The sequence below is a fragment of the Glycine soja genome, chromosome 20 (genome assembly GCF_004193775.1).
Source record: "Glycine soja cultivar W05 chromosome 20, ASM419377v2, whole genome shotgun sequence".
Taxonomy (NCBI): Eukaryota; Viridiplantae; Streptophyta; class Magnoliopsida; order Fabales; family Fabaceae; genus Glycine; species Glycine soja.
This window is the reverse complement of record NC_041021.1, coordinates 39,369,617-39,440,119: the sequence shown is the minus strand read 5'-3', so window position 1 is coordinate 39,440,119 and position 70,503 is coordinate 39,369,617. Positions and strand designations below refer to the sequence as shown.

The 70,503-nt window shown below is 31.1% G+C and overlaps 8 protein-coding genes and 1 non-coding gene across 14 annotated transcripts in view; all 9 read right to left on the bottom strand.

Annotated features, from left to right (window-relative positions):
• LOC114402418 (zinc finger CCCH domain-containing protein 15-like) overlaps positions 1-3,272 on the bottom strand; it is a 3,274-nt gene extending 2 nt beyond the window's left edge. The window contains exons 1-3 of the mRNA XM_028364982.1: positions 3,192-3,272; positions 2,067-2,842; positions 1-827 (exon numbers count right to left, since the gene is read on the bottom strand). The exon at positions 1-827 is cut by the window's left edge and continues 2 nt beyond it. Coding sequence (XP_028220783.1) covers positions 498-827; positions 2,067-2,831 — 1,095 coding nt within the window. The 5' untranslated portion in view covers positions 2,832-2,842; positions 3,192-3,272 and the 3' untranslated portion in view covers positions 1-497. The remainder of the gene's footprint in view (positions 828-2,066; positions 2,843-3,191) is intronic.
• Positions 3,273-5,950: 2,678 nt separating this feature from the next.
• LOC114403591 (putative zinc finger protein At1g68190) lies at positions 5,951-11,986 on the bottom strand. The gene is made up of 5 exons (XM_028366624.1): positions 11,827-11,986; positions 10,488-11,099; positions 8,740-9,102; positions 7,412-7,639; positions 5,951-6,625 (listed from the first exon to the last, which is right to left on the bottom strand). The coding sequence occupies exons 2-5, from the start codon at positions 10,977-10,979 to the stop codon at positions 6,392-6,394; spliced, it is 1,317 nt and encodes a 438-aa protein (XP_028222425.1). The 5' UTR covers positions 10,980-11,099; positions 11,827-11,986; the 3' UTR covers positions 5,951-6,391.
• A 3,244-nt stretch (positions 11,987-15,230) lies between these two features.
• LOC114401610 lies at positions 15,231-17,973 on the bottom strand. The gene is made up of 7 exons (XM_028364162.1): positions 17,819-17,973; positions 17,662-17,734; positions 17,436-17,500; positions 17,205-17,341; positions 16,499-16,706; positions 16,081-16,253; positions 15,231-15,556 (listed from the first exon to the last, which is right to left on the bottom strand). The coding sequence occupies exons 1-6, from the start codon at positions 17,822-17,824 to the stop codon at positions 16,086-16,088; spliced, it is 657 nt and encodes a 218-aa protein (XP_028219963.1). The 5' UTR covers positions 17,825-17,973; the 3' UTR covers positions 15,231-15,556; positions 16,081-16,085.
• Positions 17,974-19,615: 1,642 nt separating this feature from the next.
• LOC114403221 (amino-acid permease BAT1 homolog) lies at positions 19,616-24,115 on the bottom strand. Its single transcript, XM_028366042.1, has 8 exons — positions 23,896-24,115; positions 23,542-23,802; positions 22,384-22,402; positions 22,028-22,247; positions 21,749-21,930; positions 20,542-20,831; positions 20,313-20,442; positions 19,616-20,190 (listed from the first exon to the last, which is right to left on the bottom strand). The coding sequence occupies exons 1-8, from the start codon at positions 24,009-24,011 to the stop codon at positions 19,849-19,851; spliced, it is 1,560 nt and encodes a 519-aa protein (XP_028221843.1). The 5' UTR covers positions 24,012-24,115; the 3' UTR covers positions 19,616-19,848.
• A 661-nt stretch (positions 24,116-24,776) lies between these two features.
• LOC114403219 (amino-acid permease BAT1 homolog) lies at positions 24,777-31,215 on the bottom strand. 3 transcript variants are annotated; one of them, XM_028366037.1, is made up of 8 exons: positions 30,974-31,215; positions 30,633-30,852; positions 26,844-26,862; positions 26,492-26,711; positions 26,222-26,403; positions 25,550-25,839; positions 25,316-25,445; positions 24,777-25,211 (listed from the first exon to the last, which is right to left on the bottom strand). In XM_028366037.1, the coding sequence occupies exons 1-8, from the start codon at positions 31,050-31,052 to the stop codon at positions 24,870-24,872; spliced, it is 1,482 nt and encodes a 493-aa protein (XP_028221838.1). In that variant the 5' UTR covers positions 31,053-31,215; the 3' UTR covers positions 24,777-24,869. The 3 variants fall into 3 exon arrangements, with proteins under 3 accessions (XP_028221838.1, XP_028221837.1, XP_028221839.1); XM_028366036.1 differs by having other exon boundaries at positions 30,633-30,893; positions 30,974-31,214; XM_028366038.1 differs by lacking the exon at positions 26,844-26,862 and having other exon boundaries at positions 30,633-30,893; positions 30,974-31,214.
• A 7,841-nt stretch (positions 31,216-39,056) lies between these two features.
• Positions 39,057-43,656, bottom strand: LOC114403220 (amino-acid permease BAT1 homolog). 2 transcript variants are annotated; one of them, XM_028366040.1, is made up of 8 exons: positions 43,325-43,656; positions 42,979-43,239; positions 41,733-41,751; positions 41,384-41,603; positions 41,102-41,283; positions 40,614-40,903; positions 40,383-40,512; positions 39,057-39,755 (listed from the first exon to the last, which is right to left on the bottom strand). In XM_028366040.1, the coding sequence occupies exons 1-8, from the start codon at positions 43,465-43,467 to the stop codon at positions 39,408-39,410; spliced, it is 1,593 nt and encodes a 530-aa protein (XP_028221841.1). In that variant the 5' UTR covers positions 43,468-43,656; the 3' UTR covers positions 39,057-39,407. The 2 variants fall into 2 exon arrangements, with proteins under 2 accessions (XP_028221841.1, XP_028221842.1); XM_028366041.1 differs by having other exon boundaries at positions 43,320-43,452.
• Positions 43,657-45,214: 1,558 nt separating this feature from the next.
• Positions 45,215-50,502, bottom strand: LOC114401512 (lipid phosphate phosphatase 2-like). Of its 2 annotated transcripts, XM_028364032.1 has the most exons (9): positions 50,366-50,468; positions 48,727-48,823; positions 48,335-48,558; positions 48,120-48,207; positions 47,930-48,039; positions 47,716-47,809; positions 46,717-46,905; positions 46,577-46,636; positions 45,215-45,733 (listed from the first exon to the last, which is right to left on the bottom strand). In XM_028364032.1, exons 3-9 carry the CDS (start codon positions 48,548-48,550, stop codon positions 45,522-45,524), a joined length of 969 nt encoding a protein of 322 aa, XP_028219833.1. In that variant the 5' UTR covers positions 48,551-48,558; positions 48,727-48,823; positions 50,366-50,468; the 3' UTR covers positions 45,215-45,521. The 2 variants fall into 2 exon arrangements, with proteins under 2 accessions (XP_028219833.1, XP_028219834.1); XM_028364033.1 differs by lacking the exon at positions 48,727-48,823 and having other exon boundaries at positions 50,366-50,502.
• A 4,424-nt stretch (positions 50,503-54,926) lies between these two features.
• On the bottom strand, positions 54,927-61,993 carry LOC114403877 (lipid phosphate phosphatase 2-like). 2 transcript variants are annotated; one of them, XM_028367087.1, is made up of 9 exons: positions 61,800-61,993; positions 61,545-61,637; positions 60,193-60,423; positions 59,794-59,881; positions 59,246-59,355; positions 57,514-57,604; positions 56,883-57,071; positions 56,700-56,759; positions 54,927-55,354 (listed from the first exon to the last, which is right to left on the bottom strand). In XM_028367087.1, the coding sequence occupies exons 2-9, from the start codon at positions 61,602-61,604 to the stop codon at positions 55,158-55,160; spliced, it is 1,026 nt and encodes a 341-aa protein (XP_028222888.1). In that variant the 5' UTR covers positions 61,605-61,637; positions 61,800-61,993; the 3' UTR covers positions 54,927-55,157. The 2 variants fall into 2 exon arrangements, with proteins under 2 accessions (XP_028222888.1, XP_028222889.1); XM_028367088.1 differs by having other exon boundaries at positions 61,919-61,990.
• A 7,837-nt stretch (positions 61,994-69,830) lies between these two features.
• Positions 69,831-69,902, bottom strand: TRNAG-UCC. The gene has a single exon. It is a non-coding gene; the product is annotated as a tRNA-Gly (tRNA).
• Between the last annotated feature and the right edge of the window lie 601 nt (positions 69,903-70,503).

Sequence of the window (70,503 nt, the reverse complement as noted above, 5' to 3'; positions counted from 1 at the left end):
AGTGAAATATATTTGTACGTATTAAAAGAAAAAAGTTCAAGCAGCTAAGAAATAGACTACGCTATAAACATATTACAACTTAAGGGCAATGAGAAATTGCTTCCTTTGCAAAGTATCAAATGGTATCATTGCAAAAGTACCAAAAAAAAGTAGTATCATTACAAAGAATACTTTCTCTTTGGTTGCTTGGATTGGGATCATCAGACGTATTATGTATGTAACATTCAAAAATGAAAATGTCAAACTTGACGGGAAGAAAAAAAGAAAGACACGACGACGAAGACGACTACTGACCACATTCTCCCCAAGAATCCTGCTATACATCTCATATATTGCGGCAAGCAAGCAAGCCTCCTATTTTGTATTTTGTATTTTTTGACCCTTACTTTTCATGAGAAAAGTAATTATTGTTTAGCTCGTGGTTGTCCATGTTTGTAATTACACAGTGAAGAATATTATGTACCAATTACGTTTAATCCAGCAGCAGACTATGGATCTTATCTTTCGAGCTTCATTGATCTTGGCTTAGGCTGCGATACGACAGCTTTCTCTTGTTCAGTAAGTGCATGGCGGAAATGGCATCTATGGCCATATGGGCACACAACCCCAGCAAGGACCATTCTGCAGACCTCAGTTTTGTAGCGTGGGTGGCGGATCACTGGGCGAAGCTCCCCAATACCATGAGCAAATTGGCAGTGGTCTCCATATGGGCATGTGCCAGTTTCCTGCCACTTATTACACAGCTCAGTCTTGAACATCCCTTGGTTATACACTATCATTTCAAGAGGCTCTTCCTCTTTCTCCCCTCCACGCACATATACCTTTTGCTGTACCATACAAACACATAAGCAAAATTTCGAAAAATAATCAAATACCATAAATCAACAAATAAAATAAATTTAAAACTGCCCCCCTATTCTTTAGGATAGCAACTATCAAGTCTTGATAAATTAATTGTCAACAACTATCGTGTTAAATGTTGCACTTACAATTTTCAATCATATAATATATAGTAGTTAATAGTCAAATGACTTTCTAGATTATATGCCCAATTATGCATTTATATCTCAGGATACATGATGTACAAGCAAGTTATTAAAGTATATACTTTCAACACATACTAATCATGTTAACTATTATTATTAAAATGTAAATTATTATAAATTTTTTAACTTTTATTCCATGGATAAAAAAACTATTACTATTAAAATGACTTCTTCTTCATGTTCTTTGCCGACAATAAATTTTTTCATCATATAATAAATATATTTGCATGAATAAGATTTTACCATTAGCATTGATAATGTCATCTCATAGCTCATAAGGTATTTTTGTTTGTGGCTATTAAAACGTTGAACTTACAAAACCACTAGCAGCAGAATGACTAATTTAATTCATATATAGTACAAGACTATCATAAATATTTTAAAAATTTAGAGATGTAAGAAAAAAAAAGTTATTTAGTAGACGTTGTATGGCTAGCTCTATCAACTATTTTAGTCATGCATGCCAATTTCTATATATTTCAAAATTCATAGATATGTAATACTAAAACTGTATGGCTGCTCCATGTATATATGAATTAATTTAACTTAAGTGGAACATGATACCCAGACAAGAAAAGGAAACGGGAAAAGCTTTGAACCCCACCTAACCTAACGACCCTAAAGCCCAGGATATGCAAGCCACCAAACAGGTTACGTACAACTGTCACAGAAACCTTGGGCTACTTCTTTTTTGCCTAAGAGCAAGTTGAACTAATGGGTCCTGTGAACCCGAATATACTAACTAGAGTAGCACACTTCCAAAACAAGCACACGCAAATGAAAACAACCCCCCGAAACTACTCCATTCGATGCAGCTACCAGGTAATGACATAGACAAGCAAGGTCTTACTTCTTTTGAAAGGAAAATAATTAGCAACTAACAAGCACGTCAAAGTACAGTAAATAACGATAAACACAATAATCACACCGCGCGCAAAACAAATAACAATATAATAATATTAACAATAATTAAAAAAAAAAAGAAATAAAAGCATAGGTAGTTAGCACGTGTGTCCTTACAACGGGTTCAGGTGGAGTGGCGGAGGCGCGTGGGCGAGTGGCGCCTTTGTTGCGAGTGGCATTGTTGTTGTTGGGGGCAAGAGCCGCAGACTGAGACATCTTCAAGTAGCCATTGGACCTCACAGAAATGCTCTTAGGGAGCGAGAACCTCTCCACTTCCACCACGTTGTTATTCTCAATCACGCTCGTTGGACTCTCGTCCGAAACTTCCTGCAGCTCCTTATTGTTATTATTATTATTGTTCATAATATTGTTATGATTTTGATTATTGTGGTTGTTGTTATTCCAATCGGCATAATTCTCTTTATTCCCTTCCCCAATGTGGAGGCCGCGGAAGCCATGCAAGACATCGAACAGCGTCGGTTGCATCTGGCCGGAGGAGCCGCCGCCGCCGTAGTGATTCTCCAGCGAAGCCTGGATGACGAGGTGCAGCTGCTTCTGGAGCTCCTTGTTCGCGGCTCGGAGCAGGCCATTCTCCTCCCTCAGAGCCTCCACCTCCTTCGAAGTTTCCACCAGGCGATTCAGACACATGCTTTGACGGTTCACCATGTCCTGGTGCTTCTGAATTGACTCGGAGTAAGGATAGAGCGAACCACCGACGCCGCTGCTGTTGCTGCAGCTCGCGGAGAGCGAGGGAAGGTTCTCGCTCGACAGTGCCGAGTACAGCGAACTGTAGAGGCCGCCGGTTGATGGCATTTGACCGGCAGAGGCGCCGCCGCCAAATCCGCCGTTGGAGGAGGGAGAGCAAGTGTCCTTGTTATGCATTTTACTCGGTGCTGCAAAATCAGCAAGCAAAGATAGTGAGAAGAATTTCCGAAACGTGACGTGACGTAACGATCGATTGATTAACTGAATCGTTTCCTTCGATCAAACATTAATTAATTCATGTGCATATCAATTTTCAGATCATATATAAATTAATAACCGGTTCGTTAAAAGTTTACAAAGCGTGATCAAAGAAAACGATGAACTATTCAAGAAATGTCGATGAAACAATTGATAAGTCTAACATGCAAATTGATCAATGTACATGAGAAAGTTAATTCAGAGAAAAATTAAAGAAGCTAGCTACGGTTCAATGAAGAAACGGAGAATTTCTTGAAAAGCGCGCAGGCACGCACTCACCTTGCTGCTGGTTCTGAGCTTCTCTGTGGAGTGAGGGAATTTTAGAAAGAGAAAGCGATCTGAAAGAGAGTGAGGTGGAAGAAGAGGTTTTATAGTGGTGATGGTTGAGGTGTGTGTGTGTGTGTGTTTGGTGTGCGAGGGAAAGAATCGTCTCTGACACACTTCCTAACAGAATAATCTTTCGGACCTTATGCAATTTTCGCGCCTTTCCCTAATTGCCCCCACTCATTTCAAAAGATCCGGACGATCTTTTGGGGGTGATTTTTGGTATTTTAAATTGATGAGTTCCTTCAAACATAAATTGGTCCTTGATATTCTTTCTTTTATGAAATAATAATATATTCAGTTTTCATCTTACTATACTAATTGATTCTGTAATTTCGTCTAAGTCTAAACTCAATTCAGCGACATAATAAACTATAATCTTGTTATCAATTATTGTTATAAGCATCGTTTTCTATTCATTTGTACTTAAATAAATGTTTAACTAACGTCAGCAAACATATGCACTCACATCAATAATTACTTAATGCAGAAACTAATATGGGTTTTGTTAATTATTGTTTTTGTTAAGAAATACTAGTACAGTAATAAATTAAAAAATATTAAATGTTATATTTTGATATAAAAAATTACTTAAAATTATTAACATTATCTTAAAAATAATAGTGAACAAAATTATAATAATACTTGTCTAAAATGGTCACTAAGTATATTTTATATAAAAGTAACAATTAAAAATAGTTTAAATGACAAAATAGTTGAACCGGCTCAGAGAATCGATTTTTTTTTTCCACTGATTATTAATCACCTGAATATTTCTTTAAGTGCATTATACATATTTAAGAATTTCTTTTAAAAAAATACATATTTAAGAATTCAAATATGTGTAGGAATCATGGTGAAAGTTAGCTTGATGTTACATATAAAAGAATTACGCAATAAACATTTAATTTGGTTTTCCATAAATTCTTATAATATTTATTTTATCTTTAAAAAACTAGTGATATTAAATTCGTCCTTAAATAATCTAAAGGAATAATGATGTAAGATCATGTTATGCTCACATGAGTAAGAATGATCTATTTAGTGAAAGAATTCATGTTCGATTTCAATCGTGTATAAAATTTCTTTAGTCTAGTGACAATCATGCATTGCGAGTGAGATAAGTGTCTAAAATAATTGATTAAAAGATACTCGTGATCTCTGACCTAAGACAAAAAAAATTAATCTTTAAATTTATTTTTTATCATAGACATAAAGTTTAATGATAATAAATAATAAATTTTAAAAAAAGTTGATGTTGAAAGAACTTATTATGATTTAAGGACCAAATCAACATATTAAAAAAACCCTTTAAACAACAAAGTGACAATTTACTTTAAATTACATATGTAATATTATGTATAAACTTCTAAACTACACATGCCAACACCTTTAGTTGGCAAAATCAAATGTTTTAGTTTTCTACTCTAATCAAAATTCAATCACATCAAATTCCTACAATGGGGTCCACCTTATATGATTTATTCTTCCTTTGGAACATACACATAAAAAGAAATAATTATTTATTTGGTTCTAACAGAAAGATAATAAGAGGCGAAGACAGTTTAGAGGGCGTATTCAAGGTGCAGTTGCGGTTAGAGCAGCATTTGATTAAATAATGCTTGAATTTGAAGTTAGTTTGAAGGAGGGTACTGGCTGGTGGTCTTGGCTTTGGTTTCCCATTCTCAAGTCACGGAAGTAGTGGATTAAGACACTTTGACATTCATTTTAGAAATATAATAGGAGCCCATCATGATCATAGTCTTTCTATATGGAAAATTTGGAGGGAGAAGGTAGAGGGATTGCTTCTTTATCACATTTACAACAACCTCTTCCTCTAATAGCTACTCTATCAAAATCTGGTATCAAAACGTTTGTTGAATAAAATAACACTCATCCAAATAAGATCCTCACGTTAATTTCTTTCTCAATAGGCAAAATACAAAGCCCTTCCCACGTGTCATGGACATGGTTGTTAAGTTAGCCACACAATTCTTCTCAAACTTTTATCTTGTCATGAAACAAACAATGGTCAGATTATCTTTCCCTGTCATTACAGCTTTGGTCACACTGCTAAAAGCTGAATTAGCTGTTCTCAAGTATTATCAAGGTCTAAAGACCAAATCATAAATGTCCCTTTCTTTACTAGTCTCAATGCACATAGCTGCAACTGAAAATGGCTGCTTGTAGAGCATAATCCTAAACTTTAATTGAATTGGAACACGACTGAGTATAGGTATAGATTATTCCGTAAAAGGGGTTAAGATGGACAACATACTAACATTTCAAATGTCAGTTAGAAATGCAAATGGGTTGACTCAACTTAACTACCAACAGGCGTACCAAAAGATCTGGAGGTATTGCAAGAGGCATATGATTTATCAAGAATCAAGAACCATCAAAAACGTTTGCTATGGTCATATTTAAATTATCAAGATTAAAAGAAAAATGTAAGTAACTTTGTTAAGTAATTATGTACCTTCTAACAAACTTTTAATCTTGATATATATGACTACGATCCAATATATATGAATTGAGTTATCAAGATTATTAGACTTTTAACAAGAAGTTCACTCAAATTTAGAGAAGAATTTGTTTGGAATCCATTCCTATTTACATACACAGATTAATTCTTTCGGAATGAGAAGTAATAATATATTATGATGCTATACTTGTTACAGCATATAAACAGACAAAGTGTGCATGGAATTGAATGGATCAGTTTATCAAGAGCATAAGCAAAATTAGATTGCTTTCTGCCTTAGCAATGGCTTTCACTCTCTTTCTTAAATTAGCTCCAGGTTTCCTGGATAGAAGTTGAAATTGCTTCTCATGCCTGGAAGCAAAAAGAATATAAATATGATAAAATACATATATCATTCTAATAATATTTCCAGGGATAAAATGCATTATTGCTGGAAGTAAACCAATGTGGTAACAAAAACAAATTCAAATGTCAAAATTGACAATACTGAGATGGAGATTTTAACAGGTATGTGATCACTGGACGGCATGGTAAAATTACTCGGACAAAACAGCGAGGCTAAAGTGAGGCACTTAGCACACAGAACTCACAATTGAGACTTTTTTTTTTTTTTTCTCTTTCTACACTTCATATGGCATTTCCTCCACATGTGTGCAATCTTCAATTCAACTTAACTACCTGAATAAGCCTTCCTTTCACTGTAGGGAGAAAGGGCACTGTCATCATGGCTAGTGCAACTGCTTTCCTCATTGAATCTCAAAACGGAGAATGGTATGGTTGAATCAAATGGTCGAATTGCAAGGGCGGGATCCATGCTTCTTGGACGGTACTGGCTGAGAGGATTCATATCCTTGTTGTCAAGATCAGATTGGGAGATAGTAATAGACGCAGCTGCAGAAGATTCCTTTCATGACAGAAAAACAACACTTCAATTAAAAGGTATTTTATTTTGGAGACAGGGTATCTTATTGATGCTACCTTGACTTCTTACACCTTAGCTCTATCAACTATCTATGAATACATAATTAGAATGATTTTGGTGAAGATCAATTGGAATTAACCTTAAACTACAAAATGAAATTTTTATTCTAAAGGTTACTATACAAGCAAGAACATGAAGCTTCCCAACATGTGCACCATATACTACACTTTTATGGAACTAAACCATTGCATCACATATGGAAGCATAAAATAGTCACCCAGTTCTTCTTTTATGGTATTTTGGTAAACTGCAATGGTTATAAATAGCTTTAAAAATCAAGATAGGAAGTGCAATTCCAAGCAAACTCAATATTGGATATAGGTTTGCTGAATCTTGAATGTAACAATTTTACAGTATCTGTGGTACTATTTACATGTTTGAATGCTTTCCAAAGAAATGTCTGGTATACCCAATAACAAAGAATGACAAGAAGGCATCTACACCAATATTATTCATGTCTAAACTTGAAGACTTCCCCATTTTCCTCTTTTGTGGAAGAAGTCCTAAACTGAAAGCAAACTGATGGAGTGCACTTTTCTGCACATAATGTTTTTTCTGCATTAACATTGTCCATAATTCTATAAAAATTCAAGTTGATATAGATATTATGATGCTCTTCAATTATCTTTATTATCTGATGTAGCCCTATAATTATCAATACACTTAGAAGAAGTGAAAATGTGTTACTATAATGGAAGAAATTCAGACCTCCATTGCACTTGGATTGTCAATATCTGACTTGCCAACTGACTTATCCTTCTCTAAAGAAGAGCAGGAGACATCTTGATCATCAAGCAGTATTCTAATTGGATCTTGATCTCCTCCAAATAGTTCCTCAAAGTTTTGGAAAGTTAAGTCAACATCAGGGATGTTAAAATCGTCTTGACAAACAAGTTCTTTGCATATCCCAAGGTCTTGAATATTTTGGGACCACAACTGCAAACATTGACAAAAAGAAATTTCCACTTTGACAAGAAGTAAAAAGTTAACCAGATGCTTGATACTGAACAGTCAATATAATGTCAACCAAATTTAAATGAATCAGATGTTAATGCAATCACCAACACGCAGCAAAAGAAGCATCTGCTTACACTACTAGATGCCAGACATTCAATTTGTCATTTCTGGTCGCTGACAGAGATTGGAAGGAAGGTACTAAGTTTAATACATCAGCATGCAAAGTTGGAAACAAAAAAATCCAAACACTTTATAATACTGACTGAAGTTTAGAAACCCTATCTAGAGCATGTTTGGTTTGGCATTTTGCCTACCAAACTCCTGTTGAAGGCATTCAAAAGCTAGTTGAAATTTGTTTGGATGATTTCCCATTTGTTCAATTTCAACCAGTTTTTCCTTTTAATCAGGGTTGGCCTGGAAGCAACAAGTTGAAGCCTTTGCTTTGGAGGACTTTCATTGTTAGAAAAGTCTTGTAATAATATAAGTCTTATAATATTAAACTTAAACCCTTTTTTAGTAAATATTGGGATATCTTGTCCATAGCTAGACTGGTTTTCTTTTTTATTGTGGACAAGATATACTTGAGTTTTAAAGCTTGTGCTGCTTGTCTTATTGGACTTAATGCTCTTTGAGTTCCCTATACAACACATTATCTGTTGTATTGATGATAGCCTATCATTGATAATTTAATATCAAATATAGAATTTTTTAAGTGATTTTAAGTTGATTACTTGGTTCTCTGTTCCCATTCTTCATCATGATCATACTCTAAATATATTTTCAAGGAATGTATACAACCTGATGTTCTCTTCCAAACTGTACATGAAAAAAATGATGTAATTTATCTGAAACATATTTTGCATATGTGTAACACATTCATATTTTCATGTAAGTTGTCAACTTGTCATTAAGTTTCATATGATGCTTAGCACCAAAGGCATGCATCCCATAAAATTCAAAGCAAAGAGCAAATTAGGAAAACAAGTTTGCAGTTTCCTATTTTTATGTCTAGCAGAACAGTGTGGTTGAAACCTGTGGTCCAACTATGGCCCACAACAGTGGACAGATAATTCTCTGACCTGATTACTTTGAAGTGGACTTCGGCATGTCCAGAACAACTCTCCATGCAAGGGAAGATCGATAATTGAAGAAGAATATAAATTGTCAAATTGAGAAAATGTAGAAGGCAAAGTTTCAGGATTCAGCTCCACAGTGGGACAGTCTTTTTCCAGAACATTAGTAGCAAGATCCTGGGACTTTTGTGCTTGCTCATTGAATTTGTCGTCCAATTTCTTAAGAGTGTGATATACTGAAGGAGATAAATCTTTTTCTTGTAGCCTATTGATCTTTGCAAGATAATCAATGTCCTCATTTTGTTGAAGCATTTTTAAATCAATAATCTGCTGCAGAATAGTTTGTCGCTCTTGATCACTGTACAATATCTGCAAGACAATATTAAATACTGAGAAGATGTATCACAATTTAACTTGTCCATCAAAAGCAGAAAAAAGTAAACCTTGTGGGTTGCTTTTAGACAAATACATTTGGTAGAAGCTGTTTCTATTGACTTTTGTCGTCTTTTTTTTTCTTTTGCTAATTAATTAGACATGTATTACTGCTTGTGATTCTGATCTTCCTCTTTCTTTTAACAAATATTATTTTGCCTTTCAAATAAAAGAAAATTAGACATGTATTATGTATATCCAAATACATTTATCGAATCGAGACTAGAAATAAAAATAAAAAAAATTCACAATTTGGCTAAATACTTTAAGGAGTATATTTAAATTACACCTTCCTATAATTGTTGCGAATCCCTAAATTTGAGCAAAGTGACCATTCCTTGGATTTGCTCAAAATGTTTTAAAAAAAAAACTGTACTTTCTTTCATTTGTCCAAATGTTAACATCTTAAACAGAAGAGTAAACCATCAAATCAATTCCTGAAATTGTAATTATCAGTTATTTTAGTCATTGAAATTATGAAAAATAAATTTTAATCCCTAATGTTAAGAATCCACCAATTTAGTTTGAATGTCACATTTTGGTTTCTTACTATGTGCACTTCAGACTCTCACTTTATTGTGTCAGTCAATTTGGTTCCTAAAGTCCGAGAAGCAATTTGATTGATAGTCCTTAAATAAAAGGACTAACTAAGGGATACATTGATTAATTTTATAAGGGTTAAATTATTTATTGGTACCAATTTCAAGTACTAAATTAACAGTTATTAAATCAAGAATTACATTTTCCTTTTGATAATATTAGGGATAAACTCTCTTTTTTAAATTTTAAAAGAAGGTAATTATACACATTTTTCTCCTTGCATATGTAAAGAAATTATTTTCATATTTGAGCACATGATCAACCGGTCATCAAGGCACAATTTTACCATTACACCAAGACTCACCCACAATTTTAGAAGATAAATAGTTAATTATCCTTTCATTGCATCTATTACAAAGAAATTGAAAGCAATAAAAGTGTACATCCTGTTCAGCACTTCACTCATTAATAATCATTTCTTTAATCCTAAAAAGTATGGAAAGTAAACTTGTATCTTATGATATTACTTCTGCATATCCATGTATATGCTTTTAAACTGTCTTTTATTGATTTTCACTTTTTTTTAAGTCAATCACTTCACAAGTACCACATGGTTTATGACTAGTGTGTAGAAATTAATTAAAATGGAAAAGTTCGCTGACATAAAGATAAACTTTATATTATGAGTTACTTAATTTTCAAATGACGGAAATCCGAAGTTAATTATATATTTCATCACTACAATAAAAGAGGTATTAAAACTTCATTCTATCTTTGCTTACCTGACCTTGTTGACTGGTTGATCCTCCCCCATCAAATTTGGCTCCAGATGGCATTGAGGGGATCCCAGTTTGAATGCCAGGCATTCCTGAAACTTGTGCAACATTCAAATCTGCAGAAACACAAGAAACTGAACCAAACTGATCCTGAGTGGCACTGTTTTCAATCTCATTCGATTCAAACCCCCAGAGTGCTGCAAAGTCTTTAGCAGAAGGGCAGCCCATGAAACTTCTGATAGCTCGTTTCTTATGTGGTAAAGAAATGTTATGCAACTTTTGATCACAGTCACGACAGATCAACATTTTATGTTCCAAACACAGAACATAAGCAAGATGGTATCCGCATGAGTGGCACACAAAGTTCCGGAGGTGCCGACCAGACACTGCATTTGCTAAATGCACCTTTGAATCACAGGATAGACAAAGATATGCTGCATCAGCCTTACAGTAAACAAGTGGCCTCAAAGCTGTGCAGAATTCACAAACCTTCTCCATTTCCTTAGTCTTCAATTCCAAACATGAAAAAAGCTATGAAATTATAAAACCTTATACTGTATGGGCAGCAATTTGATAATCCCATCTTATATCAGTTGTTGTCCCGTATAGATTTAGAAGCTGTAAAGAAAATCGATCACATCGTGGGGTCAATAGAATTTAAAGCTCAAGAAAAAAAGGCCAATAGCTTCACATCAAATGCAGTTGCATATACTTGTGAAATCATGAGAACAATATTAAGCATATTTTAAATGGTCCTTTGAGAAAATTTAAAAAAATAAAGAGTGTAATTTCTATATATGTAAATTCTTTCATGGATATAATCAATCAATCACAAATAATGATAAGTATGACTTAAAATAATTATTATAAAAGTAAACAAATTCATCATGCGTAGTAATTTGTAATTGAATGACCAGTGTGAAAACTCAGTGAATATACTAGCATTTACTAAGAAAAAAAAAGTCTTTTTGCTCCAAATTTATTGGAAGTCTCAGAGGATTATTATAAAACTCCCTTAATTTGCACACATGAGTAATTATCAATCATCATAACATCAGCTGGATTGGAAATTCCAAATCAGTGGTGATTCAGTAATAGCCAACCACTCTGACCTCCCAAAAAACTACCACAAACTATCATCAACACGAATGAAGATAACAAAGCCACATGCAAACGAAAAAAGATCTGAATTTAATTTTATTTTCAATGAAAGAAAAGGCACCAAAAAACAGTGTTTAGAAAGCAGTGGATGCAACAATTAACAAGAAGAAATCCGAGGGAAGCAAGCAGCAGGGTTGACTTTTGAGAACGACTTGTAAAACTGAAAAAGAAGTAAGAGAGTTACCTAGGATTGTCTCCCAATAAAATCAAGTCCAAGAGAGCAAAGAGAAAAAAAGTGTTTGTTAAATATGTTTGTTTATGGAAAGGTTGGGTTGTGTTGTGGGTTATTCTCTTCTCTAGTTGATTGTGAAGAAGGAAGGAAGGAAGCATGAGTCATGCGTTGTTGTTTTTGTTGCAGGCTTTTTTACTAACCCATACCCAAATGGGTGAGATGACGTGTACATGGATCTTTCCAGCATGGACAAAGCGATGTGGTCGTGTGGGGTCCACCAAGGACGTTATCCAATGTATAGTGCATGTGAATGTGGTGGTTACGTAATCCCAAAGTTTAGCCGCGTTGGGCCAATTGCAACTCGCTTAACGGGCCCACGCCCTCGTGCCTCACGAGTCACATAACATTTACATCAACAACAAACAAAAAGTACTACTGTACTATATAAACACTCTTTTTTTTTTTTAAAGAAAAACATTATGATATTTTTTCTACTATTAGTATTAGATATATTTGAATGTATTTTTTTTTTTGTTAGTAGAGTTGAGGAAAATTCAATATAATAATAAGTAATTATGAGGTATAAAAATGGAGGAAAGTGGCTGAACCTATTTATTTATTTGACACTGAATCATAATATAGTTGAAATGAGAAAAAGAACACCAAAGTGATTGGGAAAAATAAAAGTGGCATTGTAGGTGAGGTTGGCCACGAAGATTGAACAGTGAATACGATAAATGTTGTTTGGACATGAAAAGTGTAGGAGCTGTTGTTGACTTATATCAATCTGCTATGATTTCAGATGGCACAGTTAAAGCCCAATGTACTACATTGAATGACACCGTCTCGTGAAGAAAAAGAGATTCATATGAAAGTAGTGGACACAAAACGGGCTAGCGGGTCTGACCCGGATGGGTCCGATGCAGATTGCAAACTATAACAAACATGTAGGATAGAAGTTCAAATTTAATCTAGACTTCTAAAATGAAGTCTAAAAATCTTATAAAAGCCTGATTTTTGGGACATGCTAGGTGCACCCAGCAATTAAGTGAATGGGCAAAATTGCCCTTGTGCCAAAGTTTGAAAATAAAACTAATTTTAAAAAAATTAATTCCTTTTTCCGGAGAAGCTATCGGAAGAACTTCTTCTGGTAGCTTTGTTTCTTCCGGAAGAACCTTCTTCCGTTAGCTTTGTTCTTCTGGAAGAATCATCCGAAAGAACCTTCTTCCGGTAGCTTTTTTTTTAAATTAATTTTATTTTCAAACTTTGGCACAAGGGCAGTTTTGCCCATTCATCTAATTGTTGGGTGCACCAGCCATGATTTGCCAAAATTTAGCAAAAGTTCTAAACTTTAGCACAAGTGCAGTTTTGGCATTAGGTCGTGATCAAATTGAACAAAAACATCCATATTTACTTTAAGCTCAAATTTCAGAGAGTTACTATTGATACTCTCCTTATTACTTGTACACTCCCCTTCCCATTTTTTTTTTGAATTGTTTCCCAAACTATCCCCAGTAAATGCATGCACTCCTCCCCTGCCCAGTCCTTTTTATTTCTTCATGAAAAAACACTCTCCCTCCCATTAAGGGTGGAAATGAGCCAAGCCAAGCCAAGCTTTACTAGGCTTGAGCTCGGCTTGAGTTGAATACGCAAGGCTTGAGTTTGGCTCATTACCTGTCATAGGCTTTTTTTAAATGCTCAGTTTGGCTTACATAAAAGTCTGACTTGGCCTATGAGCCTATTTAAAAGTCTGCTTAGAGACATCTTTGACCAATTAATTGTTTTAAAACCTAGTGAAATACTAACTAAAAAAAGAAACTTATAAAATTTTGTATAAGTAATGTACAAATCCAAAAATAATTGATAAACAAAATTATATTGAATTCAAGTTGTTAAAACATAAAGTATATCAAAAGAAAATGAAAAAAAGAGAGCATAATATTAAAAAATATATGGATCAGAGATGATTTATATTAATATAGTCAAATAAAAATATTTAAATTGTTTGTTGGTTGTATTATCCTTTTAACTTGAATCCTTTTTTTTTTTTGAAAATTTTCTACTGTAAGTGAACTCTCTAAGCACTTTATGTCACTTCATCCTGTCATTCATAATATCATGGTATAGATAATAGTTATTATTATTATTATTACTTAAACAAATCGTCTTGTCAAACTTAACAAGCTTCTTTAATAATTTGACTTTGATCTTTTTATTTAAAAAATTTTTAAAAAAAATTTGAGTTTGACCTTTATAGTAAACAAGTCAAGTCGAGTCTTAAATAAATTGAACCAAAGGCCCTTGACGAGTGACTTGACTCATTTATCTCCTTACCTCCCATATACACTCGCTAGTCCTTCTTCCTCCAAGCCAGCTTTTGAAATTCCATGCTATAATGAAAATTAACGATCCAAAATAAAAAAGGACACTTAGAGATGCAGAGACAAGATGATGAACTTGAACCATACAGTCACAAAGCCTTGGCAGATTTTCTATAGAAGCAATCAACCACAAAATCAAACTTATCAATGTTGAAATTGCAAAGCTCAAGTTTTATATTCTATTGGGCGGGTTTGGCATCTCTATTACAAAGTTTAATCAATATAAAAAGCAAATTTTTAGTAATCTTAAAATATTTAATTAGAATACGAAAAATTATAAATCTTTCTATAAGATTTTCTTATTAATTCTCTTATTTCTATTTTATGAGCAATTATTATGATATTAAATTTATTTTACATATTTAAGTCATTAAATTTATTTTATTTTTATTTAATACTATTTTTTAATAAAATAATAAGAACAAATGTAGGAGAATTTATAAAAAAAAATATATTATTACTCTCAGAATATTAATGTTAGGAGAGATGTTTATATCTAGTATTCAATCATATCTTAAATAACAATAACTTTGAAAAAGAAGACTTATGAGAAACCTAAAAACTTATTTTTTTTGTACTAATTATTTCAATAGTCATGTAAAAAATAATTGGCCATGTAAGACACAACTTTCTAAAAATAATCATAATTTATAATTATAATTATTTTTGTACTAATTATTTCAATAGTCATGTACAAGATGACTATTTGCAATATTTCTTCTGGAAATTTATAATTTGTTCATTACACTTAACAAAATTCCTATAAATTAGGTTCACAAGAATCAAGTAATAAATTTTTCGATAGAATATTCTTAAGCATTCAGGTTTCTTATTGTTTTTTTAACCAATTCCATTTTAATTTGATAGTTTGATCATGGATTTTCTTTATTTTCGGAATGAGTGTGACTTATTTTAATTGATTCTATTGAAAGTAGAGAACATAAAATGCACGTCTTTGCAAAATAATCCTCATGCATGTCTATCTAAGAAAAAATGTCATTCTTATCAACAATAATTGATTATAGTTAGAATGTATGAATCGAATTTGAGCTTCATCTTGACATACATCTATTTGAACAATCAAGCAAACTGATTGCAGAAAACCAAAAGCAATAATGCACATCCAAAAACAGGAGGGTTTCTGCATTATCAGAAACCTATACCATAAACAAAGAAACATCCACCAAAAGGAGCGATACTAGACAATTACATAAAAAAATAATGTGCTATACAGTTCGGCCGAACTGGCACTGTTTTTCTTGTACTAAAGATGCTAAAAACAAACAACCTTCTAGGGTACGTAACTCCCAAATGTGGCCCCAAAATGTCAGTTTGAGCTTCATGAATCCATGACTGAAGACCTGAATCACGAAGGTATAGGAGATATTAACAAAACAGTAGAGAAATGATACTTCACTGCAGAAGCTTCCCTCATACACAATGTAGTTTATCTTCCAGATACAGTGGAAGTGATATTTCCCAAGGAAAATGTAAGGAAACATCTGCCCATAACTCAGGTCTACTCTCGCATAAGGTAAGCAAGTATCCTCTTATCTATCTTTATCTAAAAAAAATACAAATCCGTTATCCATTTAGCTTTATCCTTTATATTATTTATCCTTAACCTTAGGAAAAATCTGGGAAGGGAACCACAATGGCAGTATGTATAGGAGTTGGCAGGGGTCTTTTTAATTATCTACCTTCATTTTTTAATTACCTCCCCCTCCCCCACTGGTTTTTTTTTTATTTGAATGGATCAAAACTCATCATCATGGACAGACGTGAAGTTAATTGAAGTCACAAGTACATTACAACTACAAGATATCATAATGATATGAACAGAATAAAAGATTTCTTAAAAGCAGGAAGATAGAACATTCTTCACCTCGATCAACTTGATTTCAAGTGAACTTCAATAATATCATCGTCTTCCATCCCAAGGCTTGCAGGGGTTTCAGACAAACTTATTTTATCACCATCAAAGGACAATACTATCAGTTTCATGTCACATTTGATTTTCTCTGCATATATTTTGACAATCCTTTCAAACTTGTCATCCTAGAGAGAATTAATATGAGTGTAAGACATCAAACTAAAAATTGTCTCTGATTTGAAAAAATGTCCAATGACCTATAAAAAGAAATGCAGTTTTGAAGAAAGAAAAAAAACAGTACATTCACAATGTAAAAGTATATTCCAAAAAATTACAACTAGATTTTACCTGAACAATAACATTATCAACGTCACAAAATATAAATAGTACATTTCACAATGTAAACATATTTGCTGAAGCAATTATATACCATGAACATACGAATCTGCTTTGTTCCATCCTTGTCCTGAACGGAAATGACAATCTTTGCTCTTTCAGAATGCTCTGTACTTTTCTCATCTACACCAACCACAGAAGACTGCAACGAATTATTAATTTCCAATTTTGATGACTCTTCAACATCTTTTAACAATTCTTTTGCTGATTCAGCAAACCAGGCAAGTTCCTGCTTCTTTAATCTACATGTATGAATAGCATCCTATCAGAAATGTAGAAATATGAGCAGTGAACACGTATATAAATACATTAACATCCTATGTAATGTTGACATGTGAAGCACTGCAAAAAAGATGTCTAGCTCCAGATGAAACCAGAGATAATAAACTTTAGTAATTTCATGATCTCTAAAATGTTTTCTTTCGTTCTTGGCCCTCTCCACATTAACACACAAAAAGGAGAGGTAAAAAGAAAAAAAAAATACTGCGAACAATTCCATTTTGCCATTGCTATTTGTGGTCAAGGCTAAATTAACTAATTCTTTTTTCAAGAACAAAAATAAGGCTAGCATTTTTAAGAAGTATATCGATGTATGCAATATCACACTGTTGGAGCAATCGTTTCCAGCTGAGGATAATCTTAATACAAATTCAAGGGATGTAAGCAAAACAAAACAATAGCAAGCAGCTAGGATTCGAATTTGACATTTGAAAATTCCTATAAAGAGTGAAATGCACAACCTCAATTTTTTCAAAGTTGAGTCCTCGTCCGTGGTCTTCTGTGCATTACTTGCGATCTTTGGTGGAGGAGGTAACCAATCATCATCCTCAATGTCCACCACTGTTACTCCTTTCCCATTAGTCTTCTCATTCCCAACCTAAACCCCCACAACACTTTCAACAGTTACAAAACCAGAATCAATAATCTGAGCACAAACACATCATAAAAATCAGAGCCAAAATATTCCTTACAGCCTGGGAATTCTTCCTCTTTTTACTATCAACGCAAATCACATCCTCGTAATCATCAAAATCATCTGCGAACGATTACAATCAGACCATCAAATTCAAACACTGCCAAAAACCCCCATGGAGTAATAATAATAACAATAACAATAACAATAATAATAAAGGGGGAAATTAGTCTAGTAAAATTTAGGGTTAGGAATCGTCGAATTTTTTATTAGAAAAAACGAACCATCGAGGTCGATGGGGTTCAGAGGCTGAACCCGGCTGTAATCAAACAACGGTTCCAATTCTTCGGTTTCGTCCTGCAAAAAGAAACGAGGAAATTGAGATTGCGATTACGAGAGAAACCCTAATTTCAATTTGAGTTAAGAGATAGGGAGCGTCACCGTCATCGTCGATCTTTGTCGCTCGGTGTCTTCGGATGTTTGCACTTCGTAGTTCGTATTCTATTTCACCGAATAGAATCCTCTAGAGAACTGCTTATGGTACGGTTCCAGATCTTGTGGTCTCTGGTTTTTAAGTAGTATTTATAAATTTGTTTTGTTATGAAATGAAAGGTGAAGATTGTTTGCAATTTTGTGGAGTCTGTACACGATCCTGTCCCCTGTTTCACAATCCCGCCTTGAAACATAACTTATATGGTACGATTCATTTTTCAAAAATAATTACATATTTGTCAAAAACGAAATATTTGAAGAGAATTTTTTTGTTCCAGAGCCAAGAATTCACAAACAAAAAATTTGGCCCATCCTATAAGAATTAAATATTTTTAGAATTTAAAAGCTCTATCTATTTTTTTTATTATTTAGTTAAATCAATGATTTGGTATTGGAATATATAGTAACAACCATCTTATATGAAAAAAGTCATCAGTCATTTTTTTTCAACAATGTTTTAAAAATTCTAAAATAATCCCCTAAACAATTTTTCTAATAAGCCTATCTTTTGGCTAAATATTTTAGTTTGTTTTTAATATTTTTTTACTATCTAAAAAATTTATTTGAGTGTTCGATACAAGATTTTTTTAAGAGTTTCTAGTATTTTTTTAAAACACAACTTAAAATAGTATTTTTAACACTAGTTTTTAATTTTTTATATTTTCTTTTATTTTTATTTTTAATATATTTATTTAATTTTTTGTTATTTTATATTTTTTTATTATTTCAATAATTTATTTTATCACACACTTATAATTTAACACGTGAATCTTTAATCTTCTAGTTACTGGTTAGCTCTGCAATTAGTTTTATTAACATAGCCTAACGTGTGTTGTCTTTCATTAGTTCTAACTTATACGTCATTTGTGCATCGAAGAGTCAACTCTGATTCCTCCACCCTGAAATGCAATCATGGTAAAATCATGCCGCTGATCATGATGGCGAGTTTATCCTAAATGATATTGGTGAACTAAATTTCTTCAATGTGAACCTCGTTGATGGTTACAACCTCTCTATCATTGTGGACCTCGTTTATTTTATTTTTAATTGTATTATTATTTTTTACTTTAATAATTTTTACTTTTAAAAAATTAAAATAATATTTTATGTTTTGCATGTTGTATGTTATTTAAAAATTGAAGTACATAAATATTGAGTTTACTTATTTTAAAAGTAAAAGTAAAGTATTGCCTTTATTTAGAAATAAATAATATTCATAAATATAATAAATAAAGATACAATAATTAAATATTGACAAATATTAAGAGATTCACCATAACTCACCCACTCTAGTCAATCAAAGCTAAATTCCCTTATTAAAATATGAATGTTTGAATGTAAATACTCAATGATAAAACCATTACAATGCATTATCCCTCTCAGAATGTATTAATGATATATATATATATATATATATATATATATATATATATATATATATATATATATAATATAAGTGTGCATTAAAAGTCATCTTTATTAAATGCACGAATTCAAACACTTTTAATTATCGAATTATTATTATTTATTTTAATTATTTTCAAAATTAAAAACAAATATAATAAAAAATCCATTTTATTTCTTTTCAAATGATATTTTCATTTAAAAAAAATTAAATTTTACAGGTATAATAAATGAAGCTGAATTTGTTGGTAAATTTATAGACTTAAATTAAATTTATTGGCCTTCATATTAACTTAACCTTATTTATCTATTTAGATGTAGATTTATTAAAATAAAAGTGCATTGAAACAAAAGAGAAATAAATTCTAATCAAGGATTCCAAAAATAATCATAATGAAAACGAGTTCGATTTTCAGTTTTTATACAGGCTATTGCTTCGGGCATTCCCATGCTTCTTCATGCACTCTTTCCGTAATGTTTTTCAACCTTAATGGTTATTCCGAAAGTTAAAAAGAAAGTGCATTCCAGAAAGAACATTCCGAAAGGAAAAAGGAAGTGCAGGAAGCAATATCCTTTTATATATTGGTTATAGGGCCTCTAAACCAACGGCGACCACTGATTAACCAGTAAGAAACTACAAGAATAAGTAAACATCCCACAGCAACAGGAGTGTAGTTAAGTGTCTCAATGGTTATTGGGTAGGAAACAGGCAATGAGAAGAGTATGGAGATGAAAACCACCCAAAAAACAGCAACCCAGCCCACAATGACTCCGTAACGGCCCAAGTTGAAAGGCCCATGCACAAAATCCTTCTGTGCCAAGGTCACCCTAAAGAATATAGGTAAGGCATAAGCTATATAGAGGCCAATCGTTGCTATGGACACCATAGCCTCAAATGCCACTACGCTTCCAAGAGACTGCAATATATTGAGTTAGAGACATGGCAAGAATAAAATGATAAGAGCTATGACTAAACATAAAATGATAAAAACTAAATTTGCAGGTTATTATAAATGAAAGCTTATAATAAAACACATACCGTTAGTGCCATACAAAATGATATAAAAACAGAAAGCCAAACTGCATATATGGGGACTTCTTGGTTGTTAACTTGGTGCCACAATGATGACAATGGCATAGCCCCATCTCTAGAGAAAGCATAAGCCATCCTGGACAATGTTTTAAGCATCATATTATATTCATAAGTAACTAGAGAAATTCAATCCCTCTCTTATGCAAAATGCACAAAGGGGTAGCACGTCGTTTACCTTGAATTGCTGGTTACTGAACTCATACCACAGAAAAATATGGCAAGAGCAACAATTACTAAGCAAAAAATGCCTCCGGTTCCATGGCCATATCTTTTCTTGAATGCTTGATAGAACACTTCAGCAATAGCATACCCACCAGTATCATTATCTTCACTCAGAAGGTAATGGATGTCAGTGACTGCGAAGCTAATGCCTAGAATGTAACCCCATCCAGCTATAATAGATATCCCAACAGCGCTGATAATTCCCTTTGGTCCATTTCTGTCAGCATCCCTGGTTTCCTCTGTCTGCGTAGATAATACATTAGCAAGCACACACATAGTCTAGATCATTTAGTAACTTCAACCATCAATGGAAATCAAGAGCATAAAATTTTCAAAATTCAAAAGCAAGAGAAACTTGGTAACTCAAAAAAATTGAGCTGAGGTTATTGACAGAGATCATACGAATTCATTCATAAGAGAAAGCAATTCTGAAACACCAATTTTCATGTTAATGAATCTAGACCTGCTCATAAGAAGGGCCCTTCAATCTTGGACAATGGTAGTGTTTGTAATCTCAAAAAGAATCTAAACTAGGAGAAATTATTAGATAGTTTCCGACCACAAGTGTTTATGGTATTGGTCAATCTCTACAGAATAATTTCTCTCGGCTAAACTAGACCATAACAAAAGGTCAGATTCTGAATTCACGATCCCCTGGCTAGTAAAATATACTCCCTCCGCCGAAAGCGGTGACAAATATCTGTCGGGGACTGCATGCACACACATGGTGGATATTTCTTTCTCAACACGATCTATTCCATACCCAAAGACCAATCAGGATTTAAACTTTGGACCACTTGTATAAGGGACACAAGCCCTTGGGCCAACTATTGTTGGTTCATTTTTCTTATATCTTACAACATGGTTCAATATACTTGTATGATATGCTAATAACATACAAGAATCTTAACTCATGTGCAATATTCTAATCCTGGGATGGTAGGTTAAAAACGGGCTTGCAGAGCTATGCAAAATGCACAGGCCAGTTAAGCTGAAAACAAGAGATCACATATCAACAATGCATGATTCTTTTTTAGAATCACTCTAAAGGGAGGAATCAAGCAAAAGAAGTATATGTTTTATCGGACAAGGAAATTTGTGAAAGCTTTTCAAGGCAATAAATTTAGAGAAAAGGAAGAAAAAGAGTAGAGAAGATATACCATATGAGCGGATGCATCAAACCCAGTTAGGGTATACTGACTCATTAGAAGTCCCAAGAGAAATATATAGGGTCTGCTGCTGATTCCATCCTCATTTTCAGTATTGAAATAAGTGAAAACAAACTTGGCACTAGCCCTTTCCGTTGCAACAGATGGAATGACAATCATAAGCACAAAAACACCTAAAAATTTGCAATTTTAATAAAAAAAATTCAGAAAGGATTGCCATGGAGAAATGAATGCAGAAAACAATCAATCAAACAGGAAATTTCTTCACACCTAAAACGTTCCAAATAGCTGCCAGCTGTCCCAAGAATGATAACAATGAGATAGGAAGGCTGTTTATTATACCGTGTAGGAGTAAAATTCCCCCATGGAAAGCAATAACTACATATTTAGATGCCTCATATCCACCACCATTTTTGCCACCAGTACTAAGTAGAATAATAACCTGAATTAGTTGTGCAAGTGAATAATCTACACTTGTTGTCACTGCCCACTGAAAATGAAAAGAAACCAAAATTGGAGCTTCAAATGGATTATTAATGGGAAATCTACATCCCACACAAGTTTAGTCCTTGAAGTGAAAAGTGAAGGATGTTTAAATTCTAGAATATGTGTCTTCTTAAGAATACCTGGCCAACAATATTGAACCTGTAAAAACAGATAAACCATCCAACACGCATCAGAGAAATAACCGTGGTAAAGCAAATATTGTATATTGCCTTGTTATTAAACTTGGCAGACAGGCTGATTAAGCAACAAACTTATATGGCGTTAAGGAGAGCTACAAAATTATATATATGAAAGTTAAAATTGAGAAGTAAATAAAAATAAAAGGCTCAAATGCCAGTTACATTTTATATCATAAAAAGTGAATTATGCACCATGTCATTACTTATAACTGTCAATTTTGCGACTGAATTTTCTTAAGTTCCGACTTCTTGTTCAGGTTGTTTTTCAAATGTTCTGTGCACCTCACCATTAAATTACAAAATATTAATTTGCTCAAAGTTCACAAATTTGAGTTTGTATATTAGAATGCACGACATGCTCATCTCTATGATCACTGAACAAAGGGGAGAACGACACTTCACAAAATTTAAATCCGATCTGGTCCATAAAAGATTCTCATATAAACTTTAATATTGCATGCTCGTAAACAGTAGCAGTTGTTAGTCAAGAAAATTAAGACACGGTCAACACGTCATTAAAAAGTGAAAAGAAAATCAAGAAATCAAAGCACAAGTTGTTTATTTACTTGTGCTTTCAATTTTCATGTTTTATTTTCACTTTTTAATTAAAATATTTTCTGTTGAAAAAAATTGTACAGGAAACAGAATTTTTTTTGCTTTAAATGTTTCTTTATACAAATATTTGAAGACAAGTGGTACTTTTGTTACTTGTATAATTCAAATAGTGAAAACATGAAATGAAAAGGCAAACAGATAGTTGAAAAAAACTTTTTCTCTCATATTAATTATTCCTTTCTTATTTGGAAGATGCAACCTTAAAATGATATTTAATCCTTTTTTATAAAATTCAATCTTTAATATTTTTTATTAATTATTTTTAGACTATAAATATCCCCTTATTAAAAGAAGATATGAATGTATTGACAAATAATTAGAAGAGAGAAAAATATTATGACAAAGATAGTTTTAGAAAAAAATTATAAATTTAAGATAAATTTATTAATATCAACTAAGTTAATATTTTTTTTAATCTCGATAAATTAGACAATTAAAAAGAAAAGCAACAGTTCTAAAATTAAAAGGAATTGGGTTGGGTACCAGCCAGTAATCCAGGAAGCAAAAGGTGCCCATCTGGGCCCAGCAAGCTTGGCGCTCCAATAGTAAAGCCCACCAGAAGTTGGATAAGATGAACAAATCTCAGCCATTGAGAGTGCAACGATCATGGTGAAACCAGAAGCTATGAACCAACCATACACGAACGAAACAGGGCCACCATAGTTCAACCCAGTGTTGTAAAGAGTGGTCACTCCGGTGAGCACTGATATAATAGAAAACGAAAACGCGAAATTCGAAATCACCCTGCCATATATTATAAACAAACAAATTAAAAAAGAAAAAGTGCAATGAATCCACCAAACAAGAGAGAGAGGAGAGAATAGAAGCGTAGCATACGAAAGATGACGATTGAGTTCTTGTTTGTAACCGAGTTGTCGAAGACGGGCATGGCCAGAATCAAGTGGAACGTATCCCACGTCAGATGAGACTGTTTTGCTTTTACCAGATCCCATGAATATTGATGAACCAATCACACTGAGGGAGACAACAGTCAAGTAGCAGCCAAAAACTTTATTTCTTTACGAGTCATTATTCTTATATTTTTAGAATTTTTTTTCTTAATTGAGAGTATTTTCTTTTATCTCTTTTAATTTAAATTTAAATATTTTTTAAAAAATAGCAGTAATTAAAGAAATTTTGATCACAATATAAATTGTTTTGATCACAATATAAATTGTTTACTATAAATTTAAAATATAATTTATATGTTCAAAATATTGTTTTATTTGTTTATTATTCCATTTCATTTTTGGGTGAACGAATGGTGGATTGAGAAGAATTGTTGTTGGGAAGCTGCTATTCAACTTAATAAAGATGTGCCTCTACTCTACACATCCTTTCTTTATTCACACTCACGTGCCTCCTTATGGTCAGATCACGTGGCAACATATTCACTAGGAAGGGATGTTCAATGCAATAGTTGATCTTCTTGCCAACTGCCAGACACAGCTGCACTGTGCAGCACTGCAGCTACCTTTCTTTGATTCCTTTGCTCCCTTAGCTGACTACACGTGTCATTTTAGTTGTAGCTACTCCTGTCCAATTCCCACAATATAATAGCTTTTTATAAGTAAATATTAATTATAAGTTTGTTATTTTTTATTTGCAGGGATTCGAACTTATGACTTATCTTTTCTCTTTTCATCTTTTATCATCAAAGTCAACTTTATATCTCCTCACATAATATAATAATAATACTTAGGAAACAAAAAATGGAATTAAACAAAAGAGAAATATATTCCAAACAAGGATTCCAAAAATAATCATATTTAAAATGAGTCTAATTAGCAAATTATGTACACAAATTCAGTTTATATATTGGTAATTGGGCCTTTAAACCAATGCCGACCACTGATAATCCAGTAAGAAAGTACAAGAATAAGCAAACATCCAACGGCAACAGGGGTGTAGTTAAGTGTCTCAATGGTTATTGGGTAGGAAACAGGCAAGGAGAAGAGAACAGAAATGGTGAGTACCCAAAGAACAGCAACCCAACCCACAACGACACCATAACGGCCCAAGTTGAAAGGCCCAGGGACAAAGTGCTTCTTTGCCAAGGTCACCCTAAAGAATATAGGGAAGGCATAAGCAATATAGAGGCCAATTGTTGCTATGGACACCATGGCCTCAAATGCTACTATGCTTCCAAGAGACTGCAATAGATTTACAATTGAGTTATAGACATAGTTTTCCACTTTTTAACAAACCAGAGAAAAGGTTATTATAAATGAAAGCTTATGAGTAATAAAATACATACCGTTAGTGCCATGCAAAATGATATGAAAACAGAAAGCCATACTGCATATATAGGGACCTCCTGGTTGTTAACTTGGTGCCACAATGATGACAATGGCATTGCCCCATCTCTAGAGAAAGCATAAGCCATCCTGGACAATATTTTAAGCATCATATTATATTCATAAGTAACTTGAGAAATTCAATCCCTCTTCTCTCATATGGAAAATGCACAAAGGGGTAGCACGTTGTTTACCTTGAATTGCTGGTAACTGAACTCATACCACAGAAAAATATGGCAACAGCAACAATTACTAAGCAAATAGTTCCCCCAGTTCCATGGCCATATCTTTTCTTGAATGCCTGATAAAATACTTGAGCTATAGCATACCCACCAGCATCATTATCTTCACTCAAAAGGTAAAGGATGTCAGTGACTGCAAAGGTAATGCCTAGAATATAACCCCATCCAACAACAATGGATATCCCGACAGAACTGATAATTCCTTTTGGACCATTTCTATCAGCATCCTTGGTTTCCTCTGTCTGCAAATACAAGTAACCAGAAAAAGTCTTAGTCTAGATCATCTAGTAACTTCAATCTAACAATGGCAGTGAGGAGCATAGAATTTTCAAAATTGAAAAGCAAGAGAAACTTGGTAACTCCTATTACCTAAACCAAGGTTATTGACAGACTAATTTTCATGTTGGATCTAGACCTGGTCTTAAGATGGACACCTAAAGGTTTAAGATGATAAATGATAACAAGAGCTCACAGGATCAACAATGCATGAATTCTTTTTTAGACTCACTTTATAGGGAGGGATCAAGCAAAAAAAGTGTAATGTATCAGACAAGGAAATTTCTGAAAGCTTTTCAAGGCAATAAAATTTTGAGAAAAGGATGAAAAAGAGTAGAAAAGATATACCATATGAGCTGATGCATCAAATCCAGTTAGGGTATACTGACTCAATAGAAGTCCCAAGAGAAATATGTAGGGTTTGCTGTTGATTCCTTCACCATTTTCTGTATTGAAATGGGTGAAAACAAACTTGGCACTAGCCCTTTCCGTTGCAACAGATGGAATGACAATCATAAGCACAAAAACACCTAAAAATTTGCAATTTCCAATTAGAAAGCTTAGCCATGGAGAACTAAATGCAGAAAACAATCAATCAAACAGGAAATCTCTTCATACCTATAACATTCCAAATAGCTGCCAGCTGTCCTAAGAATGATAACAATGAGATAGGAAGGCTGTTTATTATACCGTGTAGGAACAAAATTCCCCCATGGAAAGCAATAACTACATATTTAGATGCCTCATATCCACCACCATTTTTGCCACCAGTACTAAGGAGAATAATAACCTGAATCAGTTGTGCAAGTGAATAATCTACACTTGTTGTCACTGCCCACTGCAAATGAAAAGAAACCAAAGTTGGAGCTTCAAATGGATTAATGGGAAATCTACATCCCACACAAGTTTAGACCTTGAAGTGAAAAGTGAAGGATATTTAAATTCTTATAATATGTCTTCTTAAGAATACCTGGCCAACAATATTGAACCTGTAAACACAGATAAACCATCCAACACGCATCAGAGAAATAACTGTGGGAAAGCAAATATTGCAGAGTATCTCTTATGTCAATTAAGCAATAAACTCCATTTTCAAGTTATATGGCATTAAGGAGAGCTACAAAATTAGGCATCTGTAGTCAATTGTGTGCCTGTTAATAGCATTAAATTTTCAAAAACCAGGTTGAACATTTTACATCATAAAACTGAGAAGTAAATAAAAATGTGAACGAATTATGCACCATATCATTAATTATAACTTTCAGTTTTGCCAGTGAATTTAACCTAAGTTCCATCTTCTTGTTGATTATGATTAAATCTATGAAATATAGTCCAAGTTGTTGTTCAAAATGTTCTGTGCATGTTTCTGGTTGATGTGACTAGCTTTTAATGATAGATTTAACTATAAAAAATATCAATTCTAAGTTAGCAGAATGACATGTCTGCTGCACACAATAGTAGTGCATATTACAATCCTCAAAAATCTCTTCTGTGGTCTGAAAGATCAAATGATGATTCTTCTTATGCAGCATCTTAAGTTTAGTTATAAAATCCTTATATTATGCTATAGATGAATCTTCTATCAAGTATCAACCTATTTCTACTCATTCTACCTTTCAAATGTCGCCCAATACCTCACCACTAAATTACAAAATATTAATTTGCTCAAAGTTCACAAATATGAGTTTTTTTTTTTTTTATCAGAATGCACGGCTTGTTCATGTCTATGATCGTCGATAAAGGGGAAAATGACACTTCAAAAAATTTAAATCAAATGAGGCCCACATAAATATCCTCATAGACTTCAAAAATCAAAATTGTATGCTCCTAAACAATAGTTGCTGGTTACGCAAATTAAGACAAGGTCAACACGTCATTAAAAAATTGCAATAAAACGTCTGTGGTACCTCCTCCATGTGCACACTCAGGCATTTATAACCACATCTGAGCATATCTTGAATAATTTTATTTTTTTATACGTATCATATCTTGAATTATTATGCATACGCATACAAGAAACTCTTAGATGTAATCCTGCACCTAATAAAATATTACAAATCTTCCTCGATGGAGGGTGCATATAGTAGCTTTCTTTACACATAAGAATATCCCAAGAGCAATTTTAGCTGGAGATCCTAAATTAGAATCTTATACCACTTTTTGGCAGACCTCACAACAAGTAAAATTGAAAGATCTTTTAAGATTTTTCTTATTTTTTCCTTTAGTGATATATCTTATTTTGAAATTTTAGATAACCTTTTGTAGGTCTCACATGAATCCACTCTTAACTATTTTTTTTCTCCCCCATTTTCATTTCATCCCTTCAGTCTCTCTTACACATGGCAACGGGACAGGGCGGGGACGGATATTGCTTCCCCGGTCCCCAATCCTGACTTCCCAACCTATACTCGTACTCGTCTTTGATATCCGATGGGTTAAAATTTGTTGTCCCATCCCCGTATCTGTCGGGTATTGGATATCCCCGTCCCCGTTTTAGATTTGTAAAAAAGTTTTTGTTTTGTAAAAAATTATGTTGGAAATCTGATTTTAAAAAAAGATTAATTGTTACACAATTATTTTTAACTACTTGTATTTGCAGTGCATTTGTCTACAAAAATCATCAAAAAAAAATCTTAAATTATGTAAAAATTATAAAAAAAATAACAAGTAATTAATAAAATTTTAATAATTTCATCATCAGGGCGGATACGAGAATGAGTATGGGACGGGTAGTGACATCCCTGTCCCCCGACCCCGACCACGATTAAAAAAGTCGGATAACCCCTGAACCCGAATCCGTACCTGTATCTGGTCAACTTGGGTATTCCCCGTCAACATCGGGATGAGTTTGGGCGGATACCCATAAGTACGGGTTTCATTGCCATGCCTAGTCTCTCCTTCTTTCTTTCTTCTTTTTCGATTTTTCTCCTCCCTCTATCCTGATCCAAGCTCTTCCTTTCTTCTTCTTCTTTTTTCTTCTTCCGCCATGGCCTCCTCCTACGCCTCTTCATCTTCTTCCTTCTTCCTTCTTTCTTCCTCAGTCGCGACCTCCTTCCCCCTTCCCCTCTGCTGCAGATGTAACCTCCTTCCCCCTCCCCCTTCCCCTCCGCCATGAGTCCCCCTTCCGAAACTCTGCCGCAGCCTCCTTCCCCTACGCCAATATGTGTATTTTTTTTTTGTTTTTATGGTCTGTTGGTCTCTCCCTCTATTGGTTTCTTCTTCTTCATCATTACATCTCTTCTTCTGTTGGTCTCTCCCGCGTTTTGTTGTTAGGGAAAAAGAGTAAAAAAAGTTGTTTTTGTTGAACAATGTGCAAATCTTTAATGTTTTTCTACAAGAATCCATTCTCCATGCTGAGATCTGCCTAACTCCTTTATTGGGAGATCTTATGAAAATCAGATCTTGAGCTCAAGATCTATCACTAAAGTTACTCTTGTTGGATAATCAACGCTCCCACAAATAAAATTACACAACCCCACAAAGGATCGTGAGAACACAACAAAGATTACACTGTAAGAAAAATAATAACAAACACAGGATTTAACGTGGTTTGACACCTCTTGCTTACGTTCACGGAATTGTCTCAAACATATTTTCCTATCACAAAAATGATTACAAGATTGTAACTCACCCTAAATAGTATATCTCTCTACAAAGCCGAGTATCTCGGTCAATTGTTATAACACTCTCATACAAAGACACTTTGTTTCACAATCTCTCTTCTCACACACTCTATCTTTATATGTTGTTTGTCCACTAAATCTTTTTTTATTTATAATGAAGATTGTCACCAACTATAATAAATAAGTTCTTTTCGAAGTTGAAACAAAAAATAACTTCCAATGCATCCATCCAACTAATGTTCATATATAGTAAAATGTAACTTTTTACTTTATATTTAAGTTACCTAAATGTTAATGATAAAAAATTTAATTTTTAAAATATACATACACTTTATTTTTTGACTTAAAATTCTATTTGTAATTCATTTTCCTTGTTATCTTCTTAGTCATACTAAATGAAGAAAATATAAATTATTATTAATCAATAAACATTTTTAATTTTTCACTTTATGTAACGGCTCACATTAATAAATTCAAAAAAAAATATCAAATAGCAACATATTAAATAGGAAAATGAATGATAGGCGAATACTAGCAATTAATATATCAGATTCGGGCATCAGTTTCAGCCGAAACGGAACACCGACCAGAAATGAATCCAAAAGCATTCATATCAATAAGAAAGGGAAGTCAACGAAAAAAAAAAAGAAGACGGAGAACAAAGGGTAGGTGGGTGATGTTCAGAAAACAATTGCAAACTTGAAAGAGGTGAGAAAAATGTACCAAAACGAAAGTGTAACGTGTTAGAACGAAAATTAAAAGAAGTACAAAAACGAAACTTTCAAATAATTAAAATAAAAATTTTAAAATTTAATGTAACAAAATAAAATAAACTTAAAACTTAATGGACCAAAATAACTTTAACCGAACAAGAAAACAAAACGAATTAGAGAAAAGAAAGAAAGAGAAAGAGAAAATTATGTCTCTACTAGACTAGTTGAATAATAATTCCGCATGTGATTCATTCGTTCATGTTAGCCATAAAGCAAATTGCGTAGTATATCAGGTGTTTAGAGAAAACCTACTATTTACTTGCATTGAAAATGAGAAACTAAATTATATTCAGACCATTTAATTTTCTCCCATATTAATAAAATCATGATAAATAGGCATAGTTCTAAAAGGGAAATTGGTACCAGCCAGTAATCCAGGAAGCAAAGGGTGCCCATCTGGGCCCAGCAAGTTTGGCACTCCAATAATAAAGCCCACCAGAAGTTGGATAAGATGAACAAATCTCAGCCATTGACAATGCAACAAGCATGGTGAAACCAGAAGCTACAAACCACCCATACACCAGCGAAAAAGGGCCACCATAGTTCAACCCAGTGTTGTAAAGGGTGGTCACTCCGGTCAACACTGATATAATAGAAAACGAAAACGCAAAATTTGAAATCACCCTGCCATATATTAGATACAAACAAATTAAAAAGGAATAAGCAAAAAATCCAGAGAGAGGAACAAAAGAATAGTAGTTTACGAGAGATCACGCTTGAGTTCTTGTTTGTAACCGAGTTCTTTGAGACGCGCATGGCCTGAATCAAGTGGAGCGTGTCCATTTGCGGTCACATGAGAAGAGCCCATGATTAAGCAATCACAGAGAGAAAGAAGAAGATGGATGAAGAAGAAAAGAATGGGAGTGTTAATTGCCAATGTGATCTTTCTAGTTAACATAAATAAAAATAATAACGTGTCTCTTTTTTCTTGTATTTCCCTCCTCTCCGGAACTCCCGTCTTCATTTTCTTTTCTTTTTATATTAACTTCCCCCAACAAATATCCTCATTCGAAGGGAATTATATTGAAGATGATATTATTTTTTGTTGAAATCTTTTATTCTAATAATTAATATGAGTTAATATTATAAGATAATTATATTAGTTACTTATTATTAATGAATTTTATTTTATGTGATCAAATTAAATGAGTCGTTAAATAATCAAATTAAAATTAAATAATATGAACTTAAATAAATAAATATTAATGTTACTGATTATTTAAATTTCATTGCGTTTTGTTGATGAATAATTTAATGTGTTCTTAATAATTATTGATATTTTATAAGTATTTCCTAAAATTTCAACATTTCTTTCATGCAAATATAAATCTCAGTCCAGTAAATTGTTGTTGATGCCTTGGTTTAATTTCATCGTTAATTAAGTCTTTTAAAATAGCCACTGTGCACTGACGTGAGCGAGTCGTGTTAATTTACTATTGATGGTAAAAATTATAGATTTTCTATAGCTCTGGATTCGTGAGAAGTCTTAAAATGGGTTTGTGACTAGGAGAATCAAATTTCAGATTTTATTTTTGTCTTTTCTTTTTGCTTAAAAAGTTCACAGAAAAGCACATTTTTTCTCTATTTAGTTACCTTAATAAAAGTTCATAATGTTTAATAAACCAATTTACCAATAAAAGAATATCAATACTATTAATAAAGTTGAACATAATTCATAAACTTTTGAATTCTTAAAACATAGTTAATAATATAAAAATGTTATATTACTCTTGACAATGTAATGAAATATTTGTCGATAAAAAATATCAATATTAATAAAATTCCATGTAGTTAATAAATAATGAAATTCTTTAAACATATTAACAAAAATATTTTATTACAAAGTTATACTTATTTGTCGATATTGAAAATAATTAATTTGACATCTGCAAAAATACTTTAATGCACACGACTAAATTAAAAGCAAAACAACAATAAGCAAACTCAATTCCTTACATTAAAGCTTTTAAAAATCGAGAGATATATTAATTGAACATAACGTCCGAGTTATTGTAAATCTATCCATATTTATTTTTAATTCTTACAAATAAAAAAAAGCTTTAAAACAAATTATTTTGGCTCACACATGCTATCTTAATTGCTAAATATGGAGAGTACGCATATATAAATGTGTAAAGGAAAATAAAAAAATAAAAATTTCTGAATATTAAGCTGTAAGATACATTATAAGTATACGACTTTAATGATTTAATCTCTACTAATATGTTTTATCTCTTTGTCATTTCCTCGTTTGACCTTTTTCTACGTAAAATTTATCATAAGTCTCTCCATAGATAAAGAAAAAAAAGGTAAAGTTTTACTATTGAATTCAAATGAAAAACAAAAGAGTATTTTTCTACATCTTAGGACTTACATTCAATATTCTTAACGGAAGAAAAAAATGACTCACCGAATATTATAAATATATTGTTTCTATCCAATTTTCTTTTTACCTTTATTTAGCTTCTTGAGTTCAAATATATAATTGAATAATTAAAATCAAAATGTAAAACATAATTTTAATTATGAAACCTAATGGTAGCATACTCAACTTGCAATATTTTTTTAATGTTTTAAACGTCTTTAGATTTAGATATATAATATTTACTAATAAAGTGTTATGTGGATTAATTTAACCTTATTCAAAATATTAAAATCGCATCTCAAAGCATATCGATCAATTAAAATAATAATAAAAGATTAAATATACTCTTTAATATATATATATATATATATATATATATATATATAAACATTGTATATTATTTCCTGAGCATTAATTGAGTTTCATAGATAATCACGGAAGCTTGCGTTACTAAAACTTAAAAACGTGGATTCGATTCTGCAAAATTATTATCTATCGATCTGTGAGCACTGTCGGATGCCAATATATGTGTGGTTCATATTTATCCAGCAGCCTCTTAAATTGGTGGAGAATACGAAAACTATTTAATTTAATTATGTCAATGTGATACTACTACAGAGTATTTAATAAATTTTATTTATGATTAATTTTTATTGAAATTTTTTATTTATCATCTTTTTCTTTTTTCGAGAGAGAAGATTGATCATCATTATACTCCATAACTAAAATCTTTCATCAAGAATGTTTAAACTTGAGAATTCACTTAAGTAATCTAAGCTCAGTTTCAATCGTATTAAATATAAAAAAATTATTTACGCAATAATCCACCCGTAAAAGAAAAGAAAATGAAAACTAATAATTTAGAATTGTTTATCTGATTTTTGTAATCTTGTTTGGTTGGATAAATATATAAAATAAAGTATATAAGCATGATTCTTATAAGAAAATCATAAAAACAAAATTGAGACCCTGGACATGACAGTTTTATAGCAAGAAGTACAATTAAATCATGTGTTTAAATACATTTCTGCTCTCCATTTCTTCGACTTTGGAGAAAAATTGGTTTTGGGGACCACATGCCAGTTTTCTTGGGTGCTTGCATTCCTCACTTGATCCAAAATTTCAAACGTGCTGATGTGCAAACTCCAATCTTAATTCAATTTCATAAAATTTTACGAGTTCTACATTTATTTAATTTAATGGATCTCTTTCATAATTTTATACTCCAAAGAGCCTGTCAATATATAAAAGCTACATTACAAAAACAATATATTATTTATCAACACACCGTTTCTCATAATCTACACAATGCGCGCCTGTCGGTATATAAAAGCTACATTATAAAACAATTCTTATATAAAAACTAATTAGAAACAAAATCCGTTTGTTTTAGATTTTTTTATAAAAAGAAAACCTTTTTCCTAAATAATTATTTCTTGATATTTTGACTCACCTCCTCTTATCTTATGTTATAAATTTGAATACTTCTCATATTTTTTTCTTGTATTGCTTATCTGGTTATTAATGAAACTACAGGGTGATCCCATAAAGGAGAGAAAAATAAAATAAAGTAATTGAAAGAAAGAAAAAAAAGATGAATCTCGCTGTTATTGTACCATCAAATGACAGGTGAGTGAATAAAATGGTGGCTGAACTGATTTTATAAATCTATTGATTATATAAGTTTTTATAAATATACTTTTATATTTCCTCTCTCTTTTCGTTACATAATGATTTTTACATATAATTTATAAACGCAAAATAATTTTTTTTAAATTTTACAATTTTTTCATATCATTACACAATTTACAAACAATCGATAGTTATTTTTGAGTGATTAATTGTGCAGAAATTGGCATCTCGATCGGTCCTTTTTATGCCTCCTTCTCACATTTTTCTAATATAATAATAATAAATAAATAACAATAAATAATATTATCAAAAATAAATAATAAAAATATGTTATAATAATAATATAATTTTATTTAATATTAATTTCTCTTCTCTTATTCTCTTACTTATCAAATCATTTTAATTCAAATATTTCTCTTCTTTTTCCCTTTATTTTTCTTGCATCAAATCACCGCATTTTTATTTTATTTCTTACCTATTTTTTTTTTTCTCTTCTCACATATTGTCTTCTCTTCCCTCCGATTCTCTCCTTTGTATTGCATTTATAAAAACCAAAGCCGTGCTGTGATTAATTTTGGTTTCTTCTTTTCTTAAAAAGGGAGAATTTGAGCCATTTGAGGAAAAGCTTTTAAAAAATACGTTGTCTAATGCTTCCCTTGTTTTTTCTATTGCACCCTTGCATTCAGTGAAGTAAGCCATCCAACATGAACCTTTAAATCTTCAATTCAACCCCATATAACCATATAATGATAGTCTGAGACTGTCATGGTTGGCAGAAGTAAGGTGACCACCATTACTTGATTGAATCGATTCACCCAACATATGCGATTTTGCATTTGGTTTGGTCCCCACCCCACGTATGCTCATATATATTTACACGTAAAAAAATAATTGTGAGTGGACATATTCATCCTTCAAAATTTCAACTATCATTAAACTAATGATTTTAATTAAAACCGCACAAGCAAGCTAACGTGCATGATCAGAAAATGACACTGAAGCATAGTTGTAGTATAGACACCAAAAGGTTAAGCATGTTCTCGGGAAGCCTAAAAAACATCTTATTAAACTTTCTAGTTGTTATTTTAGTCAAAGATTAAGCTTTTCCGTTAAGTTGATTGAATTGTTTAACCAACGTGGCATGTCATGCCTAACGATTGACCATATAAATACAGGTGCCAAACTCATTTAAGTTTAATAATACATTCTGTGAAAGATATTCACTAAGTTATTCAGTGACTTAAGGCAATTACTAGTTACTATATATGACAGAAAACGAGAGGGAGAAATTTGAAATAACCCTGCAAGTCACACATAAAGAAATTACGGAATAAGAATTGAAAATGAAAAACCAACAAACACAAAATGGAGGAAAGAAAGGAGAGAACTCTATACGAAAGATCACGCTTGAGTTCTTGTTTGTAACCAAGTTCAAGAAGACGGGCATGCTCAGAATCAAGTGGAGAAGCATCACCATTTGTAACTGGGACCACATGAGACGGGAGTGTCATGTTTTCAGTAGCAGAACCCATGATCTTGTTGCAGTAAAGAAACACAGAAGCAAAGATTAAAAGTGTATTGGATGAAACTCAAACTTCTGAAGGTTGTTTTCTTATAGTAAATGTTTGAGAGTTTACTAACAAATAATAAATGTTTGCAAACAGATTAAGTTAGAAAAATAAAAGTGCTACAATCGTGTTGAATTGATTAAATTAACTCTTATTCAGATGGAATACTTTTAAAGTTTATTTTTTTGTTATCGTTGTGAAAAATATTTGTTAGTTTATTAATGATTAATTTTTATGGTAAAACTTAAATGACTATATTCAGTAACTCTATTTTTTAATCACATTTTTTATATTTATAAAATAATTCAAATTCTAGAACCCTAAATTTTCATGATCCGAGTCTGCTAACTCAAACATATCTGAAGATTAATAATAAACTGTGATTAATTATTATAATTTTAAAAGAATTATAATTATTGCAACAATATTTTAGAAGAGTTATACCACATTCATAAATATCTATGGAAGTGAATTTTTATTATTTTGGCGAATTTTTTTTACTTTTTTTCAACTACAAAAATAAATTAATTTTTTTATTGTTAACTCTTGAATAAATACTATGAATACAAAAAAAATTACTGTAAAATGATGAGAAAATTATTGTTTATGTTTAATCAAACACTATTTATTTAATTATTTTATTTATAAATTTTCATAATAAAATATGAATGTCTATTAGTATATGCAATGACATCAAATTATAAATTATAATAAAAGTTTGTTGATTTTTAATCTTTTTTAAACTATACACAATTATTTTTTATTGACTGATCATTTAAAAAATCATAAACTTAAAAAAAATTCATTCCAAAGGAGATGAGTGTTTATTACAAATTAAAAGTGTTATTGCAATTACAATTTTTTCTAAAAATTATTCATGAATCTAATTTAACTATAATACTTTATAATAAATATTTTTTTACTAGTTTATAATACGAGTATTTTTTTTCTTTTAAACTCAATTTAATTTACGAGTTTGTTAAAAAAAATTTGTTACAATCATTATAAATTTTTTCAAATTATAATAATTAGTCACAATCTACTATTAACATTTAGATATATTTGTCACACTTTTTACATTTTTCAGGACTAAATATTGTATTTTCATCTTTCAATAACACATTTGTACGAGCGAAGTGAAAAGATGGAAAAGTCAAAAAAATATTATATGACAAATATGTGTCTATACTGACAATTAGAAATGATCACGTGGTCAATCATCATTTCAGTGACAAATCTGTCCTTTTGTGTCACGTAGGTTATTTTATTACACTTTTGAAATTAAATTTTGTATTTTTATCTTTTAAGGATGTATTTATAAGTGAATTACACATGAATAAAAGTGTCTATTTACCCATCAAATAATCAACCATTAGTACAACCTTACGTAATATGATCATCTGAATATTCCAAGTTCTACCTAGCCTAATAATTTTATATATAAAAGATTTTTTTTACAATTAAAATGGAACAATTATCATTATTTTTAATATTTGGATAATTTTTTAACATAAAAAATGCTTAAAAGATAAAGAAAAATACATACAATATCAATTTTTTTATATTTAATTAAGTAGTTTTTTTAAAAAAAAGAAAAAAATAACAGGAGAAGATATGTCCCATTGTAAGGACAGGAAAGATCACCAACCTCAATGAAAATTTATAATAGAATTTACATGTCTTCTATTATATTAACAAGAAATTTAATAATTGAACTCAAATCACATGTAGTGAGCGGAAAAGTTAACTAAACGTGTCAACCCTATTAGCAAGTAATGAATGTTTTGAGACATATGCTCTCAGTTCATATATTTTACAACATTAATACACTAAATTTATTTTTTTACAATCTTAATTTTTCATTTATCGTGCACTTTTTTTTATTTTATCTTTTTTCTCGCTTTCTCATCATTTATGAGATCTATAATTTTTTCATTCTTTCTTTTGAAGATGCAGAAAAAACTTTTTTCAAAATAAATATATATATCTACTCTTATAATATAAATTAAAACTCACATAATTTAGAGAGTGAGACTTTCACCTTCGCTCTCTTGTGTCAACTTAAGGCTACTAAAGGGCTCAAAAGCTGGCGGATGTGTCGGGTATCCCTAGCTACTTGCATGAGAGACACAATAAAGAACCAAAACTACGAACATCTCATCGAAAATGCGAAGACGAGACTCTCCCTGTGGATTTGCAAATTCTCTACCTTTAAGTTGACATTATTCTTCCTTCAAAATTTGAACTATCAATAGACATAATTTTTAAACTGGACAAGCAAGCTAATGATCAGAAGATATGACAGCCAAGCATATTACTATAAACACCAAATTCTATAGCAGCCTAAAAATATCTTATGAAAACTAAAAATTAAAGCAACATTATTAAACCTTCTAGTTGTTGTTGTTTTTTTTGTTCAAATATAAACTTTACCGTTAAGTTGATTGAATTGTTTAACCAACGTGGCATTTCATGCCAAACGATTGACTATATAAAATACAGACGCAAAATCTACAGCATCATTTAACTTTAATAATATATTCTACGAAAAAATTAATATTCACCAAATTTGTCAGTCCCTTATACGGTAATAGGCAATTACAAGCTTTGAAAACCATGGTAATTGGCAATCACAATCACTAGGCAACAAGGTCCTGTTTAAAATAGGTAGGAAAAGTTAAATGCACCTAACCCATATTTTTGTTTTTTAAGTTTAAGTAGGATGAAAAATAAGTCGAGTCGAACGCAGCCTAACACGACATAATAAAAATTGACTCAGTTTAAAGTTAGCCTCGAGTTTAATATAAACTTTCTTTTTCATACTAAAAAGAATGAAAAAGTTAACAATTCATGGGCATGCCATCTAACAGGCTAATGTCATAGGGGTGGAAAGAAATGCAAGTAACAAACTTATAAAAGGAAACAACAGTCGTCACTGTACAAAAGAAGTTCATATAAGAAGCGTCAAAAAAAGGTTTACGAAAATAGACGCTAAACTGTGTTACTGTTGAGCTGAGGAAGGTTTGCCTAGTAGAAGAGTAACTAAACAACGCCTCCTTTGTGAATAGTTCAATTATACATTATCATGCAAGGTAAAATTGTTCATTTAAGTAATAATTAATTTAAAAGTCATTTCTAGAATAATTTTGAATTGATTGATCTTTAATTTATCTGTGGATGAAAATTAACCTCTAAATGTAATCTGTAAGTTTTATCAGCATGTATCTCAAATTGCCTGGGTTGCTTCATCATATATTTATACATAATATAAGAGATGGATATCCAACATTTGATAGACAAAGTAATTTGCAAATGAAGTTTTACAAAGCAGTCATATTGAACATGTGGGCTTTCTTTACCAATAGAGGCTATTTTTTTTTTCAAAATTATAAAATGGGAGCACATTCTGAAGGTAGAAGTTTTGTGCATTTGTTTTCTGACAACATATTCTTGATTGAGAATTAATTCAAAATGTGTATCCATTTGATATTTTTTCTTTAAAAAAAAAGCACTCCTATTGGTTAAAAAAACCGAACATGTGGCTCCTCAATTCACCAAATCATGCACAAAAGTTCAGTGTTTTACATTGGTTATAGGGCCTTTGAACCAGTGCCGAGCACTGAGTATCCAGTAGGAGACAACAAGAATAATCAAACATCCAAGGGCAACAGGAGTGTAGTTAAGTGTCTGAATGGTAATTGGGTAGGAAACAGGCAATGAGAAGAGTATGGAGATGAACACCACCCAGAGAACTGAAACCCAGCCAATAATGATTCCGTAACGGCCCAAGTTGAAAGGCCCAGGGACAAAGTGCTTTTGGGCCAAGGTTACCCTAAAGATAATTGGTAGGGCATAGGCAATATACAGGACAATCACCGCTATAGACACCATTGCTTCGAATGCCACTATGCTTCCCAGAGACTGCAGTAGAGTTGGAATTGAATTATCAGAAGTGACAAGAATGGAAAGAAATAATAAAATTTGCAGCACTTAAAAAAATTCAATAATATAGTAAAATTTAAAGAATCACATTATTCATATAATATATATTTTTTAAAACTTTTCTAATGCTATTTTTCTGTTACATTAATTATCTTCTTTTCTTATATCTCTCTTTGTTGGATAAAAAAGTTGTATAAATACAATAGACTTAAATATTTTTTATCCTTAATAAATACTCAATTTTTATATTTGTTTCTAATAAATTTTTATTTTGTGTTAAGTTTTAAATAAAACAATTTTGTTTTTCATTCTTGATATTATGTTTTAGTCCATAATAAATTAGAGAATTTTTTATTTGCTCCTTGATAAATTAGTGAATTTTTTTTAGTCCACACTAATAACAAATGAAAAAAAAATTAAAAGTAAACAAAAAAATTTATTAATTTATCAGAAATTAAAAAAATATCAAGGATAAAAAATAAAATTATTTTAACATAAATTCAATGCAAAACAAAAATTTTATTTAAAAATAAACAAAAAATCAGATATTTTTTAAATATCAAAACATATTTAAACCGATACAATATCTCAAATTTAAATACATACCGTTAGTGCCATACAAAATGATATGAAAACGGAAAGCCAAACTGCATATATAGGGACCTCCTGCTTGTTAACTTTGTGCCATAATGATGACAACGGCATTGCCCCATCTCTAGAGAATGCATAAGCCATCCTGGACAAGTTTTAAGCATCATATTGTATTCATAAGTAACTAGATAAATTCAATCTCTCTCACATGGAAAGTGCAATGCGATCAGGGTATATCATCATTACCTTGAATTGCTAGTGACTAAAGTCATACCACAGAAAAATATGGAAACAGCAACAATCATCAAGCAAATAATACCCCCAATTCCGTTGCCATATCTTCTCTTGAAAGCCAGATAAAATATTTCAGCAATGGCATACCCACCAGCATCATTACTTTCACTCAAAAGGTAAGGGATATCAGTAACTGCAAAGGCAATGCCTAGTATGTAACCCCATCCAACTATAATAGATATCCCAACAGAGCTGATAATTCCTTTTGGACCATTTCTATCAGCACCCTTTGTTTCCTCTGTCTGAAAATGCAAGTTTGTAATAAGCATATACAGACATATCAATGAAAATTTCTGATTGACAGTGTACGATTTTTACATGGACAATGCATAAAAATTAAACTGGTCATTTAATAACATCTCTATCAATGGAAATAAAAGCACAAAATTTACAAAGTGGAAAGTAAAAGGAAAGAAAGAAAAAGAGTAGAAAAGCTGTACCAAATGAGCTGAAGCATCATACCCACTAAGGGTATACTGACTCATTAGAAGTCCCAAGAGAAATATGTATGGTCTGCTGTTGATTCCATTGTCATTTTTATCATTGAAATGAGTGAAAACAAACTTGACACTAGCCCTTTCGGTTGCAACAGATGGAATGAGAATCATAAGCAGAAAAACGCCTAAAAGTTTCCCCATTCAAATTAGATATTCAATAAGGCTTTCCTAGAGAACAGAACTTGGAAGAAAGAAAAATAAAATAGGAAATGTTTTTTTTCATACCTAAAGCATTCCAGATAGCTCCCAGCTGTCCTAAGAATGATATCACTGAGATAGGAAGACTGTTAATAATACCGAGTAGGAACAATATTCCCCCATGAAAAGCAATGACTACATATTTGGATGCCTCATATCCACCACCATTTTTGCCACCAGTGCTAAGGAGAATGATAACCTGAATTAGTTGTGCAAGTGAAAAATTTACGCTTGTTGATCCTGCCCACTGCAAATGAAAAGGAGTTAGAAATTAGCGATTCAAATGGATCATTAGAATTCTACATCTTACACAAGTTTGACCACATAGTAAAGAGTGGAGGATGCTATTCTAGAATATGTGACTTCTCAAGAATACCTGACCAATAATATTGAACCTGCAAAAATAGAGAAACCATGCAACATGCGTCAGAGAATGCCAATTTATTTTGTGATTAGACTTTCATTAGGCTATTAGGGAGAGCTACATAATTTATATATTTTAAAGCCATTAGGGAGAGCTAGGTTAAGAGCATCTTCAAAAACCTGTTTGAACATTGTACATTATATAATTGAGTAGTAAAGAAAAAAAGGGAAACAAATCGTTTGAAGGTGGTGTGCCATTAATTATCACTGCCAATTTTAAGTGAATTTAGCATAAATTCCACATTTTACCTGTTTTATGAGATATACTACTGAATAATTAAATCTGTTAATTATCGTCCAATTTTTTACTCAAAAATGTAATGAGTATATCCATGATGTGGCTTTTTGACTTACAATTATGCTCAGCTTGAATTGCTAATGGACGACTTAAGGGAATAAGGAACTGATGATTAACTTTCTATCATAGATTCAACTATCAATTAATATCGACTGCAAGCAGACTGACCTGTCTGCTGTGCAGGGTTGGTACCTATTACAATTATCAAATGTCTCCTCTTAATCTAAAAGATCAGATGGTGATTCTTCTTTTGCCATCCTAAAGTCCAAAATAAAACCCTTTTATGATATTATATATTAATTTCACTATTATCTGTGGAGAAATATTCAAGTCTCACATCGTCTAAAAATAATGTCAATTGATTTTAAGTAATATGGTAGTCAGACTCTTTTCCTCGAATTTTGCTTTCGTTTTCACTGCGATCACCCACCATTTGTTGTTCACGCAGTAAGCCCAAAAAGAGTACTGTGTATGAGGAGGTGTGTTAAAAAATACTCAAGTCCCACATCGGCTGACTTATATTTGTTGGACATCTTTATCTAATGTCAATTGGTTTTAAGATGAAATCTAACATTATCCTATTTCCCCTTCCTCTTCCTTTCTAAGGTGTAAAACATTCTGTTGCACGAGGTTCGCATTTACCCTATTTCCATATTTAATCTCACGAGAAATGTTAGCACACTCTTTCTATGATTGGTGGTTCATCAAAATTGGTGATTTCCAATCAATTCCAACCAAATACAAAAACAGTATCAGAAAAAATGTGACTAGCATTTCTCTTAGTCGTGTTCACCTATCATATTAGTAGGACATGCGTATTCCATATCAAATACAAAGACAGGGTACGTGATCAGAAGACAGTTAAAATATGAAAATGGGGAGGCAATAAAGGTTAAAATACCAGCCAGTAATCCAGGAAGCAAAGGGTGCCCATGTAGGGCCAGCAAGTTTGGCACTCCAATAATAGAGACCCCCAGAAGTTGGATAAGATGAACAAATTTCAGCCATTGAGAGTGCAACAAGCATGGTGAAACCAGAAGCTATAAACCAACCATATTGCATTGAAACGGGGCCACCGTAGTTCAACCCAGTGTTGTATAGGGTGGTGATACCAGTCAGCACTGATAAAACGGAAAACGAGAGGGAGAAATTTGAAATGGCTCTGCAAGTTGCAAATAATTAGAAATGAAAAACCAACAAATTTACACAAAATGAAGGAAATTAAGAATTAAACTAGAGAACCTTACGAAAGATCACGCTTGAGTTGTTGTTTGTAACCAAGTTCAAGAAGACGGGCATGACCAGAATCAAGTGAAGAAGAAGCATCACCATTTGTAATTGCAACCACATGTGATGGGGATATCATGTTTTCAGTAGCTGCAGAATCCATGATCTTCAAGTAAAGAAACACAGAAGTAAAGCGTACGTGTTGGTTTTTGCCAAGTGTTAGCTCAACATGAATTATGTTGCTAGCTGTTTTCTCCACTTCTTTTGTCAACGCCAAAGTCGGTCATGGCTGCCACCTCCAGCTCTCAAGACAATCAGATATTATTAATGCATCCTAAGATACCCTTACGTTTTTTATAGAGAGATAAATTAGTCTCCAACAGAAATATTGACGTAATGATATCAATGCCATTAAAATTAAAGTCATACGTATACGATAATTTAATTATTTTTCTTTTGTTTTTTCGTTGGATATTTATATATGCTGCATAAGGATGAGTTTCAAACTTCTGATAATGATTGATTTCCTGTAGTAAATGCTTGAGAGTTTACTAACAAGTTATAAATGTTTAAAACATATTAGAATAATAAAAATGCTACAATCCTATTGACTTTAATTAACTAACTATTATTCGGACGAAATGTTTTTATCATGGTGTTCATATCTTGAGTATCAAATTTATTTTTTAAAAAAAATCTAGAGTATCAAATAAAGTAATTAAGTGAGAGATTTAAATTGTAATTGAATTTAATTCATTTTCCTTGCTTTGAATATTCTCGTACTACCTTAGTTGGGATCGATCATATTCCTTAAATATATTTCTTCTCGTTGTCTGTGTTAATTACACCGTGAGTAGGATGCAGATGGAAGAAAAAGAAGTAAAAGTAAGAAATAATTAATTAAAGAAAAAATAATAACCCAAAATAAATAATACTCCTATTTCTTAATAGGCATCTCATGTTTCAAGCTACATGACATTTACCTTTTGGTTTTTATATGGATTAAAGGCAGATTCTTAAAACAAATAGCTAACAACTATTTCATACATATAAAAGAAATAGCGACTATTTCTGCCTTTTGACGTGAGCATTTGAATATTCCAAGTTCAACGATAGACAAATAGTATTATAAATAAAAGGATCCTCTTAAAAAATGTAATGTAAATAAAATTAAAATAGAACGATTATTGTTATATTTTAATTTTAAGAGATTTTTTTTTTTACAAAAACATATAAAGACAGTTACATATAAAGTAAAAAAAGTGTATTAGAAGAATCCCTTGTACCCAGTCTTATTAGTTATTCTTACATATGCAAAACGGTAATTTTCAGATTCACTATTATTTGATATTTAACTAATGAATGTTTTGAAAAATATTTACTCATTTTTTTACAATATTCATACACTAAAGTTCAATTTTTTCAAACTCTAATTTTTATATTTAGCTCACACTCTTTTATCTTTGTCTCACTTTCTCATCAAGTCATTTATTATATCTAACATGTCTCATTCTAGTGTGAAAAAAAAATCTTTTTTTTTCAAAAGAAAAAATTATTTCTTCATTTTTTTCCATAAAAAATGGATAAATAGTATTCTTGTACTTCACATTATCATCTCCTTCTAATATCCAAAGTTTCATTTACTCTCATTGTTTAGTTGAAAATTATTATTTAATGACAATTTTAATTTTAATATTCTGAGATTACTATCTACACAAAAAGATAAACTGTCGTTGTATAATACAACAGAAAACTAAAGTATAAATTGTCCCAAGTGTATGAATAATGTAAGAAAAATGATCTATAAAATGTAAGATAACTTTCCCTCGGAGAAATGATAGATGCACACTCAAAAAAGTGAAGTGAGTTTTTTAAAGAAAAAAAAAAAATCTAAACTAAGCCATTTTATATAGGAGTTCAAGAAATTCATTTATTCCCCCCTTTTCCTCGAGTTGCAAAATATTGTATGCTTGAATCCTGTTGAGCCGATTAAATCATTCTCTGTATAGAAACAGTGCTTTGACAACTAACAAATATAAGCTGGCCGGAAAATTAAAGACAACTAACATGGCATCCCAAATTTCCAATCCAACAAGCAAAGAAATTGATTGATATCCGCATTTTAAACCACCAACAATGCTAAAGTGGTTCATCTGCAACGAATCCCTCCTATAATTTTTACAGATTATGGACATGTTGGTGATCTTTCCTATGTCGTCAGTGTGTTCTTACATTTTGGGATGCACCTAACATGGGGCTTGAATCCCAGCTATTGCCTCGTGTATCTGCATCATGTTGAGGTGGGATATACAAAGATACAGCCTGAAGCTCAGCAGATTGCACATGATGAATCTCATTATTGACAGTAGAGGGCTGAGCACCATTACGAGATTCAGCCAACATCTGGAAATATGCATGAGGTCCCCAACCTACATATTCACACATACAAAAGTTATGATTGGATATTTTCATCAAAATCGGAACTAGAAACCGTAATTTTAAAAACCCAAAAACAACTTAATGTGCTAAGAGATGACAGGGAAGCATAGGGCACAAATATATCAATGTATAGCACAGTCAGTCAAAACCTGATACAGAAGAAAGTTCTGCAATTAACTTTCAAAACCGATACAATTTGGAAAGAGAAGTGGAATGTCCCCGTACAAGAACTCAACCTGGGCTTTCTGTTGACAATTCACAGTCCACAGGATTGTGTCCAGCTCAAATTTATTTTGAATTTGGGCCTGAGTTTGGAATTAAGCCCAAAGCAATAAATATAAACTAAACTTTAAAATTAAAAATTGTAACTATTTTAGGTTTAAAAAATATTTTAAAATTGAAACACCAAGACTATGTTTATGTTTGGTTACTCTCAAAAGTACCTTTGCACATCAAAATTGTTCCTTGAAACTCAGTTTGAAGAAATAAGACTTGGGTTATTTTTTCAAGCTTAAGATTAAACTTAAATTTGCAAACTTTAATCTAAACATGCACTAAACATGGCAAATTTGTAGGAGCGGTTTGTTGCATATTGAAAAGTTCAGTAAATTTAGAGTATTACAAGTAAAATATACGTGCATTCTAGATTTAGATTAGACCCAGATATTTTGATTAAGCCTGAGCCTGGCTAAATGTCGAAAATGGGTGTGGCCTCAGATTTCAGATGCAGCTAGGCTGATATGGACTTCGACGGGATTCAAAGCAAATTATCACATCAATAATATCAACACATACTAAAAAGAAATGATTGACGGAAAAATTCATGGTCATACCATCTACGTCATATGGAGGTGGAAAGAATTGTAAGTAACAAAATGAAGCAATTATCATCCCTGGTAAAAGACATTCGTATCAGAAACTTTTCAAAAGGGTTTATTGAAATATATAATCAATCTGGCTTCGGGAAACAAACCTATAAGAGCTCCAGCAAACACATCTTGCCAATGATGCCAGTAATCATCAACACGAGAGACAGCAATCATAGCTGCCACGAGGATTGGTAAGAAAACAAGACAGAGCTTTGCAACATGCCCCCTGCGGTCAAATGCCCTAAGTTTTCCAGATAGATACCAAGCAAGATAAACAAGACCAGCAAAGGACCCTGGATACAAAATAATTGAATCTTTCTGAGCTTATATTGTGGTAATTTAGCTTGTGGTAAATTACAAAATGAGAAAAAGACAAGAAACAGATCATTCAACCAAGACACTGATGACTCAAAAAATGCATATGCTACCCCAAGCATATTTTTGGAATGAAAGAAAGCAAATTCAAAAGGTTGAGAAACTAAGGTGGTAATTGGTTTATTTTTTGTTTTCAGTTTCATTTGATATATTTTACTAATAATTATAAAAACGTCACATTTTTACTTTATTTCCTGTTTACAAGAAATTGCAAAGGAAATGGTGAAAAACTGAAAAACAACAAAACCTTTTCACCATTTCCTTTCCAACATCTTGGAAACAAGAAACTATTTGAAAACAAAGTAGCACTTTTTGCAATATAAATGAAAACAAAAATGTTTAATTGAACTATAACAGTAGAATTCTTGGTTTATTTTCTTTAACAAAGTAGTAATTTTGTAGTCATTTTCTGAAAGCAACTACAAAAATGAAACCAAACACCACCTAAACATTTCAAAACACACCAAATACCTCAACCTTTTGAAAGTAGTAAGAATAGACATGTCCTTAGAAAATTCATAATTTATTTTTGCTTTATTTGAAACTAACATCAGTCATCAAAAACAATTTCTGAGCTTGTAATTCTATTATAATTATATTCTAGAAGAATTTCATCCTGTACATACTGTAAGTGTAAGATTGTCAGTTGTCACTTACACAGATATCTGGAATCAACAAGACCACCCAAAGGAATGTCACAGACCCTGAGATTGTAAAAGAGTACTTACAAGAGGTATGTCCACTGGGGAAACTTTTGTGCCCTTCCTTAATAACACCCTTATCTCCAGTACACAGAACATTACTTGTTACTGGATCAAACACCTAAACATGTCATGCACCAATGGGGCGTTTATTGAGCAGTTAACTACATAAAAGCAGTACGTATCACATGGTAAAGATATTAACAAGATATCTTGGCAGTCCATAAAATTGAAAACTCACCCCTTTTCCATCAGGGAAACAACGCCAGAAGAAGTCTGGCCTTGGCCGTCCAACAGCATCCTTGATAGCATCAGTCATCACCGCAGTAATGAGTACAGAAAATAGAAGGCCTGGTGCATTTAGCAATAGGTTTCAGTATTCCAATGTGATAAGAAGGACAGAGAAAACATTCCGAGGTTCAGAAATGTACCCATTATAGCATGGTGGAGGTCATAGACATCCTTACGAATGAAATAGTAAACGAGAAAAACAGCCAGTGGTAACAATATTGCTATTATCTGTTCAGGAATAGTAGTACAAAAATTTATATCTTGAATATTAACAAAGTCAAGGATAAACATAACATATAATCTCAGTAATGGAATAAATTTCTTTGCGGACACAATCCAAGGAAGCTAAATATACCGGAACAGCCCAAAAGGGAATTGTATTAGCTTTCAATGGGTATCTAAGGTCTGTCATCATCCCCTCTCCAACAAAACGGTGAAATGGCTGTATTAAATTCAAGACAGCATCGATGATCACAAGAAGCAAAAGAATCAACCAGTCGTGCATATGTGTCCTTGCCACTCTAGTTCCATGTGATCTGATAGTATGCATACCCAACTGAATTTCTGGCATTTTTTTTGCTGTAAACAACACATAGGAAGGTTAGCAGGACTTATGTTAAAATTAAAGTACCAAAAGGAAGGACAGCAAGCGAAAAAACACGAGTACAAAACAAAAAACCATGTCACAGTGACAACTGAAAAATATATATAGTTTTTCTTTCTCGGTCTGCCTATGCTTCTAGGTACCTTCTATCTGATCTATTTTCCTGATATTTTATTGCTTTCATGCGGTTGTGCCTTGGCCCAAGACGAAACAAAACTCTCAACCCAAATACTCTGCAATCTGCAAAGCTATATAATTTAGAGGCTGAAGATTTTTTCTAAAATGCTCGCCCCATTGGGCCCCATTTTTTTAAGACTAAGTCATGTCTGCTGAAGGTCGCAGGACATCTCAATTTCGGAGTGACAATTTCTTTTGAGTGTCTGTGCAACCAGGGATGATTATGATGTGTAGTGAAGGTATTGGTCTATCTTTCCATAACGTGTGACAAATAAGAAATCACGGGACAGGGATTGCCTGTGCAGTCAGTTTTGACACAGTTAATCTTGCAGTAGTTATCCAGTGGCTGAAATTTTTTTCTTATGTTTATTAATGTGTCAAAAAGGAAACTAATTGTGTTGGTTTAGCAAGGTGTGTGAATGATTATAAATCATATGATATTATCCTCTATTCTCACAGATAAAAAAAAATTATTAATATGTAAAATTTAAAAGGAAAAAAAGTTAAAGGTTGACAATTTTTGTTCTCTCTCTCTAAAGAGAATCCTCAACCGTAATAATGCATCCCGGCTATTGCCTTTATTATTATGTCCTAGGATCTTACTACGTGTCCTGTTTCAGTAATGTACTATTTTATCAGAGATTTCAGTTTTAAATTAATGGAGGCGATTTGATCATGCATGTTTCGGTAGCTTATTTGTGGTTTGTTTCCCACAAGAATAAAGTACGAGTCTGTACTCTGTCTAACGTTCCAACAGGTTGGATATAAAACTGGATTCAATCCTATGAGCCTTGAGTTATATAGCCTTAAAGCTAAATATACAATCCATCCTTGACATACCACAAAAAAAATGTAAGAGGTTCATACATATCTAGTTATTTTAAACCTCCTGAAGGGTAACAGCTCGGCAAATCTGATCTATTAGATTATTTGCCACACAAGATATGTATGCATAAATTCTTAGCTCCTCAAATATCTCTCATCCTCATATAAAATCCCACAAATATCTGAACAACACACATTTAAGTAAGTAATAAAGTTCACTCTGTCCTACCACATTTTCATTTCTTATTTCTTAGAAAAAGGGCTACACGCTCTTCATCACCGAAAGAACTTGGAAGTGTTAGTTTAGGTCAAAGCAACAAAATATCAATACTGAAGCCAAAAAATTAAAAATTAAAAACACTTCGCAATTCTCGCAGTAACAAACATATAGTTGCATCTCTGGCAAGGGTTTCTTCCTCTTCCTTTTTTTTTCTTCAAAAAATTACATAGACGGAAAATCAAGCACTTCTCATACTACGGCCACAATTATTACTTCAAACTTTAACAAAATCAAATCGAACTGGGATAATTAAATCGTTGATTGAAGACGGTGACTAGTAACTTCTTCTTTTTTTTTTGTCACACGCCGTCGTTTCAAGAATTAAATGGATTTTCGAACTCCGGAAACTCAATCCATCATGGTTTTGACTTGGAACAGAAAACAGAGAAAGAAATAGAAAATGCGAAGGATAGTAGAGAAAGACGCAGAGAGAGTGAAACCCGTTAAGAAAGAAGAAGAACAATGCGAGGTGGTAGAGAGAGAAAGAGGAATGAACGCACCTGCAACGGCACGTGCACGAGATTCGAGGTAGCGGAAGGAGAAAGAAGGCGGAATGTAAATGGAATCAGGATTCGTGTCTGTTAAGGCCAATTTCAAAATCACAAAAAGGAGAAGGCGCGTGGGATTATTAAAGGGAAAGCAGTTTATTACCTTTTTCTCCCTTTCAGCAACCTTATTTATTTCTATTATTTTTATATTCTTACTAGTTATTATTAATCTTTGACTCAAACTATTTGTCTTTTTGAAGAATAAAAAAACACATTTAAAGAGTATTGTTGTTTATATTAATTTTTTTTATTGAGATGTTTATGGAAACATTTAGTGTACAATTATGAATTAAGTACTAGTTTAGTGTTTTAGAAAGAATATATACTTATATATTAAATTTAATATTTTTTATTTATAAGAATTAAAATACATATAGATATTTATAATAATTTATTATCATGTTTAATAAAGTGAAATTATACTTGCTGATCTATTAAACTTAATATGAAATCATAACCATGGATTTGTATGTTTATCCATCTTGATTGATATTAATAGAGTGGAACTTATTTTACATTTATTAAAAAACAGATAGTATAACTTTTTAAAGCACATAGGATTTAGCGACAAATAAAGGTTTTCTTAAAAAATTAGTACTTTTTATATTCTGCAGTTATGAATATTTTAAAATGATCGGTGATTTAAAATAAAAATAAAACAAAAAAAATAATAGATCCAATTAAGGAAAAATATTGTCTAACTTTATGTTTATAAAACTTAAACCTAAAATTTATTTTACAAATATCAACTTTTATAACTTAAACAGCTAAACCAACAAACTTTTTAATATACCGTATACAAGGTTAAACTTTTGATTGATATGGGTAGTTAAATCTTAAAATAATAATTTTAATATAATAGTATTGTTAAAAATAAAGTTGGTTAACCTTCTAGTTATAGTGATTCTCTTTCCACAACATGGAGTTGGTAATTTGTTCTTTTGTTTTCTCAATTATTGACTCCGTACTATGGAGGAGGAAAAAAAACACGAGTAAACTCTAAAAACAGCGGGTGGTGACAAACCGCCACCCTGCAATCTGCATGCATAAATAAACCAATGATTTCTTTACTGTTAAAGGTAAGCGAACCATTAAAATCTGAACATTATTAGCATTTATTTATTATTTTGTCGTTAAAACTATCTTTGATAAAATAAATACCAGTCTTTTGTTTTATCAACACTTATTTTCCATTCACAGGCTTCTTCTTTTTTTTTTCTTTCGCTTTTGCTTTTCTTCCTTTTGACTACTCATTCAAAATTGCATTAATGTCTCCCCATTCATAATACATTAGAAGTTATTGTGTAAGCTTGTCACATTGCAGGGTCACGGTCTGAGGTCCTAACCAAGCCAACACTCATTTTATTTATTTTGAATTTTTCAACACCTAAATGGACCTTTTTATTTTTTGAAGAGGAACGCCTGAATGTAAATTATACACTTTTACACAGTTAATTACTTCTTTTTTCTATGTCAGTGGGTGTTTATTAGTTCAGCTACTTGGTATTAGGATTAGAAACCGGTTGCCAATAATTTTGTCCTAACGCGTTTGAAAATGAAAAACAAAGAAAATCACTTTTTTCTCATTCATCTTTCTTTTATCAGTACATTGTTCATTTTTTATTATAATGAGTTCTCTACTCGTGATTTTCTTCGTTCCATTGAAGAGAGAAAAATTCGTATGCAAGTTTCACAAACTTTTTCTTCTTCTATTTCTGCATTTCTCATTAATTTCATACAGTAGAACGTTTTTTTTTTTGGAAAAATGACTATTTTTCTTAAATTTTTACCTCACTTTTCATAGTTAGAAAGAGACCCTCTTTTCCCCCGATAATTCCTGATTTTTTTGTTTTAACATATAGCCAAATATGATCATGAAAAGTACATGTTAACTAAGCTTATAATAAAAACAAAAAGGGCAAAAGACTGAGCTTATTGATGTTGAAAAGAGCAAAAGATTGCTTTGTGGTCACCCTTTAGGGGTATAATAAAATGAGACATTGGAACTGTCACTTCGTTAACACTTAAGATGGATGCAATACTTTTCGACAGCTTAAACACCAGATGTTGTTACTTTGAGCTTTTTTATGCAAGCAAAGAGACAATGTAGCGGGAAAGAGATTCAAGGTTTCAGAAATTGAAAGGGTAAATGAGCATGAGCATCCAAAACTTTAAAAAAAAAATTTATTATTAATTCAACTATTTAATTATTATTTTGATTCCTTCTAAAGTTAAGTTTCTCAGGTTCCCTCCAATGATATTATTTATTGGTAATTCGGTGTCGTCGATTACATCTCATGAAATGATCGATGCTGTTATTCTATTCCTATACTTGGCGTGTTTGGAGAGGACTGCCAATGGAATCTGGTTGCGGATAGCGTTAGTTGCAGTGAAAATATTTCGACTTTAGATTAAGTTTATTTCCATTTGAATGTAGAAGTTATCACTTTCAATCGGATTTTCTCTAATTATTAGTTTTGATCCAAAAGTTATTAGACACAAGTATGTTTATGAAAATATTCACATTTTGTTTGGTTTGAAAAAATTAAAAAGAGAAAATAAAAAAAGGAATTACATAGAAAGAAAATTATGAGAAATTTAGTAAATTTCAAATTATTTGGTGTGAAATATTGGACCAGTTTTTTTAATTTTATTTTTTAGAAAAAAATATTTTTCTTTAATAAAACAAGTAATTTTATAATTTCTTAAGTGTTTATCTAAATTTTTTATTTAAAATAATCAATTTTCTAATTTTTTTTAAAAAAAATATTATTTTTTTCTTAAGAAAACACTTTATAAAAAATATTTATTTTAAAATTATTTTTTTAGTTTAAACAAGTTCGTCTTTTAACAATTAGTCTTGTGAAAAGAAAGACTTTATTGGAAAAAAAATATTTTAATGATCTTTATATTTTGACTATTAGTCTTAGGATTTGTCGGTTGTAGAAATCTCTTACTCCAAATAGGAAAAAAAAAAGAAGGAAAAGATAATTTTTAAAATCAAATATGTTTTTTTCCTTATTTTTTAAAAATAAATTTAGTTCTAAAAATATGTTAATTGGTTATAGATCTTAAAAAATCTGTCAACGCTTTTAGTTCCTTTGTGAAGTGAATTGTACGTGTTTTAGCATATGAACTATTAATCTAATATAGCATCAAATGTGACAAGGTGTGCTTTCAATGTTTGAAATATTCTCAACTTTCAATTTTAGTCCTCATAAAATTTACACTTTAATTTAACCTTAATTATTTTAATCTAGCTTTAGATTCTTTAAATTAAATCTCTAGTTACTTCTTTTGTCCAATTTCACTTTCATCTTACTGACAGAATCACATAATATCGCTAAAACTACTAATGACTTGAATCATATGTGCACTGGTTTGACAATAAACAAATGACTTGAATCTTCTTCGCGTTTAATTATTTTGTTCATAATTACAGATTCGTGACCCACAGATGACACAGCCATATATATATAAAAACGTTAAACGTGCCAAAGAAGTTGGCGCCAACTGGAAGAAACGTGAAGTCGGCATATACGATCGCGCTATATCATGCCTTCCCCAGACCATCAAAACATGCCTAAGCGTGTCTTATTCAGCATTGATTATTTTACTTTTATGGTTTGTTTGATAGAAAGGAGAAAAATAATATTAAAAAAAATTACATTTTTTTGGAATTCATATTTTTCATTCTTTATTTTAATTTTAAATTTTCTTTTTTATTCTTATCTTCTAAATCGAACATATCCTTAATTTCTTGAGAGTTTATCTGTGCCCCTTAGCGTGTGCGTGTCATGTAGAGATTGAGTATTATAGTACATATTTTCACAGTAGTATTATATATATTGGGCCTGTAATTATGTGATTTCATGTGTTTGTTTTTAGATGTGATTAACATAGACAACACTCGTGCAATGCTTTCATTCATGGAATACTTTATTGTTTTTTCTTGTTTAGTTTAATGACATCTTTTTTTTTTTTATAATACTAATTTTGAAGTGAAAAGATTTGAACCGTTGAATATAATGAAAGGTTTTGATGGGTGCACTTTTACTCTCCAAGTCCAATCCAATAATTAATATTAATACCATGTTCTTCCTTTTAGCTACCTAAACATCAATACTCATTACTCAATTTAATTAATAAGAAAATTTGATAAATAAATAATATTATTGATTAAAAATATAATAATAATTAAATTAAAATTTTATTTAAAAATATCTGACAAAACATATCTTATAGCAAATAAGAATCATGATATATTTTTTGGTTAAATTAAAGAACGTGATCTATTGTCATTTCTAGTGTCAGGTAGATAAGTTAGGATAACAATATTTTAAAGAATAAGTTTTAAAATAATTTGTTTAAAATATTAGCTCATCACTGTATTTCTCATTCAGAGATTATATACCTCTAAATTAATTAATTTTTTTTAAAAAAAAAGACTAGTTTAATACTTATTTTTTTATAATTAAAGGAATGCTAGCCAGACAGGAGTAGGCAATCCCCATTATAAGGTCAAAATGGGATCCCATTAACGTACCATCTATTAACATAATCTAATTCAGCGGAAAGAAGCCGCCATTTTTCATTTTTTACAGTGGCAGTGCCAATAATGCATGAAGAAACAGAAGCTGCACAATTAGCTAAATCTAGTGGTTGCCGTGTAGAGAAGCTCATAAGTATACACAAAAGTAAGGAACTAGCTAGCTAGGGAGAAGATTAGTGCTATAGAAGACTATTACTTCTGTCCCATTTCCATGGCTTCCAAGGTTGGGCTACGGTAAGAGTAAGGGGTAAAGGTGGTATCACCATTTCTCCTTGGTTCTTGATTCGTAACCCGATCCTCCATGGCCTGCCCAACTGGTAATTCCCGATTAATATTTGCATTCGCTCGTGATTCCTCCATTGCCCGGAAATATGCATATGGACCCCATCCTGAAAAAGGAATTAATTAATTAAAAAGTGCAGCTCTAAACTCATTGCATCAGAGCATAATTCTACTCACGGTAGGTGAATGTCATTAATCCAAAAAAAAATTACATACAGTAAAACCTTATGCCACTTCCAAGGGTGAGACTCAAAGAAATATAATTCATATAGAAAAATATATATGATGCAATGTACTATATGAATTATTTTTGGACGACATAAATTCATAAATAAATCTGAAAGAATTTCTGGTGGCCCACCTATCATTACCACAAGTAGTGAACCAAATCCACCTTAAATATTTTCTTGAGTGTCATACATAGGAAAAGGAGTTATATGCCAAATTTAATTAAACTGCTCCAATACAACCAATTTAATTAAACTGTTCCAATACAACCAATTTCCACCTGACCTGGCTTTTTGTCCAGTAAAATCTGCTCTTGTTCTCAAATGAAATAATAATTTGGTGGTAAAAAGAGAATTAGTAACATATTTTTCAATATATTCTTTTTATTACATTTTTAATTATTAAATGAAATTTATATTAGAATACATAAAATTATGAGTGATACTAACTACATTAAGAATAAAATTTACATTATTTCATAATTTAATAAAATTCAACTAACAATAAAGAATATACATATAACTAATACTTCTCTTAGACACAATGGTGCATAATTACAAAGAATTTGAGTTTATGAGAAACTAGATATTGATATCATAGTCAAATACCCTTTACCATAAACATGTGACATGTATTATTTTCCTATAATATTTTAAAATTATATAACTATTAAGTTAATTAAAGGCTAAATTTTACCCAACTGGTATATATACATAACATGATACAGATGTAACCCAACTTAATCTAAGGATGCTTAAACTGGTTTATTACATCTCTATCATAATATTAAGTCAATTAGACTATTTAAAGACGTGCTTTGGATTTATTAATATAAAACTGAATTTTAAGTAAGTAAAAAAAAAAAACAAATCAGGCCATAAAGGAATCAATATGAACAATGAAGTACACAGATCAGATTCAGATTTTAAATTTAAGAAACAAATTAGCTCAAACTTTATAAGTTTAATTTAATCCAACTTATCGTTATCCCAAATTGTAAAGTACAATCTATAAATACGCATATATAGAAAGTATGAGGGCACATTTAAATTTATTATGTAAATAGTCATATATGTTATATATAGGTAGAGCCTCGGAAGAAATCAAAACATTAATATTCCATTCCATCAATGATTGTTTTGCAAAATCAAAACATTGGATAAATCAAGATATAAACATTTCGCATGCTGCTGGTGATAGTAATAAAAGAGACAAGGGTGTTACCTTCATCATTATAGGGCGCAGGGAAGAACTGCATATAACAAAAGGTTGCCACAACAAGCCCTGGAAGAAACATACAGTATAAGATGAGTTTAACTTTTATTTATTTTTTGCAAAATTAGTTTTGATAGTGCTCGGCTATGGGCCGGATCCTTTTACTACATTTTGAAGTAAATAAAAACAAACCTAGAATGCCTCCGGCAAACACATCTTGCCAATGGTGCCAATAGTCATCCACTCGAGAGATTGCAACTAGGCAAGCAACAAGTAGAGGAAGAAACACAATGCATAATTTTGCCACGTGCCCTTTGCGATCAAAAGCTTTAATCTTCCCCGATAGGTACAGAGACAGAAAACCTAGACCTGCAAAGGACCCTACAGAACAAAATTTATCAGACAAAGGTCTATCCATAAACAATTTTCTGTACAAATGAGCTAGTATAAGGATGAATAAATTAATATATATAGCGGTACATATATCAAATCCGCATTAGATTTCACATTTCACCGCAATAAAATTTAGCATTAAACTTGGAAACAATTCATTTCAGTATCTGATAAAGGCTCCCACTAAAGCAAACATGAAAAGAAGGGAACCACAGCAACAGAAATAGATAGAGAAAACTTGGGTACACTTAGGTAGATGCTTGATGTTATTCTGTAATCAAAATTAGTAGATTTTTATCTCGAAAACCGGCATTGTCTTTCAATATTGGCTTTTAGTATGTGAATTGTCAAAGTAAAGTTTTAACTTTTAACTAAAATAAAACAAGCTATTGAATTTTTAAGTTCTGTATATACTATAATTGTTGCTCACATGATGTATGGCCGCTTGGGAAACTCTTGTGTCCTTCTTTTATATCGCTAGCATTGCCATGACATACCACACCTCCCCAACTATCATAATTCTGTAAGGTTAATCAAAGAGAAAACGATTAATAATGAGCATTTATCCATCTGTATAAAATGACAGGTATACTTTTCTAGAAACATCTGACAACTCTTATCCACATCGCAGACAAAACCATCGTGTTATGACAATAAGAAAAAGAAAAATCAAGAATAATTGAAGAAACACAAAAGTGGATCTAGAATATTTTAATCCAAGGGTCTTATTATAGCTCTTGTGGAACCCGTATACATAACTTAGCAGTATAGCACAAGCAGCTGAAGGAACAAAAACAGAATCCCCTGCTATTGGTTTTTGAGTTGTGCAGTTATAAATCAAAGGGTCCAAAATTGTTAAAACATTTTTTCATTTTAAAATGAAGTTGATTTTCAATGTTTATCATCGGTGCATTTTTTTTATAACTGCAAATTCCTTATTCAGTTCCAAGAGTAAAAACAAAAACATTTTGGATAGTACTATTTCACACGTGTCTAAAAGTACTACTGAAGTGAAGTAGTTTTGTACTGGATTTAATTTTTTAAAAAATAGATAGAAAATTAACCATGAGATTGAATATTCTTTTCTCGGAAGTAGGTATTTGTAATACTTTTCTCTTGAAAAGGAAAAGATAATCTATTTTCCCAAAACTAATATTAAATGCTTTGAAGAATGTATAAAGAACGAAGGATAAAGTTGGGAAAAAAAAGCTACCAATATTTCTGAGTATTAAACATGTCCCAACAAAGGATAAGATAAGATGGAGCGAGGAGAAATTAAGACCATTATAGAGTACATACTCCAAGTCCAGGTCACAGTATGTGCTGTTTTGGACAGGGAAGTATAAGGAGTTTTATTGATACTCATTAATCTTTCTCTTACTAGATCGGTCCATTTGGTGATACAATAGTATGTTTAATCACAATTTCATTCTAGCCGAGAATAAAGTCTCAATCACTCATTAAAAATTAGTACTAAACCACTTATGCCACTAATTTTTTATATTTTTATTATGATTTTTAGCGCATCATTATTGTAACTTATAATATAAAAAAATACTTATTACTTCATTCCTAAGTCAAAAATCAATTCTCAAGCATTCATTAAACAAATTACTAAACCATTTATGCCACTAATTTTTGGTGTTTTTATCATGACTTTTAGCGCATCATTATTGTAAATTTTAATATAAAAAAATACTTATTAGTTCTTTAATCAATATTTATTAAAACCTCAGTCATTTATCGAAAGTTATAAAATACATAATAAAAAAAGTTATAAAATACGCGTTTGTTCATCTATCTATACAAATTTCAAAGCTACATTAACGGAGAAATAACAAAGTCCTTATCTAACATTAAAACAAACACACTTTTGCCTTTTTAACAAACTCTGTTTCAAGAGACATACAAACAGACACTGAGGATAGAGTCATAAAAACAGCAATGAATACTTGATTGTTGTGTGAAATGTTAACAGAATATTTTTTCTGGATTAAACAATTTAAAATATTTTTATAAAGAAATAAAATATTTAATGTTATTAATATATTTTTATCGTAATTTTCAATAAAAACTTTGTTTTTACCAAAACAACACATAACAAGAACCTGTAGTGTAGTGTATATTGACATAAACTATACAGTGGCACTTAATTTTCCTACCTCTACCCCATCGGGGAAGCAACGCCAATAGAAGTCTGGGCGAGGCCGGCCAACTGCATTTTTTATTGCATCGGTGAAGACCCCAGTAATCAGAACAGCAAATAACAAACCTGCTAGCAATGAAGCACATTAACACCAATTCACCAATTTCTCAACTAAATATTCATGCACATGCGTTTATTAACCTTCAGAATTTCACGTTTTAGCAAGTTATATGTTTTTATTTTCAACAAAACTACCAAAATCTATCTTAATGAAATAGCTTTACTCCAATAATATGAACTCTAATAGTTTTCTTTAATAATGTAAGATTATCAAATTCAAAATACGAACTCTGTTTGTTTCCCTTCATTAATGTAAATTCAAATATTCATTTTCTTCCTTAAAATCAACTTTATAGTTTACACTATTCATTTTCTCTATTGAATAAGTTTATTTAAAAAATTAGATAAAAAAAATTAACAATCAAATGTTGGCCTAATATTTAAATGACTAAAATACTCTTGACATATACAAAGATGATACATGTGCCAAAGGCAAAATGTTACCTAGAACACTGTGGTGCAAATCATAAACATCTCTCCTGCGCATATAGAAGAGAAGGAAAACGGCCATTGGCAACAGAACCGCATATAACTGATCATTAGAACAAAAAGAAGAAAAAAATAATTACAATTACTAGCATCAAATAAAAAACAAGCCGTTGGCTCATAAAGAAGACGTGCGAGAAGCAAACAAAGTAAGCCCCTCTCAATATTTTCTATCATATATTTGAACAAATTTCCCAAGAACATGACAAATTTATAATCATACAATTAAATAATTGAATGTTGAGCAGGTATAAAAAATGATACCAGAAGCAAACAAAAAGACCCCTAAGACTAGGAAGCAACCTAGAGAACTTTAAATTAGAGTTATGCAGTAAAAAAAAGAATAACAACACTTACAGGAACAGCCCATACGGGCACCGTGTTTTCTTTCATAGGATATCTCAGGTCCTCCATCATGTCCCTTCCCACAAAGCGTTTAAATGGATGAATGACAAAAAGGACAATCTCTATCACTATGAGAAGCAGCAATATAAGCCAATCACGAGCGTGTTTTCTTGCAAGTGATGCTCCATGGGACTTGATTGTGTGAGCCGAGGGATCAACCTGCTGCCTCATCCCTCCCTGTCCCTGCCGTAATAAACAATCAAGAAAACGTCTAACTAAATGTCTAAATTCAGAGGGTAAAATTCAGAACGAAATTGGCACGATATATCTATAATATATAATATTTATCTCATTTTGTATCATTTTTCTTCTGCTTAGTTTTACTTTCAATTATTATAAACTACTACAAGAGTAGTTACATCTTTAAAAAAACAAGAACAATCTTATTTAGTGTCATTTTTCTTCAGGTCATTTTTACCTTCAACTATTGTAAATTACTATATAATTTTATTCTAACTTTCAAGAGCATTTGCATCTTTAAAAACAAGTTACACCAAATTATATATATAACTAACTTCCAAGTTAGACAAAGAATACCTTTTTTGCACTCGTATATAATAATAATAATAATAATAATAATTGTTAAAAATATTAGCTTTGATAACAAAAGAATTTAAATTGTGACTTTTTCCCATTTTCTCATTCTTTAATCATTCAACTCACCTTATAACTCTGTACATATACTCTAATTGACAAGGCAAGAGTAAATAATTACCACTTGGAATTGAAACATTTCCAGCCACACCACATGTTTGGTTTTTTCAAACTTATCATATGGGGACCCCAACAGGGAGAGTACAAATCTGGCTGGCAAAAATCATGGTTTTAAATTATGACCACTACAACGATAAGGTTTTTTGAAATTGCAATTCATTTGTCTATAATTTGTCTATCAAGGTTTTTGAAGTCAACATAGACCTTGCAAAAAAACAAATTTTCAAATGGCTTTGCGAAACAAAAAATCTGGTAAATGTATTAATAGATTGAAAATGAGTAATGCAACACAAAATTTACCAGAATTTTTATTAAAAAAAATGAAATGCTACCGTGTGAGATGAAGAATTTATAAAATTGACAAAAAGAATGATGAAATTCTGAATTTTATTCTTCTGTGGACCATTTTATTTGATTTTGAGAGTATGCTCTGCCGAACTCATCTCATTCGATTTTACTAATAGACTAATATCTTTTTTGTTATCAGAAATTTGTGGATGAAAAATAAACAGAGTGCTACTACTACCACTGCATAGGAGAAAAGGAAACGATAGAAAGCGGAATCGGAGAGAAGTTAAATTAAGAAGTACCTGAAACGGTAGCCAAAATCTTTGGAATGAAAAGAAATTAGCACGCGACACCGGCTCCATGTGTAGAGAAGCAGAGAATTTGCAGTCCCTAAACTGTGATCATGAAAGAAAGTATGAAATTGAGGCAATAATGGTGAGAGGATGGATATAGAGAAAATGAGAAGTCTTATCCCAAACAGAAACGGGGAAAATAAAATATAAATGGGAGTGTGCAAGTGGAGAAATATCAACTTCCTCTGTCTGTTGTGCTGTTACCTTTTGAAAAGTCTCCAATTCTTAGAATGAGAGAAAAAGATGTTCAAGATTTTATCAGAAATAATTATACGATAATAAAACTGTTGTGATTGTGAAGAAGAAAACAGAATCAACTCAACTCTCCGCTTTGAAATCAAATGGTTTGGCGCGGGGCGAGATGGAGCGGTTCCTGCTTCAACCAATTCTAGATCCGTTAACCAACTCCTATTCCTTTTCTCTAAAAAATATATATATATGAACATTTTAATAAATTTAATTAAAAATACTGACTATAATATTTTTTACACTTCAATATATATATATAAAAATACACTTTTATTCTACTTTTTGTCTTGTGTGTACACAGTAAGGAGGGTTTGTCAGGGAGAGTTTTTTTTTAAGCTGGAATCATAAATTTTGGAAATTAATAAAATACGTTGAGTTGATTAGTCGGAATATTTAGATAAGTTTTTTAAATCAAATAATTACGTCATATTTTTATTAGTTATCTTGATTTAATAAGAGTAATATGATATTTTTTTATTATACTAAAAGAAAAATTATCTCGAGAAAATAAGATTTTCACTTCTAGAAAATTTTTGTGAAAAATTAATTAAAAAATATTACTGAAAAATATGTTTTCATACAATAATGTTATTTTTTAAAAATAGATAAAAAATATAAGAAGAAACTAAGATTCCTAACCTAAGATTCTCACGGAAAAGTTACATCGAATATATGGTAACAGTTAATACTATTGACTTATTTGTTTTTTTTATCAACAATTGTAATTTATTAGAATAGTAGTTTTATTAGTAGAGAAGATAAAAAAATATTTCTTTTTCTTTTTTTTCTTGCTTGACCATCCAATTCATGTTATATTTGTATTATTGACTTATTTGTATTATCAATTTATTCCAAATTATATTAAATGTATTTTTTAAAACTACTATTATAAAGCCAATATTTATTTTTTTAGAATAATTACTTTAAAAGTTGATATCTAATATAGTGATAAAATATTTTTAGCATTGTAAAACCTGAAATTATATTCATGTGTAAAAAATTGTTTTATGTGTGAAAAAATGTCTTTTTTCCCCATACATCGGAGAAACTTAAAGAGAATGTCAAAATAACACTATTGAAACAATGTTTTAAACACAATTAAAAATAATTATTTAAATATCAAATAGTAACTATTTAATGTTAAAATAATGAATAACATCACTGTTATACTTACACTACTACATGTTGCAAGTTTTTTTTATAGTTAAACTCAATCTAACTCATAACCATTCTTTTATTTTAATTATCCGATTTATCAGGAAAAATAGACACACAAACCTTTTAAAAATAGACTATTGGTAATCATTCCACTTGAACAGAATAATAGCTTCTTCTTCTTCTTCTTTTTAAACAAATTCAACGAATTAAATAATGGAACATGGTGCAATTTTAGTTATGATAAATTGCAATAGAAAGTTGTTATCTAAAATTTCAAAAAAGAAACAATTAAATTAATTTATTCAGTGTATTCTTATGGAACAGTCAGAATGATGTGGTGATGCCGATTATTTGGTTATCTGTTCAAGTGCAATACATTATAGTTGGAAAAATTAAAGTAACCTTAATTTCTACTCCTGATCAAGAGATTTTGATTTATTCATCAAATGATTCGAATTCTTGATTATATATGGTAGATAAGACGTCCACATCACCCATTTGCAAGACGGGGTCAGTCCAAGTTAATCTGGCTATTAAATTTAAAGGTCGCACAACCTTTCCATATGGGACCAAGTGTTGCATATGCATTAATTTTAACTTTAAGAGTACATGACAAAATCAAAATAATATCAGTCATAAGGATTTATGCATACACAATTTCTTTTTATGCAGCTATGTCCCCCTCTTTGAATAAAATTTAAATATGAACAAGAATAGTTTGATTTCGAGATCATGATTGTGTAAAAAAAAACTTACACTTAGAATTATTTGATTATATACTTGTAATAATGTTTAGTTAGTTTTTTTTAAATTTACTTCATCTTATAATCGAGACGGAAATAGTATATGTTAAATTATGTATGCTGACCTATTATTTTTGCGTATTTCACATGCAAGTTAGGTTGATTCGTCCTTTTTTTTTTCTTTTTTTTTTATATTCCCTAATCTCAAACTTAATCCAATTCCAAATTTTATTATTCACATATCCTTTTTCCTATTCATACATTTACATCTGGTCTCATTTACCTTTTTAAATCAATATACTAGTATATACGTACATATATTACCCCACTTATTTTTCAGTATATTTGTATTTTTATTATTTAGATGAGTTGCCTTACCCACTTATTTTTCAAAGTAAAAAATGTTTGATGGCGATTGTTATAGTATCTTTTAATTTTAAAGGGTTTCGGTGTGAGTGTGTTTTTTTTAATTAGTCAATGAAATATAACTTACGTGTCTCTCCATTATTCAAATATGATACTAATACAATATTAACATTTCAAATACTTACACTTGAATGTAATGCTGTATAATATTTCTAAGAATAACGCGTCACAAATTATACCGTCAGTCGAACCCAGAAATATATATCAATACTATACTATTTCTATATATAAAAAAAAAATATGCAAATAAGATATTTTTTTTCTTTTGGTAAAAATGCTAATAAGACTTTGTGACTGAAGTACAACGTTTTTTTAAAGAATCCACGTAAAGAGAGAAAGAGCAGCAATCTAAAGAATCCAAAGAATAGGCAATAGCAGCGGGTCAAATAATCTAGTCATGTAATTATAGCAGAGGGTGGAGCTTTGAAATGGCTTACACGCTTCTGAAACGCCCTCAGAAGAAAAATGTTACACACACTCACACATTATTCCATGCCTACTAATATGAATGGTTTCACCTAATACCAAAATCAGCAGCAATTGGGCCAATTCAATGGAGACTAAAATGTGCAGGAAACGGTCAACAAGTTTGAAATGACAGCTTCCTCGTCACAAAATGGAAGCTTAGTGGTGACCCTTCTTCTCTGCCGTCCACTTGTTCTAGATTAGCCTCGCCCTAAGATTTTTTTGGCTTTAAGATTGTATTTGATTTAGAAGATGAAAATTAAAAATATATTTTTAAATTAAAATAAAGTATAAAAAGTATGAGATTCACATCAGACTTCGCATTATTTATTCTCTATTTTTTTCTTTCTCAGTTCCCCCACTATCAAACACACTTTAAGGCAAGTTTATTATGAGAGCTGTCTATATCTTGTGGCATTTTTCTCTATAACCGATCATGGTTTAGTGGTTTACCGTATATCCATTTAGTTCTAGTTGCCAATAATTGCTCACAGTAATTGGTTTTCATTACATCATTCAATTATCAACTTGTAAGTGATTAATAATGTAATTAAAAAATAATTAACTAGCTAGTGTTTACTTCTGATGTGAGTGTTCAAACTCACTAGTGGCGTGTTTAAAAATGCGATTGAACCGTAAGAAAGCTGTGATGTCAAAGGTATAATGAATCCTTTCAATTTGGATTTTGAAATCATGTTAAATGTAACTGTTAACGCGTGTTCAAACACGCTATAAATCTTTTGAAGAATTTTGTAGTGAAAATAAAATTAAGGACGAAATGAGAATTAGTCCTGTAAGCTGCTACCGAAGGTCTTAACCCAAAGTAAAATCCTCCCTTAAATGTATTTTTACAACTAGGGAAAAAAAAGGTTTGAAAAACTGATTTTACTTATATTCTCAAAAAATTAAATTGGTACGAATCAAAATTAACTGATTAAGTTTTTAACGAAATTGAAAATGTAAGATTTTATTGATGTGGCCTAACAAATTATTAACAGTTTTTTCTATGGCAAAGATTAAACGGATAATATATTTTTTTTTATCTCGCGACATTTGGGCTTCCATTTCTTTCTTTACGTCGATAGTTACGTTCACTGCTAAATTCTGCAATTGGGCTTTACTAAATATACTTATGATCTACAACCCCAAATAAGTTATGGAATATGGATTAAAATTTAGCAACTTCAGTGGATTGGGTAAGTATCATTTTTTTTCTTCTTTTAATTGTAAGTTATTTCCACTTGTTGATATGAGTTCTCAAAATCAGATTCTACCAACAACATAGGTAATATATGAGTTCAATTGCATATATTTGTTTGGAAATAATAGTTTCATCCCTTTTTACTAAACAAAAACAAGATTTTGTTGTATAAATGAATAACAAAATTATATTTTCGTGGGAAAGATATTTTTGAAAATTAGTAAAAACTACCCACGTGGATAGTGAAAAAAATTGATAGCGTAAATAGTAGCTCCCTATAGATTATGAGCTACAAGCCCAAAAAAGTTATGGATTAAAATTTAGCAACTTCAGTGGATTGGGTGAGTAGCATTTTTTTTTTTTTTTGTGTGGACTCGGACACCATTGCGATATGATTCTTTTCTTTTTCTGTTAATGTAGAAAAAAAAAAAAATAGAAACGACATTTGCTGAATTACAATTGGCAAGACTGAAAACCGAAGAGACAAGCAAGACGAAAACAAAACAGGGGACAAGAACCAACTGCTATTTGAATTCAGTTTTTTCTTTTTACTCTTTTTAAATAATAAATATGAATGATGGGTTGTGAACAGATCCGACCTGGATTTCTGTTTGATAGTTTTTTCTTTATTATTTAGATTTACTTTGGTCTAGTTTTTATGGGTTTTTCTTTTCAAAAGTAGAAGTCTTTCTAATTAGTTTTTAACTTTTTATAGAAAATTTATGTTTTGGACCTTCACCTAGGTTTATTAAAAAGAATACCTTTATTTTTAAGAGTTGTTTCCAAAATTGTGGTCCTATTTTCCAAACTGCTTGAAGCAGACAAAGACCTTGTAATTCGTAGAATTGGTTGAACTAGAAAATCCAAATCATAGTGTAAAAAGGTTTGATAGGCCAGCTCGAAAAATTGAAGGCCATTCCATTGTGCCATGGTCATGATCTTGCAGATGATGTATACTAAACAATGCGTTAAAATAAAAAATAAAAAGAATATTTATCTTATCGTTGTTGGCTGATGCTCTTGGCAGTTGGCATAGTTGTGTTTTAATTTTCTGAATGATGAAAAAATAATCATCTTATATTATTTTGTCTTAACTATTGTATTTTATCTTATCTTATTTATTTTAAGAATTTAAGATTTATTGGAGCATCTGTAATGTAACGGTTGATGATTAGTTGGCGACAACCTGGGGCTCTTAAAAAGGTAAAAACGAAAGCGGGGGCTCCCTAAGGTTGGATTGTGTGCTTAGTAAAGTGAGCCCAATCCATCCTAAAACTTGATGGCTGTTCCTTAAAGAGCACACACTCTGTCTTCTAATGCTTTGGGCACATTGCACTCTTACCTTAATGTTCTCAGTACCCTTCTTGAAACACCAACATTGAAGGCTCAATTGGGTACAGGACCTTTTTGTTATTAGATTATTTTTATAAACATTTGTAAATTTCAATAAATCATCAGTTTTAGCTTTAAATAAACTAATTATAGTATGTTGTGAATTGATTGTAAGAGTCATACTACACTCAATTCCTATATTATAAATTCAAGATTAAATTGCTCCCATTTTAAAAAAAAAGTTTAAATTGATCTCTTTTAATATTTAAAAATATAGTTTCCTTCTATATATATAAAAAAATACGAGTTATAATTTAGGAGGCTTTTGTTTAAAAGAATATATTATAAATTCAAGATTAAATTGCTCCCATTTTCAGGAATGTATATATGGAAATGTAATATTCCTATGTTTGTTAGTGTTTTTTAAAAATATCTATGGATATTATTGATTCCTATAAATGTTATAATTTTTTTATCATATTTTCCTACATTTCTATTCTCATGAGGAGGGGATGAAGAAGTGATATTCTCAGCAGAATGTGAGAATTCATTGTCTAATAACATAAATGTAAGTTTTTATTTTAAAGTTATAAAATTAGTTTGATGGTAAAAGAAGAAGGAAAGGAGAAAAAGGTGGTTAACTTAATTTTTCCTGCAAACAAAATACTAATAATTAACCACTAATATTTGTCAATAAAAAATTATAAATTCTTCTTTCATTTATTTTTTTATTTAAATTATTTTAAATTTTAAAAAACTATTTCAGTGAATATTAAAATATAATCAAACATGTTTTTTTTTAAAAAAATCTAGAAATAATATTCTCATATTATATTATTAGAAATATAAAAAGATTCTATAAAATTAACATCTCTTTAACTTTTCATTATAAGTTAATTTATAATGATAAATGATTATGAATGTGTTTCTCAAGTAATGTTTTGTCTGTTTTAAATATTGTTAATTAAACTTTTTTACAAAGCGATAAAATTAATAAATATTTTATACTATATAATATTAAAAAAGTTTAAAATTTATACAGTCGTAATAAAATAAGAACCCCAAACATTATATTACGGTGTGCTAATTCGCCCATAAATTAGCAGTTATTCATTTTCTGTCCTAATCATCCCTTCAAGTTATTGAAGTGCTTCTTATAAAATTTTACACAGAAGCAAGAAGAATATAGTAGTGGTGTCATCATTGACCACCTACACATACACCATATAGTAGATTAGGCACTATATTAAGCCTTAAAAAAAATAGTAGATTAGTCATAATGGACCCAGAGAAATATTTCAGACCCACCTCATTTTTCATGCTAGTTGAACAGAAATTCCATACCAAGTTGGGATAGTGGGGCTATTTCATCCTCCTTTTATGAAAAGACTAGTGTTTGTTTTAGAGCGGCATTAATAGGGCGAATATTCAATTTTAGTAGGCTTTAGTAGCCTCATCACACATCACACTACAGATTCAATCCATATCTTTCTCTATTTTGGCTATAATATAAGATCATTACCATGATTTAAATCTTGACTACAACCCTTCAATGATGGTAAACCATACTTTCTTCTTTTACATTTTGTCGCTAATATTATATTATATTGTTCAAGATTGATCGTATCCCCAAGTAAAGACATAGTTTCCAATTAGTTTGTCTTTAAGCCAGACTAGGCTTTTACCCTCCTCAAGATGCTGTTTTGTTTTGAGTAAAATATTAACTTGAACTTAAAATTATTACCATTAATTAATTTGTTTAGTTTCTAATATTATAAAAATAATAATTTTTAACTACAACATTCAATTATTAATTTTATCCATGAAACGATACTAGTAGATAATTTAATCCTTAAAATTAGGAATAAAACAAACTCAATTCGTAAGTTTTAATAATTTATGAATCAATTTGGCCTTTCATGCACATGTTAGAGATTAAATTGACAAATGCACACCACTATGAAGTTGACTTTTACTCAATTCATGGATCAAGTTTATTTGTTTATTTATGTAATAATAACTATGAAACATTAAATTGACTAAAAGTGTTGGCTAATTTCAAGACCTAATTATTGTATTTCTGTAATGTCAGTAATTACATTGATTAATTGTATAAATTTTGAGTACCAAATTAATGTTTTACTTGTTTGTTTTTCTTGTATTATTTTCTGGTATCTTTATATGCCAAACCAAATATATATATAAATATATATATATATATATATATATATATATATATATATATATATGATTTTTCCAAGTAAAAGTATTATTTTTTGAGAGTTGGACAATGTGAGCAGTAACCGTACTTGTCCAAAACCAAAAACAAAAAATTAGCCCTACTTTGTTGAATCTTATATTGTTTTGTTGTGAGTGAAATTTCTTTTGAGAATTGATGTGTTCATTTAATTTTTGTAATTTTACTTGAATTCTTAATATAGGGTTTTTAATTCGACTAAAAAAATAAACGGGAATAAGCAATATTAATTTTGTCGTAAAAAAATCGAATGTAATATTTAAGTGGTTTATTATTTCGATTAAGGGCATGGATAAAAAAAAAAAAGAAACACTATTATTTGAATTTACATTGATATATCCTTTTTAAATTTTGGTTCTGATTCTAATTCATTTTCTAGACATAGATTAAAATTAAAATATAATTGCGTTTGCCGGGAGTCGAACCCGGGTCTATTGCTTGGAAGGCAATTATCCTAACCGTTGGACTACAAACGCTGTTTTTATGAAGTTTTTACACGTTTAATTATAAAAATTATTTTTCTTTACAAACTCGATTTTAATATTAAAGCTAATACTTATTTCTTTAAATGCGGCTGGCAACAATATACCATTGAAATCACTTGAAAAAGGGGATATTGTAACTTGTAATAATGGAGGCTAAAACTAATTTTGAAAAAGGCAGAACAACAAGAGGGTGGAGAGGAGAGGGAGAGAGAAGAAAAACAATTTTCTTCTAAAAAGTTCTTTTACTTGATTCTTTTTAAAAAATTACGTATTTTTCTTTTTCCTTATGAAAATTAAGTTATTTTTTTTAAGAACTTTTAAAAAATGTATTTCTCTTAATTTTTTCTTTTGAAAACAAATCAAATATTACCTTATCGATCACGAGCTTATATGTTTGACATCTATATCCATTGAAATGCAACTGAAAAACGTGTGCTCTGTTTTAGAATAATGCTCAATGCGTATTCTTCATTTTATACTACCCTTTTTTTATTAATCAAATACCCACCATATTAACTAATATTTTACTTGCTTTAAAACAAAACTATCAGTTTACTTATTATTATCCGTTAAACTACGTGTAATTTATCAT

Bases quoted from the DNA above. Each gene is read 5' to 3' on its own strand.
- LOC114403591 (XM_028366624.1), bottom strand. From the start codon at position 10,979: ATGGAGAAGGTTTGTGAATTCTGCACAGCTTTGAGGCCACTTGTTTAC. The intron at 7,640-8,739 runs GTCAGAGAATTA...CAATGTTTGCAG, and splicing joins GTCCACTTCAAAGTAATCAG to TTGTGGTCCCAAAATATTCA. The intron at 6,626-7,411 runs GTCTGAATTTCT...CTGTCATGAAAG, and splicing joins ACAATCCAAGTGCAATGGAG to GAATCTTCTGCAGCTGCGTC.
- LOC114401610 (XM_028364162.1), bottom strand. The intron at 17,342-17,435 runs GTAAGGAATATT...GTGGGGGTTTAG, and splicing joins AGAGGAAGAATTCCCAGGCT to GTTGGGAATGAGAAGACTAA. The intron at 16,254-16,498 runs GTATATAATTGC...AATTCTCTCTAG, and splicing joins AGCAGATTCGTATGTTCATG to GATGACAAGTTTGAAAGGAT.
- LOC114403220 (XM_028366040.1), bottom strand. From the start codon at position 43,467: ATGGATTCTGCAGCTACTGAAAACATGATATCCCCATCACATGTGGTT. The intron at 43,240-43,324 runs GTAAGGTTCTCT...TGCAACTTGCAG, and splicing joins CAACTCAAGCGTGATCTTTC to AGCCATTTCAAATTTCTCCC. The intron at 41,284-41,383 runs GTATGAAAAAAA...GGAAACTTTTAG, and splicing joins AGCTATCTGGAATGCTTTAG to GCGTTTTTCTGCTTATGATT.
- LOC114401512 (XM_028364033.1), bottom strand. From the start codon at position 48,550: ATGCCAGAAATTCAGTTGGGTATGCATACTATCAGATCACATGGAACT. The intron at 48,040-48,119 runs GTACATTTCTGA...TAAATGCACCAG, and splicing joins CCTCCACCATGCTATAATGG to GCCTTCTATTTTCTGTACTC. The intron at 45,734-46,576 runs GTATGACCATGA...GTGAATATGTAG, and splicing joins ACCTCCATATGACGTAGATG to GTTGGGGACCTCATGCATAT.
- LOC114403221 (XM_028366042.1), bottom strand. From the start codon at position 24,011: ATGGGATCTGGTAAAAGCAAAACAGTCTCATCTGACGTGGGATACGTT. The intron at 20,832-21,748 runs GTATATCTTCTC...TTATCTACGCAG, and splicing joins TTGATGCATCCGCTCATATG to ACAGAGGAAACCAGGGATGC. The intron at 20,191-20,312 runs GTATGTGTTTTA...AATATATTGCAG, and splicing joins CATTTTGTATGGCACTAACG to TCTCTTGGAAGCGTAGTGGC.
- LOC114403877 (XM_028367087.1), bottom strand. From the start codon at position 61,604: ATGGAGCCGGTGTCGCGTGCTAATTTCTTTTCATTCCAAAGATTTTGG. The intron at 57,072-57,513 runs GTGAGCAACAAT...TTTGTTCTGTAG, and splicing joins CCCAAGCGGCCATACATCAT to GGTCCTTTGCAGGTCTAGGT. The intron at 56,760-56,882 runs GTTTGTTTTTAT...TGTTTCTTCCAG, and splicing joins GTTTGCCGGAGGCATTCTAG to GGCTTGTTGTGGCAACCTTT.
- LOC114403219 (XM_028366036.1), bottom strand. From the start codon at position 31,167: ATGTTAACTAGAAAGATCACATTGGCAATTAACACTCCCATTCTTTTC. The intron at 26,404-26,491 runs GTATGAAGAGAT...GCAAATTTTTAG, and splicing joins AGCTATTTGGAATGTTATAG to GTGTTTTTGTGCTTATGATT. The intron at 25,840-26,221 runs GTATATCTTTTC...TTGTATTTGCAG, and splicing joins TTGATGCATCAGCTCATATG to ACAGAGGAAACCAAGGATGC.